At 44.3% G+C, this 72,089-nt stretch overlaps 1 protein-coding gene across 1 annotated transcript; it reads right to left on the bottom strand.

The window, feature by feature from the left end:
* Positions 1-29,991: 29,991 nt before the first annotated feature.
* LOC121062892 (Golgi phosphoprotein 3-like) lies at positions 29,992-41,064 on the bottom strand. The gene is made up of 3 exons (XM_040543189.1): positions 40,804-41,064; positions 37,917-38,031; positions 29,992-34,360 (listed from the first exon to the last, which is right to left on the bottom strand). The coding sequence occupies exons 1-3, from the start codon at positions 41,032-41,034 to the stop codon at positions 33,936-33,938; spliced, it is 771 nt and encodes a 256-aa protein (XP_040399123.1). The 5' UTR covers positions 41,035-41,064; the 3' UTR covers positions 29,992-33,935.
* Between the last annotated feature and the right edge of the window lie 31,025 nt (positions 41,065-72,089).

Genomic DNA, 72,089 nt, shown 5'->3' with positions numbered 1-72,089 from the left:
TGGGTGGGATTTAGGTTCCAGGTAACTAAAGGCTAACTGAGCAGGAAGGCTTGTGTCAGCTGGGAATTGGGGAAGGGGCATGCAAAGAGGAGAAAGTGAATAAATGCTGCAAGAGGTGATGGGAGGGAAATGGTGTAATGAACGTGGATTTTGGATAACCTATTCTTTAAGTAGAAAGAAGATGTTGGTGTTAGTTACGTGCTTTGCCATACTTGAGTGGAAAGTTTGAGCTTTCAAAGTTAATAGAGTAGCAAGTTTCCATTGTAAACTTTATTTTCATTCCCCTTTATGCTTGTCTAGTAGAAGTATTTTTTAATCTTAGAGTTTCTAGGTCAGCTCAGAAGAAAACCACTTTTGTGCTGTTTCTGTAAATAAACATGACAGTTGTGAACATTCTTATCATTGAATCAATGTAGATATAAAATTGGCTTGTGAGCCATTCATAGCTTAAAGCACTGTTCTAATGCGATTGCTGTCAGATAACAATTCATTACCTTTTAAGACACACACCTTGCTTAGCAACTATAATGAAATAAGTATTTCATTGAGTTAAGGTGTTTATAAAATTAGAAAAGACTTGCAAGGAAGACATACAGCAAAAACATTTGGTGTTGTATTTGGTGGGAATATTAGTGCTATTTAAGGGTATTAAATAGTGGAATGGCTTGCATCTGTAAACAGTGATCTTTGATCTTTAATGCAAGTGTTTTGAGACTGCTAGGTATTTGGAACAGACTAGGTATTTGGAACAGAAGTTGTGGGGAGGTGGGGGTCGTCCTCTTCTCACAGATAACCAGCGATAGTACTAGAGGGAATGGCCTCAAGTTCTTAATGGTCTTAATGATTCTAGGATTCTTCACCGTCCCTCTATTGCCTCTTTAATAGGCAGTAGTTCTGTAATGCTGAGCGTTATTGTTTCTCTTTTCTGTACCTTTTTCTAATTGTGCTGTATGCCACTTGAGGTAGGTGTCAAGGAGTTGTTTGCAGCACTGAAGATAAATGTTCGCTTCTATTCTGTTTCAGCTACGTCAGGAAGTTTGAGTTAATTTAAAGGATGATTTAGACTGTTGTGTGCTAACCTGACCTTCTCTGAAGGTTTCTTCAATTGTCTGAAGTGTTTGCAGTAAGAGCAAAACATTATCCATCCGTTTGAACTACCTGGAAAGACCAGCATAATGGATTGAAAAATGTTCAGGATGACACTGGCTGTTACATAATACCTCCTTCCTCACTTTGTAAATAGTGATATAATTTCTGTATACTGAAATAAGATGTTCCTTCTCTTGGATCCTCTGCAAACTCTGAGCCTGGGGGAAAAAAAAAAAAAGTGAGGCAGTATACATTCTTATAACTTTACTGTCATCAAACCCACTAGAGCAAGCAGTTTTGTTTATGAAGGTCATAATCTTTTTGAACTGCCTTTCAGGATCACTTGATTAAAAACTAGCAGATGATGGTGCTGTCTCCTTCCTTGCAGATTTTAAAGACCTGCCTGGATAAAGCCCTGAGTAACTCAATCTGACTTTATAGCTGAACCTGCTTTGAGCTGGAGGTCGGACTAGAGATCTCCTGAGGTCCCTTCCAACCCGAATTATCCTAGGATCATTTATTTCTCTGCAGCCCACAGCTTGTGGCCATGTATGTTGAACAAGTGCTGGAGCCAAGGATTTTACACCTGGTAATTGCTGCTGGGAATAGTGTAGTTAACATCACCTCCTTGACAAAGGCTTTAAATTCAGTTTTCATTACTAAACAAGGGGAAAGTTTTTAGAACTTAAACTACTTGCATAATAATATAACACTTTTTGTGAATAGAAAAAGTATATATTATGCCACAGCTGTTTGTCCAGTAGATTTTTAGTTTGCATATGTGTTGTCTGATTTCATTTTTTTTATGTAAAGAGACTATTTGATTGGAAATAGAATGTAGGAATCCTTTTTTTTTTTTTCATCAAGCAAATAGGGCACCTTATCTTACGTGTTTTTTTTTTTTTTTTTTGGCAAAGAAATGTCTGGTGCTTACCAAAAACAACATACAGAATGGCTGGCTTCTGGATAGGCTGGACCGATGGGCTGAGGCCAACTGTATGAAGTTCAACAAGGCCAAGTGCCGGGTCCTGCACCTGGGGCACAACAACCCCATGCAACACTACAGGCTGGGAGATGAGTGGTTAGAAAGCTGCCTGGCAGAGAAGGACCTGGGAGTACTGGTTGATAGTCGGCTGAATATGAGCCAGCAGTGTGCTCAGGTGGCCAAGAAGGCCAACAGCATCCTGGCCTGTATAAGAAGCAGTGTGGCCAGCAGGTCTAGGGAAGTGATTGTCCCCCTGTACTCGGCTCTGGTGAGGCCGCACCTCGAGTACTGTGTTCAGTTTTGGGCCCCTCGCTACAAGAAGGACGTCGAGGTGCTCGAGAGAGTGCAGAGAAGGGCGACAAAGCTGGTGAGGGGTCTGGAGAACAAGTCTTATGAGGAGCGGCTGAGGGAGCTGGGATTGTTCAGCCTGGAGAAGAGGAGGCTCAGGGGCGACCTTATTGCCCTCTATAGGTACCTGAAAGGAGGCTGTAGCGAGGTGGGGGTTGGTCTATTCTCCCATGTGCCCGGTGATAGGACGAGGGGGAATGGGCTAAAGTTGCGCCAGGGGAGGTTTAGGTTGGATATTAGGAAGAACTTCTTTATGGAAAGGGTTGTTAGGCATTGGAATGGGCTGCCCAGGGAAGTGGTTGAGTCGCCATCCCTGGAGGTCTTTAAAAGACGTTTAGATGTAGAGCTTGGTGATACGGTTTAGTGGAGGACTTGTTAGTGTTAGGTCAGAGGTTGGACTGGGTGATCTTGGAGGTCTCTTCCAACCTAGACGATTCTGTGGTTCTGAGAGTAGCCGATACAAAGCATCGGTTTTGAGTAAAAAGGATGAATAGATAACTCCTCAATTGCCTTTCCAACCTTATGTCTATGGCCTTTTAAGTAAACATCTGTGACATTTCAGTAATGGCTTTCTACTAATTCAGTGTTTTTTGTAGAATTTTTAGAAGTATGGATCATCTATGTAATAAAGCTCTTGAAAATAGCTAAGTGCTAAATGAAAACTTTTTTTTTGTTCCTAGAAATCTATATTTAATGGCATGTATTAGTTGGTGACTGGGTTGTACGTCTAGTGGACTTCAGGTGTGTCCATCTGGTATCTATACACTGGCAGCTGTCATTTCCAAGTAAGATAAAGTTGTATTGCTCATGATTTAAGCTGGTCGTTGTTACTGGCTAGGGTAAATTTTATGAGAGAGTGCTCCTTTTTTTTTTTTTTTTTTCTGTATTCCAAAGTGGATCTTTTCATAAAGAGGATGCATTGCTAGAGGAGTTTTGGAAGGTCTTTCTAGATCATACCAAGTGTTTCCACAATCATTTCTCAAAAGACAAATTATTTCTCAGAATGATTTTGCTTTGTCCTACATACTGTTCTTGCATGTTTGGTAATATTAAATGTTGGCAACTGTATAACTTAAATAGAATCATTTTCATATTTTTTGTCACAGTTGTCAAGCAGTGGAGTACAAAATTGAATAAATGTGTTTCTAGTGATTGGGTAAATTTATTGTGTCAAATATTTGGTTCTGCTATTTAAGCAGACAGCTATCAATGCAGAAATACAGATGGAGTGTGATAGGTATGGTGTGGTTCATAGAATAAATGTGATTTGCAGCTTTGCAATCCATATAAGAACTATATATATTTCTTAATATTGCTTTTCAGATTATTACTTCAGTGCCGTATTGTTTATGGATATTAAAGCATGTTAGTGTGTCTCAGGAAACTGAGATAAGCCTGTGTGATGTCAGTAATGCCAAATGCTTGATGTCTTAAAATGTAATTAGTTAATTTTGACTACATATAAACTAAATGTTATGTACTGTTTTGTTTGTCACTTTCCTGAAGTTCCTCTGTTCTTCGAAGAACAGACTAAGTGTCAAAATTAACAGAGGATGAGTCTGTTTCTCTTTCATGTTTACAGTACAGGAATGGTGGTTGTCCAGTAGTGCTACTTCAAAAGTGCATGAGGGTAAGAGAACTGCTTACAGAACACAGCAAGCCTCCTCTTGCCAAAAAGACTGCGGCAACCCAGACCAAGTGACTGCCCAAAAATGTGGCTGTTCAGGTCTCCGGCTGCAGGGTGCCTGAGCCTGTTGCTACCAGTGGAGGGTGGCAGGGATACTGCCTGCATGAGGTGCGAGCAGGTGGAGGATCTGATCAGCCTGGAGGCAGAGCTCAAGGAGGAGGTGGAGAGATTAAGGACTATCAGGGAGTGTGAGCAGGAGTTAGACTGGTGGAGAAACTCCCTGCCATGCCTGCGAGAAAGGCACCGGGGCGATACACCCCAAATAGTGGTGGACCCCCTGCCCTGTTGCTGTTGGGGAGAGGGAGGGGACCTGAGAGATGGAGAGGAATGGAAACAGGTCCCTGCTCGACATTGCAGGCGAGCCTCCTCCCTGCTCACCTCGCCTCCCCAGGTGCCCTTACACAATAGGCTTGAGGCCCCTGGAGCTTGGGAGACAGATTGGTGAGGATGTGGGGGAAGGTCCACACAGGAGGTTGTCTAGGGCAAGGAAGTCAAGTCCATGCCTAAAGACTTCCTCCACCAAGAAGGAAAGAAGGGTAAGGGTCGTAGGCGACTCCCTTCTGAGGGGAACAGAGGGCCCCATTTGTCAGCCGGACCCTACCTGTAGGGAAGTCTGCTGCCTCCCTGGGGCCCGGGTCAGGGACATTACCAGGAAACTTCCTGGCCTGATTCGCCCCTCCGATTATTATCCCTTAGTGATAATTCAGGCTGGCAGAGACAAAATTGCTGAGAGAAGCCTGAAGGCTATCAAAAAGGACTTCAGGGGATTGGGACAGTTACTGGATGGAGTGGGAGCGCAGGTGGTGTTTTCCTCTATCCCTTCAGGGGCAGGGAGGGATACTGAGCAGACCTGGAAGGCCCAGCTGATTAATACATGGCTGAGAGGCTGGTGCCATTGCAGGAATTAGTGTTTGTTTTTTTGTTGTTGTTGTTTTTTTTTTTGACTGTGGGGAGACTTACTCAGCACCTGGCCTGATGGCTGCCGATGGGTCCCACCTGTCTCAAAGGGGGAAAGGGATCCTAACCCAGGAGCTGGCAGGGCTCATGGTTTCTGTTGCACAATGTACAGGGGAACAGATACGGCAGGATATATCCCTCTCTGGGATGGGGGAGAGAAATGGGAAAGTGAAGCCTGTGGGTTGAGATAAAGACAGTTTATTGCCAGGAAAATAATAATAATAATAAATGTGTACGAAACAAGTGATGCACAACGCAATTCCTTACCACCTGCTGACCGATGCCCAGCCTATCCCCGAGCAGCCGGCCCCCTCCTCCACCCCGGCTAGCCACCCCTATATATTGTTCAGCATGACGTCAGATGGTATGGAATACCCCTTTGGCCAGTTTGGGTCAGCTGTCCTGGGTCTGTCCCCTCCCAGCTCCTGCTGCATCCCTAGCCTGCTCGCTAGCAGGACAGAGCGAGAAGCTGAAAAGTCCTTGGCTTGGTGTAAGCACTGCTCTGCAACAATTAAAACATCAGCATGTTATCAGCGCTCTTCTCATCCTAATCCAAAACATAGCACCCTACCAGCTACTAGGAGGAAAATTAACTCTATCCTAGCTGAAACCAGGACAAACTGTAATTGGTCTTAGCAGCTTAGAGTAGTTCTTAGAACAAGTAGCAGCCCTCTCCCTCACTTACACCCACAACGGAAGTCAATAAATCCAGGCATAGTCGTATGAGTGCGAGCTCACTGTGATATGATATAATTGCCAGGAGCTAAAATAAAAGTGTCTTGACAATCAAATAATACATAAAGTTCAAAAACTCTCCGAACTTTTTTATATATTTCTTTGTGTGCTTACAAGCTCCAAGCAAATAGTTTTAATCACTACAGATTCGATACCTAAATCAATCAGCATCTACTCTGAGCTCCATCAGATTTAAAGGCATCCCCTACCCTGAGGTAGGATTATCCCCATTGAACACTGAGGAGAGACATTAACAGATGCCACGTCATATCTTCCAACCAATAATGCTTCCTGCGTTCCATCAGGGAAATTATCTCTGAGCTATCATCCCATCTACAGGAGGTATTAAAAGGCTGCAGATAAAATTGTTATTCACAAAGCAGACTATTTGAAAGCAGGACTTCCTACTCACAGACTCCATTTTTCCAAAGTCTCGGTACAGAGAAAAGCCACCATTGTACCACAGGTGCACTCCAAAGATGAAATATCAATTCTAGAGAGTTTCCACATTGCTCAAGCTGAGCCACCATTTTTGACGCTTGCCCACATCCACAAGGGAAGCACGCAGGAGCTACAGAGCTTAGGACAAATGAACAAACTTAAAGAAATAGTTCATTTGGCAAAAGTGCAGCTGTGATATCCAAGTTTTTCCCTACCTTACGCTCCAGGAAAATGCATTACAAGAGGGTAGTTGCAGGCTTTCTGGCGGTGTACAAGCCTCTCACAATGCGACTGGTGATTTCACATCTATCAGACTGAAACATTCAAGCTGCATCCACACCAGGAGCACCACGGTCCTTACAATGAATGCTCCTTACTACTGTTATAACTACAGGCCATTACCTTTCATTTAGGATACATTTAAAAGTAAATACATGCATGAAATACGGAATGATTTAAGAGAATGTTCTCTTAATAGAAATGTTCTCTTATGACAGGGATAACTCATCCCTAAGACTCAAAATTAATTGGGAGAATATTTTCATTGATATATTTCTAGGCTGTAAAGTGGCACTTGAGTGACAGACAATTACACATCAAGCAGTTTCTGTTGCACAGTGCACACAGGAACAGATATGGCAGGAAGGAGGAAAAAATAAGCCTAAATACACCACAAATAAAATTTGTGTGCTGCCTGTATGTTCAATGCAGACAACCACGAACGTTTGCATTAAAATAGTGCAGTAAATAACCACCCCACAGCTGAGATATTTACAGCCACATTAGTAAATACACTTTCTCTTTCACAGAGAGGGTGGTAATTTATTAAACCACCCAAACAAGACATCTTGCAACCACCAGTCGTCCTTTAATTAGGAAGGATCCTTTTGAAAGCAGAGCAAAGGGCTAGATGACAAAGCAGGCCCTTTCCATGCAAGTTATCCAGGAGCTGTCATTCACCACGCTTTTACCTCCTTTGATGAACACGTTGGCATGGACTGAAAGAAAAGGCTGTGCACCAAGGCAAGCCCATCACACTCAGCTCCCCACAGCCCCACACCTGCCAGGAGCGACAGCACACCAGCCGGAATAACCGTGCGTTTTGGAGCAGTGCCGCCAATTTGTTTGTTGCGTTTATTTACTTCCAGATGAGCTATGAGACAGAAATCCCATATGGCTTATGGCTTTATTGAAAGAAGAAAGGGGAGGAGGTCTGTTACTCCATGCAAAAGGGAAGGTGGTTTACTGCTGGAATAGGATGTGCCACATCTCATTCCAGAGCCCAGGCCCCAGCATACCTACAAAGACCTGCCCCTGCTCAGCACCTCATCCCAAGTAGTGGAGGATCCAAATATCAAAGGGGGAAAGGGATTCTATCCCAGGAGCTGGCAGGGCTTGTAGAAAGGGCTTTAAACTAGGTATGAAGGGGGACGGGGGGGAAATGAGGCTCGATAGAGATGAGACTGGGGGAGCAGTCCCAGGGTTGGGGATGAGGGCAATGGAACTGAAGTGCATCTACACCAATGCACGCAGCATGGGCAACAAACAGGAGGAGCTGGAAGCCACTGTGCGGTAGGCAAACTATGACCTAGTTGCCATCGCTGAAACATGGTGGGACCACTCCTATGACTGGAGTGCTGCAATGGATGGCTACAACCTCTTCAGAAGGGACGGGCAACTAAGGAGGGGCGGTGGCATGGCTCTCTATATTAGAGAGTGTTTCGATGTTGTTGAGCTCGGGGCTGGGAATGATAAGGTCGAGTCCCTGTGAATAAGGGTCAGGGTGTTGGCCAACAAGACAGACATCCTGGTGGGGGTCTGTTATAGGCCGCCAAACCAGGATGAAGAGACGGATGAGGTGTTCTATAAGCAGCTGGCGGAAGTCGCTCAATCACCAGCGCTTGTCTTCCTGGGGGACTTTAACTTCCCAGACATATGCTGGAAATACAATACAGCCCTGAGGAAGCAGTCTAGAAGGTTCCTGGAGTGCGTGGAAGACAGTTTCCTGACTCAGCTGGTTAGTGAGCCTACCAGAGGGGGTGCCCAGCTAAGCCTGCTGTTCACGAACAGAGAAGGACTGGTGGGACGTGTGGTGGTCAGGAGCTGCCTTGGGCAGAGTGACGACGACATGGTAGAGTTCTCTATTCTTGGTGAAGTCGGGGGGGGGGGTAGTAAAACTGCTACCTTGGACTTCCAGAGGGCAGACTTTGAATTGTTCAGGGCACCGGTAGGGAGGGTCCCTTGGGAGTTAGTCCTGAAGGGCGGAAGGGTCCAGGAAGGCTGGATGCTTCTCAAGAACGAAGTCTTAAAGGCGAAGGAGCAGGCTGTCCCCGTGTGCCGTAAGATGGGACGGTGGGGAAGAAGACCGGCGTGGCCGAACAGGGAACTTATGCTGAGTGTCTGGGAGAAAAAGAGAGATCATGTCCGGTGGAAGAAGGGGCAGGCAACTCAGGGAGAGTACAAGGAAGTTGCCAGCATATGCAGAGAAAACATCAGGAAGGCCAAAGCCCAGCACGAGCTCAACCTGGCCACTATGGTTAAGGATAACAAAAAATGTTTTTATAAATATATTAACGGCAAGAGGAGGGCCAAGGAGAATCTCTATACTTTACTGGAGGCCGGGGGGAATATGACAACTGAGGATAAGGAAAAGGCTGAGGTTCTTAATGCCTTCTTTACATCTGTCTTTACTAGCCAGACTACTTACCCTTGGGGTACTCAGCCTCCCGACCTGGAAGTCTGGGACGAGTAGCAGAAGAAATGTCCCACAGTTCAGGTGGAAACACTCAGAGACCTGCTGCTCCACCTGGACTGTCACAAGTCCACGGAGCCAGATAGGATCCACCCGAGGGTGCTGAGGTAGTTGGTGGATGTGATTGCTGGGCTGCTTTCCATCATCTGTCAGTGGTCGTGGTTATCCAGAGAGGTCCCAGATGACTGGAGAATTACTAATGTGACACCCATCTATAAGAAGGGTCATAAGGAGGAGCTGGGGAACTACAGGCCTGTCATCCTGACCTCGGTGCCAGGAAAGGTGATGGAACAGGTCATCTTGAATGCAATCACGCAGCATAAGGATGTTGTAAGGCTGTGCAGGGACAGAATTAGAAAGGCCAAAGCTCATCTGGAGCTCAATCTGGCTACTGCTGTTAAAGATAAAAGAAAATGGTTTTATAAATACATAAACACGAAAAGGAGGACTAAGGAGAATTTCTGTCCTTTACTGGATGCGGGGGGAAACTTAGTGACAAGAGATGAGGAAAAGGCTGAGGTGCTTAATGCCTTCTTTGCCTCAGTCTTCAGCGGCAAGACCAGTTGTTCTCTGGATACCCAGTACCCTGAGCTGGTGGAAGGGGAGGGGGAGCAGAATGTGGCCCTCATAATCCACGAGGAAGTGGTTGGCGACCTGCTATAGCACTTAGATGTACGCAAGTCGATGGGGCCGGATGGGATCCACCCGAGGGTACTGAGAGAACTGGCGGAAGAGCTGACTAAGCCGCTTTCCATCATTTATCGGCAGTCCTGGCTATCGGGGGAGGTCCCAGTCGACTGGCAGCTAGCAAATGGGACGCCCATCTACAAGAAGGGCCGGAGGGTACACCCAGGAAACTATAGGCCTGTTAGTTTGACTTCAGTGCCAGGGAAAGCTCATGGAGCAGATTATCTTGAGTGTCACCACGCGGCACTTGCAAGGCAAGCAGGCGATCAGGCCCAGTCAGCATGGGTTTATGAAAGGCAGGTCCTGCTTGACGAACCTGATCTCCTTCTATGACAAAGTGACACGCTTAGTGGATGAGGGAAAGGCTGTGGATGTGGTCTACCTTGACTTCAGTAAGGCTTTTGACACCGTTTCCCACAGCATTCTCCTGAAGAAACTGGCTGCTCATGGCTTGGACTGGCGTAAGCTTCGTTGGGTTAAAAACTGGCTGGATAGCCGGGCCCAAAGAGTCGTGGTGAATGGAGTCAAATCCAGTCGGAGGCCGGTCACTAGTGGAGTCCCCCAGGGCTCAGTACTAGGGCCAGTTCTCTTTAACATCTTTATCAGTGATCTGGATGAGGGGATCCAGTGCACCCTCAGTAAGTTTGCAGACGACACCAAGTTAGGTGCGTGTGTCGATCTACTCGAGGGTAGGAAGGCTCTGCAGAAGGATCTGGATAGGCTGGAGCGATGGGCTGAGGCCAACTGTATGAAGTTCAACAAGGCCAAGTGCCGGGTCCTGCACCTGGGGCACAACAACCCCATGCAACACTACAGGCTGGGAGATGAGTGGTTAGAAAGCTGCCTGGCAGAGAAGGACCTGGGAGTACTGGTTGATAGTCGGCTGAATATGAGCCAGCAGTGTGCTCAGGTGGCCAAGAAGGCCAACAGCATCCTGGCTTGTATAAGAAGCAGTGTGGCCAGCAGGTCTAGGGAAGTGATTGTCCCCCTGTACTCGGCTCTGGTGAGGCCGCACCTCGAGTACTGTGTTCAGTTTTGGGCCCCTCACTACAAGAAGGACGTCGAGGTGCTCGAGAGAGTCCAGAGAAGGGCAACAAAGCTGGTGAGGGGTCTGGAGAACAAGTCTTATGAGGAGCGGCTGAGGGAGCTGGGATTGTTCAGCCTGGAGAAGAGGAGGCTCAGGGGCGACCTTATTGCCCTCTATAGGTACCTGAAAGGAGGCTGTAGCGAGGTGGGGGTTGGTCTATTCTCCCATGTGCCCGGTGATAGGACGAGGGGGAATGGGCTAAAGTTGCGCCAGGGGAGGTTTAGGTTGGATATTAGGAAGAACTTCTTTATGGAAAGGGTTGTTAGGCATTGGAATGGGCTGCCCAGGGAAGTGGTTGAGTCACCGTTCCTGGAGGTCTTTAAAAGACGTTTAGATGTAGAGCTTGGTGATACGGTTTAGTGGAGGACTTGTTAGTGTTAGGTCAGAGGTTGGACTAGGTGATCATGGAGGTCTCTTCCAACCTAGATGAGTCTGTGATTCTGTGATGTGACGCCCATCTATAAGAAGGGTCGTAAGGAGGACCCGGGGAACTACAGGCCTGTCAGCCTGACCTCGGTGTCAGGAAAGGTGATGGAACAGGTCATCTTGAATGCAATCATGCAGCATATGCAGGACAACCATGGAAACAGGTCCAGTCAGCATGGTTTCAGGAAAGGCAAGTCCTGCCTGACCAACCTCATTACATTCTATTACGGGGTGACCCGCCTGGTGGATGAGGGAAAGGCCATTGGCGTAGTCTACCTAGACTTCAGCAAGGCCTTTGACACGGTCTCCCACAGTATTCTCCTGGAGAAGCTGGCAGCCCATGGCTTGGACAGGTACACTCTTTGCTGGGTTGAAAATTGTCTGGTCGGCCGGGCCCAGGGAGTGGTGGTGAACGGAGTGAAATCCAGCTGGTGACCGGTCACCAGTGGTGTTCCCCAGGGATTGGTGTTGGGGCCCATCCTCTTTAATATCTTTATTGATGACTTGGATGAGGGAATCAAGTGCATCCTCAGTAAGTCTGCAGATGGCACCAAGTTGGGGGGAAGTGTTGATCTGCCAAAGGGTAGGAAGGCCCTGTAGAGGGACCTGGACAGGTTGGATTGATGGGCAGAGGCCAGCGGGATGAGTTTCAACATGGCTAAGTGCTGGATCCTGCACTTTGGCCACAACAACCCCATGCGACACTACAGGCTTGGGGCAGAGCGGCTCGAAAGCTGTGCGGAGGAAAAGGATCTGGGGGTGCTGATCGATGCTCGCCTGAACATGAGTCGGCAGTGTGCCCAGGTGGCCAAGAAGGCCAACGGCATCCTGGCTTGTATCAGGAATAGTGTAGCCAGCAGGACCAGGGAGGTGATCGTCCCCCCGTACTCTGCTCTGGTGAGGCCACACCTCGAGTCCTGTGTTCAGCTTTGGGCCCCTCACTACAAGAAGGACATCGAGGCCCTGGAGCATGTCCAGAGAAGGGCCATGAAGCTGGTGAAGGGCCTGGACCACAAGTCCTATGAGGAGCGGCTAGGGGAACGTGGGTTGTCTAGTCTGGAGAAGAAGAGGCTCAGGGGAGACCTTATTGCTCTCTACAACTACCTGAAAGGAGGTTGTGGGGAGCTGGGGGTCGGCCTCTTCTCGCAGATAAGTAGTGATAGGACTAGAGGGAATGGCCTCAAGTTGCGCCAGGGGAGGTTTAGGTTGGAAATTGGGAGACATTTCTTCTCAGAAAGAGTAGTCAGGCATTGGAACGGGTTGCCCAGGGAGGTGATGGAGTCACCGTCCCTGGGGGTGTTCAAGGAAAGGTTGGACATGGTGCTTAGGGACATGGTTTGGTGGGTGACGTTGGTAGTAGGGGGATGGTTGGACCAGATGATCTTGGAGGTCTTTTCCAACCTTAATGATTCTGTGATAATGTGTATGGAAGAAGGTTGCTCAGTTGTGTGGATGAGATGCTTTGTTTTTCTGCTGCAAAAACTAGAAGAGTAAAGGGTCGGGAAGATGATTAAAAGAAGGGTGATATATTGTACGCTGCTGGGAGCCTGGAAGGAAAACTCGAAGTTGGCCTGAAGTCAGCTCACCCACATAGTTGTATTACTGCATAAACATGGTGAGCACATTTCCAGCAGAAATACCTGTGAATGCTCAAGAGCTGGAAGCTGGCACTGCAGATTTGGGCTATGGATGACCATGAAATAGGTAATCAGTCATGAAAGCCTGAAGTCCTTCAAACCTGGTCATGCTGGGAAAACAGGTAAGAAAGAACATAAGAGCAGGATTAATGTTTTAAAGCCAAACAGCTGGTTAATGTATAATACCTGTCCCACTTGTCATCTGACATCCTTCATGCTGGCAGTTGAGCATGGACCAGACAGGGACTTTAGTCTTCAGTGCGAGGTCAGCTGCCATCAGAGCTCCTGCCAGCCCCAATTAAAGCTGAAGGGACGACAGCTGGTCATTACAACGAGCAAGGTGCTGCCATGGGTCCCATGCTGCCACAGAGGACACCAAGGAGATGCTGGGGCTACACCGTTTGCATCAGAGCATTAGGCTTGCATTAAGTAAGGAAAGACTTTGGGCACTGTTTTGGTACAGACTTTGGACAGAAAGTCTCTCAAAACCCACACCATTTTGAAGTCTCTTCTTGATCTTTGATTGTACTGAAGAAGACACAAATATCCCAACAGATCACACTCCTTGGTCACCCCAAGACCACCACAACCACTAAAATATATAACTCAATATCACAGCTAGACCTACCCCACTCTACTAGGCAATCACTTTTGCTCCAGGAGCAGAGAGAAGCAGCAGTGTGTTAACCCCTTAGCTGTGGTCAGATGGTGATGACTGATTTATATAGCTGCTACGCCTGCACACAGCTGGAGGGGAGGAGAACCCTGCTCCAGTGGAGCACAGGCTGCATTTTACCTATCTACCCCGGAAGATGGCTGGGAAGATGAGAACACTGCTGAACTTGCAGACATCTTGCAACAGGATGGTGGTACTGGCAAGCCAGTATCTAGTGAACTACGAAGTATTTACAGAAGACCACGCAGCTGGACAAATGCTCTTGAGCAGATGTCTAACACCAGGAGGCAGCAGCATTATGTTTTCCCTGGAACACAACAGCAACCAAAGAGGGTTTAGCATCTGTTTTAGTTGGACGTAACTCTGTCAATCTTCTGGGAAAAGCTTGTTCATCTGAGACACTGTGAAAAGTGAAGTGAGCATCAAAACTCTCCTTCATTTTGTAGGTCAGGAAGGCTTTGGGGTTGGTGCGGCATCAGCTCACATTTATTCTGCGAAGTGTGCTTCAATTTTTCATTATAACAGCACCTACAGACTTTGAAATAAATAATGAACCGATTTGTATCCTGAATCTAAGAATCACTCTCTTCTGGTCCCCATCATGGATGGGATTTTCTTCCCAGTGACAAGCGTTAAGATATTTATGCCCTAGTATCACACAGTGGATGGTACAATTGAAGCATCAGGAAGGAAGGTTAGTGCTGTTTTTTCAGACTGCTCCAGTCAGCCACAGCAGTCCATTTCAGATGAAAACATCCCAACAGAGCACAGGCTGAAAGGAGGCTGGGTTTTAAACAGCATAGCAAAAGTCTTTTGTGTGGAATATGATTAAAATGTAATACTTTATAGATTTTTGTGCTGGTCTGAGACAGGGAGGATGGCTCCACTCTGTCAAAGTGTTTTTTTTTTTGCAGAGCGGTAGAAGTTTCACAAGTCTTTAATACAGTTAGAGATTGTTTTCTATGCTTTCTCCATTTTTCTTTCTGGAAAACTCCTCTGCACAAATCCTGACAGGTACCGCTCCATTTCTGAGAGCTGACAGAGGACACCTGGCCACTCCCTGTGATGGGACCCAAAGCCCTGCGCACCCTCTCTTCCCACCAGGCAAAAATGGCCAAAGTCAAAAACCAGGGGGATCCTGACACTGTCTGGTCTGAACCACTCTGTCTGTGTGAATCATTGTCATTTTAATAATGCACAGTTACTCACTTGGAAAAAAAAATCAATTGCCAAAAGTAGCCTTACTGTCATTTCAAAGTTTTGCCAAATTAGTTTAAGACAATTCCATTTTGAGAGAAATTTAGATTAAGCACACACAATAAATGCTGTAACCCACCCAGGTACTAATCCCCTTTGCTGTCTAACACTGCAGGGAAAGTTAATCAAGTGCTGACCACAGCAAACAGTAATGAAATTTAAGCATAACTGGCATACCTTATCGCAGCAGCATATTTAGGAGGCTGCACCAAAGAGGAGCTGTGGCAATTAGGCAGGTATGACAGCAGAGGCATTAGCTTGTGGAATTACAGGCCTGCTCCTGCCTCATTTGCAAAGCAAGACAGCAATATCAGTGTATTGACAATAGATGAGGAACCCTTTTTAAACAGAAAATGATAATTATTTTATTCTGGAGAGTAACCACAAATTAATTTTATTAACCCAAACCACCTCTCTCACTGCTGGAAGCTGCTGCTGAACAACCACAAGCTGCCCTAGTCATCTCCACTTCACATGCAAGCCTCAGGCTCCATGCAGCAGGAGCTGCACAAGATACGATGTGTTGTGACATGGTGTTGTCCATAGGTTGATAAGGATGCATCCCAGGGGGGAAGAAGGGGGGGTTCTGGACTGACTGCTTCCCATTTCCTCTGGCAGCTGCTCACATTCGGCTTTATTCCGATAGCTCATGAGGCAGTTTCCCATTCTTGCTAAATCATGGCACCAATCAGGTAGCTCACAGGGCTATTTCCCATTCTTGCTAAATCACAGTGTCTACATGTGAGGCTAACAATCCACTCTCCGTATACCCATAGGAAGATATAAATCATACTCACCAGTCCAGTGACTCCCCTTGATCCCCAGATGTTAGGTGGATTCCTCAGAGCATTGTGCTGTTGTACCACTTGCTGGCCCCTGACTCTCAGAGGGTCGCAGCCAGACCCCGATAAAATCACCGGTGCACGCTTGGTCTCTGGCGTGCTCCCCTCCAATGCCGATGCCGTTGAGATGGAACGGGGAAGGTTAATTTAGAGGTCCCATCTGGGGTGCCAAAACTGTTGTCCGTAGGTTCGTGCCCGGTGCGCCACACCAATAAGCACACAGAGTCAGAATCCACACGAAGGTCTTTTAATTATATAATTAACTATTTAACTCTTCAGAGTCAGGTGCTTGGCGATCTTTCGCAAAGCAAGCAAACCTCTGACTAAAATCACCGTCATTTATACACAGCAAACTTGTGAAAACTATCTCTTTGACTACTTTTGATTGGCTATTACAGCTCACCTAACTTATCTCTACTGAGTTTGTGCATTACAGAGGAAGAGCGGGGGAGGAGGGGACACCAAATCCCACATTAGCATACATTAGCATTTTGATGGGTGTGGTTTTAAATATGTTAATGACCCCTTAATGAGCAAAAGGCTACTATAGGTCATTCTGGAGCTGTTTTTCTCCTTCTTGTTTTTTACCTTTTATCCCTTATCTTCCTTGCTTCTGCTAGCTCAAGGCTACCTGTCTCTTTCTTTCAGCTAAAAGACTACACAAGCTATAGAAAGACTACACAAGCTACAGTCCTCCCTATTTTCTTCAAGGTTTCCTTGTTTTTTCCCAGCTTTGGGACTACAGTGGCAAAGGTCAGATTAGAATCCTTGACCTTCAGGCTAAACGCATCAGCTTAGTGCAATGTATTTGTATCGTAATTTTTAATGAAGACAACAACGTACAGAGCAATAATGCTTTGTCCATTGTGGATCTGTGTTAAAGCACAATATTCACGTAATCACTTTTGTACATGATCCAGTCAAAATTAGCCAGAAGAACTGTTACTGTGGTGCGTAGGTGATGGGAGTAGAAAGCAAAGGCTCAGCAAGGTGAAGCCAGGCACTTCACTGAGAGCCCAGCAGGGCAGGACATGCCAGATGGGAATAACAAAACAGGGAACGCTTTAAGGATCATACCCTATACAACTAACAGACCATAGGGAACAAAAAGCAGTTCATTAAAATGATATTGTTTCAAAAGTAACAAAGCCCAAATTATTCATTCACTGCTGTCATTTTCATTCCATCAGCAAGCAGGTACGTCCGAGTCAGTGCCCAGCATGCTGTAAGGCAGTGCCAGGCTTCCCCAGGCTCTATGCAGCAGCCAGCTGTCATATGGACAAGTGGGTCAAATTCAGAAAAATGCTCTTTTCTGCTCTCTCTCTGCATATATTAATCTACATGCTTATTCCTGTTTACATTATGAAATGTATGCCATTAAAGAGCTCACATTACGTGCATTGCAGCCAAGTTAATGTTGCTGTTGGAGTCTCAGCCTCTGTATTTCCTGACTTTTAATGTTGCCCAGTTCTTTTTTTTTTTTTTTTTTTAATTCTGCATTTGTCTAATAGAGTTTGTAAGTGGTGTGAACCCATTTGGTGTAAGAATGCAACGCTGAGCACCTATTAGCACCTGCGGGAAACCTGGCAAAAGAACAAGCCTTATACTGAAGGTAGGAGCAACATTTAGAAATGTCAATATAGAAACGTACAAATAAAGCAAATAAATGTATGTTTAGTAATAGCATAAAGAAACAATTTGCAAATGTGCCTGCACTACTGTGGTGGTTTTACTCGGGTGGGCGGCCGAGCTCCACCACAACTACTCTCTCACTCCCCCTCCTCAAGGAGGAATGGGGAGAAAATACGATGAAAAGGGCTCAAGGGTTGAGATAAGGATGAGGAGATCGCGCAGTAATTATCGTGATGGGCAAAACAGACTCAGCATAGGGAGATAGTAAGATTTATTGCCTATTACTAACAAGCTAGGGAAGGGAGAAACAAAGGAAAGAAACCAAAAGCACCTTCCCCCCCATCCACCCTCTTCCACCTCCTCCCCCCGAGCGGCGCAGGGGAATGGGGAAACGGGGGTTATGGTCAGTCTATAGCACTTCTTCTCTGCTGCTCCTTCTCGGTCACTCTCATCCCCTGTGCTGTGGGGTCCCTCCCACGGGATGCAGTCCTTGCCGAACTGATCAGGCATGGGCTTCCCACAGGCAATAGCCCTTCAAGAACTGCTCCAGATATGGGTCCGTACCACGGGGTCCATTCCTCAGGAGCAAACTGCTCCAACCTGGGTCCCCCATGGGCAGCAGCTCCTGCCAGGCCACCTGCTCCTGCGTGGTCTCCTCTCCACGGACTACAGGTCCAGCCCGGAATCTGCTCTGTCAGGGGTCCTCCACAGGCCGCAGCCTCCTTCAGTGCAGGTCCACCTGCTCCACCATGGTCTCCTCCACGGGCTGCAGCGTGGAACCCTGCTCCACCGTGGTACTCCATGGGCTGCAGGGGGACAGCCTGCTTCACCATGGTGCTCACCACAGGCCGCAGGGGACTTCTGCTCTGGCGCCTGGAGCGCCTCTCCCCCTCCTTCTTCACTGACCTTGGTGCCTGCAAGGCTGTTCCTCACTCCTCTCACTCTCCCAGCTTCTATGAGGCAGCTTTTTTTTTTTTTTTTTTTTTTTTCCCCCCCTGTCTTAAATATGCTCTCACAGAGGCTCAAACAACATCGCTTATTGGCTTGGCTCTGGTCAGCAGTGGGGCTGTTACCTAACATGGGGCAGCTTCTAGATTCTTCTCACAGAAGCCACCCCTGTGACCCCCTGCTACCAAAACCTTGCCACATAAACCCACTACAACCCACTATACCTTTTTGTATATTTCCATGGATAAAATCCACAGCTTTTGACTTAGGGCAACTTGACTGACCTTTCAAGAGCTGAAGCATGTGGTTTATACAGTATTTATAGACAAAAAAGTAACAAAAAAAAAACCAAAACATTTTTTCACAGGTGTCAAAACTTGTATTTTAAAGGAACTTGTATTTTAAAGGCAGAAAGTAGAGCCAGTTTTACTTAAAATAAGTTGAGTAAAGATTTTCACAAACCTTGTGCAGACGAGCTAAGGCAAATGGACCTTACATTAAAGCTTCCCATCACATACTGTACACTCTTGCATCCAGCCAGACTCCTGCCTGGAGCCATTTCCTTATTCCATGAAGCTACTGAAAATCTAGCAAGACACCAACTGCAATACCATAAAGACACGTAACTAAAGTCCTTTTAAATTTGGCCCTTACAACACAGATGCTTGACTTCACCAACATTGCCAAACAATCCTGCAGGAGATACCTGCTCAGTGAGATCACTGCTGCTCTCCACAATTCAGGTTGTGCAGAGGATGGTGGCCACCCGAAGGAGAAGCAGCACAGTTAACTTCAGAGTTCGAGGTAGGCTCTTGATGTTTTCCTCTTCTGCACCTCATCTACAGCCACTCCCAGGCTCACAACACCGTATATACCACAGCCTGCTTTGTGCGGACAAGAGTATCTAAGGACACAGAGAACTACTTTCTGATGACTCGGGGCGGGGGGGGGTGGGAGGTGTAGTGGGTTTACGTGGGAAGGTTTTGGTAGCAGGGGGTCATAGGGGTGGCTTCTGTGAGAAGAATCCAGAAGCTGCCCCATGTTAGATAAGGGCCCTGCCACTGGCCAGAGCTGGGCCAATAAGCGATGTTGTTTGCACCTCTGTGAGAGCATATTTAAAACAGGGAAAAAAAATAAGCTGCATGGGAACAGCAGCTGGGAGATAGAGAGGAGTGAGAAACAGCCTTGCAGGCACCAAGGTCAGTAAAGAAGGAGGGGGAGGAGGTGCTCCAGGCGCCGGAGCAGAAGTCCCCTGCGGCCTGTGGTGAGCACCATGGTGAAGCAGGCTGTCCCCCTGCAGCCCATGGAGTACCACGGTGGAGCAGGGTTCCACGCTGCAGCCCGTGGAGGAGACCATGGTGGAGCAGGTGGACCTGCACTGAAGGAGGCTGCGGCCTGTGGAGGACCCCTGACAGAGCAGATTCCGGGCTGGACCTGTAGTCCGTGGAGAGGAGACCACGCAGGAGCAGGTGGCCTGGCAGGAGCTGCTGCCCGTGGGGGACCCAGGTTGGAGCAGTTTGCTCCTGAGGAATGGACCCCGTGGTACGGACCCATATCTGGAGCAGTTCTTGAAGAGCTATTGCCTGTGGGAAGCCCATGCCTGATCAGTTCGGCAAGGACTGCATCCCGTGGGAGGGACCCCACAGCACAGGGGATGAGAGTGACCGAGAAGGAGCAGCAGAGAAGAAGTGCTATAGACTGACCATAACCCCCGTTTCCCCATTCCCCTGCGCCGCTCGGGGGGAGGAGGTGGAAGAGGGTGGATGGGGGGGAAGGTGCTTTTGGTTTCTTTCCTTTGTTTCTCCCTTCTCTAGCTTGTTAGTAATAGGCAATAAATCTTACTATCTCCCTATGCTGAGTCTGTTTTGCCCATCACGATAATTGCTGCGCGATCTCCTCGTCCTTATCTCAACCCTTGAGCCCTTTTCATTGTATTTTCTCCCCATTCCTCCTTGAGGAGGGGGAGTGAGAGAGCAGCCGTGGTGGAACTCGGCTGCCCACCCGAGTAAAACCACCACACTTACTTATTCCTTTATAGAAGTGAAGCAGCCTTCAAAATAATTTGTCTACAACTTCCGTAAAAATAAATGGCCCACTAGAGAAGATGCTTTTTAGAGCTGCAACACAAACTTACCCCCTTTTTAACAAGCAGATAGTGCAAAATGGAGAATTAATCCTGTATATGTGAGAAACACTCCGTAGCCAATAACTTAGGCTCAGGCGAGGATCTCAGTGAAGTAGTAATTTATTCACGATTGCAATGGCGGGTGTCCCACAAGCAGGAGCGCACCTACTAGTCACACAGTATGGTTTATATACTTTATTTCTCGATGACCGGGACCCTCCCCTGTTTCCCCATTGACTAGGGAATCCAGGTTCACAACCTATCCGATGCTTCACAGACAATACATGGCCTTCAGTTGGCGGCCTCTTAAATTTCAAATTTCTTTTGACTTTTTTACTGTTTGAAGTGGTAATGTTTCTTCACTTATCTGACTTGACTTAACACCGTGATTTTCACCTAATTGTTCTAAGGAGTCTGGTTGTCTGCATTTTACAAGGTCGCCTGCTAAGTTTTCTTATCACTGCAAGCATATCGCAATACCACATTCCTTACCTTTAAACAATGTAACTCTGCAAAAAGAACATTATTCCCACAATACCCCCCTTTTCTTCTTTATAAATTGTTGATTTTTGCAAAACTTTTCTCTAAGGTCTAATTTGGTAGATATCTTCCTCTTCTTCACTTTCTTTGCTTTCCATCTCCTCTAATCTCATCACCTTATCTGAGTAAGGTGATGGATCCATGGTCATTTGTTTCAATAGTGCAGTTTCAATTAACCACTGTACTAGTCCTCTTACACAGGGGATAATGCAACAACCAATGGCTGTCAAAACTCCTGCTACTACGATCAAGGATGTAAATATGGACACTACCCTCCCTTTCCATTTACCAAACCAAGATTCCAACCGTCCGGTGGTGGAAGTGTCTGTTCCTAAGTTTTCTGCCAATTCGCTGGCAAGGGTGGTAAGCCCTTGCAATGCTCTTGTTACTGTGCCATCCGGGGCAGTACTGTTGGGTATAAAAGTGCAACAATGGTTGCTCAGTATCACACACACACACACACACACCTCCTTTCTCCGCAAGCATCATATCTAATGCTATTCTGTTTTCCCAAGCCATTTTGCTGGTGGCATCTAGTTGTTCAGCAGTTCCTCTTATCGCATGCCTTGCATAATTTATGAATCTCTGCTGATTATAATAAATATAATTAATCCAGTCCTCATTCTTATTGATTGTTACCCACCAGAACAGGGACTCAAACCCTGCAGCAATTTGATTCCTGGCTTTATGCTCATTGGGAACTCCTCTAGGCACCCCTATAGAATCTATGTAGACTCTATCATCAAATGATACTCCTAAGCCTCTTTTACTTCTTCTGGGTATTTGTGATGTTTCTCTTTCAAATGCCAGGTATAGCTAATTGAACAAGTGCACAAGTGCCTCCCCAGTTAGATGGTAGGGTGGACCGTAATATCTTCCCTCCACAGTACCACCAGAGATCTGCCCTGGGGATCTCAAGTCTTGAGCAGTTTCCCATCAAGTCCTTCGCAGCATTCAAGGTCCTCGTGCACAAGGCAAATTCTCCCAGATGCCGGGTAGCACTCACACCCTGCCGTGAGAGGCAAGCTGTAGAGAATGCAGGAGGAACCCTGATATTGCTATCACGCAAGGAAGGGAATAGCAAAGAGAGAGCCTCATTTCCCCAGGCAGTCTTTTCTTGGTACAATGCAATCATACATCGCATCCCTCGGGAGTCCTCGGTCCACCCCAATGGGAAGGGCACTATCTGGGCAATCGGTCGTCCCGAGGCACAAGCATAGCAATTGCTATGGTTGAGACTCTGGACAGTATATTTGACCCATTCTATCCAGGCATTCACATCCCCATACCCTGTTTCAATCTCAAATGTTTGCCTAAGATCTTTTATTTCTTTAACTGTGACAACTGCCGCATTTCGAAGAGGTTCTCCTGTTTTCTCTCCTGTTTTCTCCTTGAGTTTCTCTCTTTCTCTGATGGCAAGAGAGTATCGTTCCCTTACAGCTATTCTCAATCTGGCTGTTGGGTCTCGCCCAGTTTCATCTGCTCCGAGACCATAAGTATGGTTTGTGAGGTAATCAGCCTGACTAATTGTTATAGTTATTGGATTACATTGTAGATGCTGACAATTGGGCTGAACAGTTCCTTTAAATATGTTAATGTGTTTCTTTAACCTCATGAAGTAAACACTTGAGGTGGGTGTATATGACCACCCTTTATGATTGGTCGTCCACCATACATCAGTCCATGCTGGGCAAGGGGGTCCTTCAAACATACTGCTAGTCTTAGGTTCAGGACAGAGATATTTGTGCTCTTTGCTCAATTGTCGTTGAGCATTTAAATCTCCACAAGTTAACACCTCACAACCATTACACGTGATGGATTGTGGTTCATAACTCTCTGTCACATTCACCCATATTTTGACAGGATACCCTGTCTTTGCTATCATCTGGTCAAATCTTTTCCAAGTTTCCAATTGACCAAGGCCTTCTTTGAGGCCTACAATTGCCAGAAACAAAATTAATAATTGATTTTTCCCTATCATTATTTTTAAACCTTAGGTTTCCAAATAATTATCAATACAAAGAATAAGATGTACACTACTACTATAACAATCCCCCCTTGGGAGCACTTCAATTCACTATAGGTCTGTCCTTTCTCTCAATCACAAGTCACACTCATTAGCTACCTGTGAAAATAAAAGGTTAATTTACAATTGTAAGCTTTTATCCCGCTCAGAGTCCACTATGAGATTTTTCTCTTCGATTTCAGCTTCCAACAAGTCTTCTGTAGGAACAGCTTCCCAGGTACTAGGGTTGACAGATGCCTTCACTCGAGTATAGTGAGTCCAACCTTTTTCCGCAGTTCCTATGGCTGTTTCAGTGGTTAGTAGTACTTGGAATGGTCCTTCCCATTCAGGCTGGAGTTTTGATTCTCTCCAGGTGCGTATCAGGACCCAATCTCCTGCATGGAATGAATGTACTGGGAATTCCAAAGGTGGAGTTTGAGCCAACAGTCCACGAACCCTGAGAGATGCTAAGGAAGAAGATAATCCAAGTATATAATCTTTGAGAAAAATATCTTTATTTTCAAAAATAGGTATCTCACCGTTTCTACCCAGGTATGGTAGTCCAAACATCTCATATGGTGAAACTCCTACATCTTTTCTAGAAGCAGTTCGAATTCTGAGAAGTGCTAAAGGTAAACACTTTGTCCAGGGAAGCTTAGTCTCTAAAACCAGTTTTGACAGATGCTTCTTTAATGTCTGATTCATTTGCTCCACTTTCCCCGATGAGGAAGGATGATGCCATGGCGTATGAAACTCCCATTTTATTCCCAAGGTTCTCATTAATCCTTGTAAAATAGATGAAGTAAAATGACTTCCTTGATCTGAGTCTATATTTTCAGTAAACCCATATGTAGGGATTATTTGTTCCAGGATTATCTTTATCACCACACTAGCTGTTGTTGATGCTGAAGGAAAAGCTTCTACCCATCCTGACAAATGGTCAAGTAATACCAGCAAGTACTTAAATCTACCTACTTCAGGTAATTCAGTAAAATCTACTTGGATGCTCTGAAAAGGTCGAAGCCCTGGCTCCCGTCCACCCAGAGGTTGTTTCCGCAGAGCCTTCTTATTCACTTTCTGGCATGTTATGCAACTATTACACACCTGCATAGCTATGGTATACACATATATATATGTGGCCTACACATATATATTTTCTTAATACAGCGTCACACATTGCCTGGACTCCCCAGTGGCTTCCTTGATGTAGAACAGCTAAAATTTCCCTCATTATTTGTTTATTTACCATTTCTCTCCCATCAGGGAGAATCCACCGTCCTTCAGACTCCTTCGCTCCTAACTCCCTGAAGGCTTCTATCTCTTTTTCACTGAATATTTGCTTTTCAGGTGGAGGTTTTATTTCAGGTACAAGAAGCAGCTTTGCTTCTACTTCTAATTGCAAAGCTGATTCTTTAGCCTTTTCACCTGCAATTCTGTTTCCCCATTCAACTAGGGAGTTTCCTTTTTGATGTCCTTTCACATGCACCACAGCAATCTCTTCTGGTAGTAACAGATTTTCCAAAATCTGTCTAATTAATTCTTCATGGACCAGTTCCTTTCCCTTGCTGTTTACTAAGCCCCTTTCTTCTCAAATTTTTCCTAATGTATGTATCACCCCATATGCGTATCGTGAGTCAGTATATATAGTTCCCTGTTTCCCTTTTAATAACTTTAATGCTTGATTTAATGCATATAATTCACAAGTTTGGGCTGACCAATTACTAGGCAGTTTTCCCATTTCTTCGACGTTCCCATCTGTTCCTTCAATGATGGCATAACCATTACATCTCCTCCCTTGTACCACCCTAGAAGATCCATCTATGAACAATATTTCCCCTTCCTCTAAGGGCACCTCTTGTAAATCTAATCTTATCTTTGTCTGGTAATTTATTAGATCTAAGCAGTTATGTTCCATATTTATTGGATCTTCAATTCCCTTTGACAAGAAGGAGGCAGGATTCAAAACAGGTTCTGTAGTTATAGTTAAATCATCCTTTTCAATTAGTATAGCTTTATATTTTAGTATTCTGGAGTCTGTCAGCCACCTTCCTGCTTTCTGAGTGAGAATAGTCTTCACTTGGTGAGGGGTAACAACAATCAGTTGTCCTCCAAAGGTCAATTTCCTGCTCTCTTCTACTAATAAGGCAGTTGCTGCTACTGCCTGAATGCATTCTGGCCATCCCCGGGACACGGGGTCTAATAATTTAGACAAATACGCTACAGGTTTCCTCTTATCTCCTCATTCTTGGGTTAACACCCCCAAAGCAGCACCCTCACTGACAGTTATAAAAAGATAAAATGATTTCTTTAGGGCAGGAAGAGCTAAGATTGGTGCCGTAATAAGATCTTTTTTTAATTTTTCCATTACTTCTTTTTCCTCTTTAGTCCAGTTCAGTATATTGGGTTCTTCCTCCAATAATTTGAGATATAATTTCTTTGTCTTCTGTGCATATGCCTCTATCCACAGTCTGCAATATCCAATTAAACTCCAAAATTTTCTCAACTCCTTCTTTGTTTTAGGGAGAGGAAGTTGCACAATTCCCTGAATCCTTTCAGGGTTTATTCTCCTTCTGCCCTCAGAGACTAGATGTCCCAAATACCTAACCTCTTTTTCTACATACTGTAATTTATCTTTAAATACCCTTAGCCCGTGTTCTCCTAAAAAATTCAGGAGTTTGTTTGTGGCTTTGATTTTTCTACCCCCAGATATCAGTAAATCATCTACATACTGTAACAACGTCACCCCTTCTGGAATCTGAAATGTTTCTAAAATCTTTTCCAATTCTTGCCCAAACAAATTGGGAGATTCAGTGAATCCCTGAGGCAAAACAGTCCATGTATATTGCTGTTTGTGGCCTGTTTCTGGGTCTTCCCATTCAAATGCAAAAATATCCCGACTTTCAGGATCCAGTGGGCATGCCCAAAAGGCATCCTTTAAATCTATAACACTGAACCATTTGTGCTCATAAGGGATTTTACTCATCAGGGTATAAGGGTTAGGAACCACAGGGTGGCGCTTTCGTGTTATCTCATTAACTTTTCTCAGGTCTTGTACTAATCGGTACGAACCATCCAGCTTTTGTACTGGTAAAATTGGAGTGCTATATGGTGACATACAAGGCTCCAAAAGACCATCTCTAACTAAAGTTTGCACTTTTTTTTTTTTTTGCACAGGTTTCAGGCCCATTTTTCCTTCACAAGAGATAGGATACTGCCGTTGTCTAACTATTCCGCTCCCTTCTTGAACAGTTATCTTTAAGGGAGTTATATTAAGCCCTCCTCGATTTCCTTCCCTTACCCATACCATGGGATTTATTTCTTTTTCATCATTTTCTGTTAATAATTTCATTGAGACTGTTATTCCTTTTTCGGAGGTCTTCAATTGTAATCCTAATTTGACTATTAAATCTCTCCCTAATAAATTGGTCCTCGCTTCAGGTACATATAACAATTGCCCAGTGACAATTTTAGTTCCCCAATATAATTCAGTAGTTTCAAAAAGTGACTCTACCATACCAAATCCTTCTACCCCTGTTACTCGTAGAGTATTATTCGTTAAATTGAGTCCTGATATTTTATAAGCTAAAGAGGATCTGGCTGCTCCTGTATCTACTAAAAATACAACCTCTTCTTTATTAGGTCCCACTTCTAAATTTATCAAGGGCTCTTGGTGGGACCACTGTTCAAAGAACCCCTGACCCCCCCTATTCAGAGTTTATGATGGTAAACAATCTTTCTTCCCTTTTCCATTCAGGACATTCTCGTTTAAAATGTCCTGTTTGCTCACGTTTATAAGATCTTTTTTGTACCTGCCGTGGCTGAGAAGGAGGTGGCCACTTTGATTTCACATTCCTGTTCCCTTTTTCTTCTTGATTCCATCCCAACCCTTGTCTTTCTTGAAACTTCTTTTCCCGTCAGTTCCCCATTCTCTGCCCCACCACTTGATTCACTGTGGAGATCATCATTTTCGCCTTTTGTTTCTGCTTCTCATCTTCCCTTCTAACATACACTTTCTAGGCTTCCCTCAAAAGTTTTTCTAACGGCTATTCATTCCACCCCTCCAATTTCTGAAGTTTCCTTTGTATGTCCGGCCACGCTTTCATCACAAAATTAATCTTCAAAAGCCCCTGCGCTACAGGGTCGTCAGGATTCATTCCTGAATACTTTTGCATCCTGTCCCTGAGCCTTTCCAAGAAATCACTTGGAGTTTCATCTTTACTCTGCTGAACCTCAAATGCTTTAATAAAATTCTGAGACTTAGGTACTGCTTCTCTAATTCCTCCAATTACCATTTCTCTCAAGTTTCTCATGTTAACCCTATCCTGCACATTATTGTTGTTCCAATTAGGGTCCACATTTGGAAATTTTTGCTCTGCTGGAATCACTCCATCTCCTGGAGGATGATCCTTTTCCCATTCCCGCATTGCTGCTCTTGTAATCATTCCTCGTTCTTCCCCTGAGAATAGCAGATTCAGAATTGCCATCATTTCTCCCCAGCAATATAGATTGGGTCCCAAAAACTGATCTAACTGTTCTGCTAATCCAATGGGGTCCTCAATCAGAGATTTCATTTCCTTTTTAAAATTTCGCACTTCTCCGCTAGAAAGGGGGGCATTTACATACCCTATCTGTCCAGGTCCCAGAGGAACTTCACAGAGAGGATACATAGCAGCTTCAATAGTGTTAGTAGTATTAGTACCAGGGAGTGGAAAACCCTCAAGGTATTTTTTTTACATTGTTCCAATTCTTTTACAAGTCTGGGGTACCTCGTGTTCCCAGAGCTAATGTTATTTACAGTTCCTGTCTCTTCTCTCAGAGAAACTGCTACAGCAGCCGCTGCTGCGGCTGCAGCTTGGGGGTTATAAGGAGGAGATAGGTTATCCAAAAGGTCCCATTTATCACTTGTCTCTTCCTCTTTCTTTCCCTCTTTATTCTGATTTTTGCTCAAAACCAAATTTGTTCCTTGTATCCAACAAGCTGCATACTCAGATTCTTCTTCCGAAAATGGAAATTTGTTATTAACATACAAATTTAAGGCCTGACATACCCAGTCTTTGTCAGACCCGTATTTTGGCCAAAATACTGCAGTTCCTTTAATTGGTTCTTTTGTCCAGACTGATACACAATATTTAACCATTTTCTTCCTATCTTTTTCCTTAGTTTTGGGGTTATTCTTCCAATTTCTCAACATCCTTCCTAAAGGACAGTCGGTAGGCACTCCCCCAGGGATATCTCCCTGTCCGCTGGAACTCATATTTCCCATTTTTCCTAGCCCTTGTCAGTGTGCTGCTACAGAAATTTACCTCCTGCAGGGTACCACACACTAACATTCCGATTCTGGAAAATGGGGGTGTACTGCCAAGCACTTTACTGTGCAAGGGCTTACCGTACACCAAATTTCCCAAGACTCTTCCTTTCTCTCCCTTATCTCACGCTTCGTCCGTCTCCGGCCGCGCCCCTCGCGGAGCTACGGAACCGCGGATCAGGACTCCATACTCGCTTCGTACAAAAGTACGTCTCAATCACACGTCACACAGAGTCTCAGCTGACCCCCAAGGCAATACTTAATATTTCTTACCTTGGTCTGTGCACAGAGTTACCGGATCAATTCTTAAACCCGGAGTGCCTACATTCTTCCCTTCCCCAGTACTTCACGGATATTGCCTCTTTAATCAGTCTCGGGCCCTCTGTCAGCTCTCCGCAGAACCACCACCATCGATGCACAAGACCGCTGAAATCAGCGGGGCATGCCTTCCTGCTGCTGTGGCGATGGGGCTCCCTGGTAGGTGACTGGATCCCGGACGAGCCCCCAAATTGTGAGAAACACTCTGTAGCCAATAACTTAGGCTCAGGCGAGGATCTCAGTGAAGTAGTAATTTATTCACGATTGCAATGGCGGGCGTTCCACAAGCAGGAGCACACCTACTAGTCACACAGTATGGTTTATATACTTTATTTCTCGATGACCGGGACCCTCCCCTGTTTCCCCATTGACTAGGGAATCCAGGTTCACAACCTATCCGATGCTTCACAGACAATACATGGCCTTCAGTTGGCGGCCTCTTAAATTTCAAATTTCTTTTGACTTTTTTACTGTTTGAAGTGGTAATGTTTCTTCACTTATCTGACTTGACTTGACACCGTGATTTTCACCTAATTGTTCTAAGGAGTCTGGTTGTCTGCATTTTACAAGGTCGCCTGCTAAGTTTTCTTATCACTGCAAGCATATCGCAATACCACATTCCTTACCTTTAAACAATGTAACTCTGCAAAAACAACATTTTTATTCCCACATATATGACCTTACTACAATAAAAGCTTGAGTAAGGAGATAGCAAGTCTTTAGAGCACTGACTCAGGAACAAGATCTTCTTACATTAGAGAACTCTGGTAAAAGTCATGATACTCAGCTCTAAGTCCTCCCTGCTGCATGGACAATAGCTTGCTTTGGAAGCAAGCAAAGAGAAGTTTCAATGTAAATTAGCATCAACTTTTGTTCATCTTAACAAATTACATCATGTAAGCTGGATCAGAAAGCCAGCTGTTTTAGTTCAACCACCAAGGAAGCTAGTGTAGACAAAGATATTTGTTGAAGAAGGGGAGGTTCCTTGAAGCATCAGTAGGAAATCAGAGAAGAGGTGAAAGCAACTCTGAAGACGAGGTAATAGATTTAAGCTCAAATTGACTCTAAAACTGAAGGCAATGAAAAGCTTAGTAATAAAAAGGCAAGAGTAGAAACATCTGAGGTTCGAAGTTGGTACAGATTGTTTCTGAGCACAAAAGAGGAAGTCACCAAGAAAGAGAGGGGAGGGGAGGGGAGGGGAGGGGAGAAGAAGACCAGGTGCCAAAAGGTTTGAGAGAAAAAAAAAGTAGAAACAGCAAACAGTTTGGAAAGGTAGTGGGTGGAAAAATCCTACTAATCAGCATTTCTTTCCCTATCCTTTCCACTGTCTTAAAAGCCAGCTTTTCTTCTGTTTCTACAGAAGCTTCTCCTCCTCCTGAGTCAGAAGGCATTTCTTATCTTCAGCTTTTCACAGGCTTTGTGTTGCTGCTTTGTAGGAAGGAGAAAAAAAAAAAAGATGCAATGGGAGCAAACTCCATCTCTTGTCCAGAGATGAACATGGGCAGTAGTTCTCACCATGTTTCTTCCCCATCCAAAGATCCTCCCCTCCTATGCAAGACCACCTGAAGTCACGCTTTTATATTTGACACTTATAAAGCACTTGGCAGCACCTCATTCCCTGAGTAATTAAACTGTTGTATCAATTAAGCATAACCACAGAATAAAGGAGTTATTTTCAAAAAATGTGTACTTCTCTGAACCTGGAAACCCCTTTCCATTTAGAAAGATAGATGGACACAATACATGGAAACTAGGGTGCAAACAGGCTTTTGACTACCTGAAGTGCCTGAAGCTCAGTTTAGATAGAACTCACACTTTAATGGAAAACTGAAAAGTTCCATTTCCCAAACTGGTGAAGACCTTAGGAAAAATAAGCTACTGAATAAATGAAAAAAACCTTCAGGTACTGCATGCATGTGATACACATTTACCGCTTGGAGCTCATAGCTTGAAAGGGTACTTTATTTTGTTTCAGTACAGATTCAGTCCAGTTCACAGAGAACACGGTTAATACATATCTTTACTTTGTAGGAGAAATGGGCATGAACACATGAGCACTCGGTCACCAGTCTTTTATAGCCAATTTGTGCAACTTTCACCTCGAAAGCATCATGCATGGCACAGAGTTTTCACTAACACCTCATATAGGAGCACTGTAAAGTCATCTCTAGAAACACAGGAAGATGTAAATCTCAAGGACCGTAAAATTAAATGTATACGTCTATGCCATTTGTGGATTTATCCTTCAAAATCCTGTTTTTGAGATTAACTTGGAAGTTTGTTTTAGAAGAATGAGTCCCTGAATAATACTTATTCTCCCTTGAGGTTCAGGTTCTTCAGGCTATAGATAGTAATCTTTACTTCAAACAGCCAGAGACGGACTCACAGCAGCCAAAACTGTCTTAAAATCTGGATCTGTGAGCTGCAGCAGCAGCTAATATGAAGAAGGGTACATGAATCTCAGCAGAACAGTTTCCCATGTTCAACCACGTTATTAGAACCTGAAACACCAATGAAGGTAAGGATGTTTGCTAAATCAATCCCTGTTAACATACCAAGCTTACCTTCATTGTTAGACTTAAGGTCTAGTGGCATCTGTGAGGCTTTGTTGTGTTTTTTGTTTGATTGGTTTTGTTTATTTGTTTTTAAAAGCACATTGGACTTGAAGACTCCAAAAGCTCTTCTATTTCACACACACACAGAGGTTTATATCAGGTGGTCTAGCAAAAGGTACCATCGCTCTTCACAAACCACTTGTTATTTACATCAAACCTATCATAGGGTTCTTTGATACACTTAATACAAACTCCATCACACAGGTTCTACCTTGAAGGAAAAGAAAACTGATAAATATTGTAGGGAGTTATCTTCTATCTGGAGGGTGGAAACCTCTCTCTAGAGGTGGCTAAAGAAGGGTGACATTTTAAAATATGTTGGCTCTAAGGGAGACAAAAACCCTGTATCTTCTACAACCTAACATGAAACCCAGCAGGAACATAAATACAGAATGAAGATGAGAGGACAGAAGGGACTATGAAAAGATACTGTCAGTCTGAAGCACATTTCAAGTATAGCTTTTCAAAGCTGTTTTAAAAATTTTGTGCACTCAACTTACTTCTGAATACTTCACTATTTCTCTGACCTTTCCAACTGATTTTTTCTCCTCTCAAAGAGCTACAGAAAATAAAACATCACGAGAAACAACAAAAGCAGTGAGTTACCATATACTATCAAGTACAAAAAGTATTCTGTAAGCTGTCAAATATAAGAGCAACACAGCAACTTTCACTTTTCCTCCATTTAAAACAACCACGTTTTGAAAAAATTTAAAATAAATGCCCAAGCTGAAAGTTCATGCCCAAGCTCCTCAAAGTTTTAAACATAGCATCTTACAACTGAGAAAACAGTTTCTTTTTATTTGTAAACCAGAGTTTGAAATACCTTAAAATATACTTTTAATTTAATTTTTCTAAAGAAACAGCATTTAAGAACTGAAAGAACAGCATGACATTAAATGTTAAGGACCATATTTTAAAAAACCTTTATTAAAAAAGTTTACTTAGGTATGATGATGATTTAAGTTGTATTTTAAAGTCAACTACTTAAGCATATAAACAATACAAACTGAGGTGCAAAATCAGAAGTCCAGTCACAGATGAGGCTGTAGAGTTGTGCTCAAGATAGAAGAGGTCTACCCATGGTGGGCACAGCTGCATGCTCATACACTAATTCAGTCTGTCTTGGTCACAAACCCTGCAGACCCGAGAAACTCTGCTGATTAGGTCAGTTTGATCTACTTAACATAAACTCGCCCTTTCTAATAAGAAGGATATTAACTAAAGCTTTCAGTTAAGCAATAAAACCTTTCTAATTAGCAACAAAAAATAAAAATGACATGCTTGCTCTGTTTTAGGCACTTTCAAGATCATAGTTTATTTACTGTAGGTAAAAAGCTAGTATACAGATTAAGGGATCTTTTAAATTTCAACTCTACAGTTATACACCATCTAGTATTCTTGCTCTGAATATTAACCAATAACGTTTCTAAACACCTGTAAGCCCCACTGTAAATCTGTGTTATAAGGAAAAAAATATATAAATCAATGCTTAATTTGTTCAATGCATAATATTTACACTGTAAAGCCAATGGGAGATGTAACAAGCAATGGTAAAGAGGCAATACATTTTAAAAAGCCAAAGTTTTATATATATATATTTTTTTTTTTACAAGTGTGTTAATCAGCATAATTGTATATAAAAATTAAAATATAGTATAGTGTCCCATTACAGAAATCTTAATAATCTGAACTGCAGTCATTACTTGCTAACCATTTACATGCAACACCTGCTAGGACTGACTGTTTTTAAGATGTAAAATAGATTATGACTTTTAAGAGACAAACATTAACTTGTGTACAAACAAAATTAAAAACTGCACTCAAGAACTGCACTGGTCCTCTGCACAAGCCTCTTCCGTACAGGAGGGGAAGAAAAAAATGACAGAAAGTGGTCTCTTTCCATACACTAATTATCAAAGGCAATGCATAGACAGAGAATACCTGGATGGCAAACTCTGTAGATGCTGGAAACAAACAGCTTTCACATACATACTCTTTATAAGAGGCCTTTCTTTCCACCAAATGGCAATGACTGATAACAAGTAAGGGGCACCAGATGTACAACTACGTAGCTCTTGCAAAATACTAAGATGGGGCAGTTGTTAATGTACAACTTGAACTGTATTTACAATATAATGGAATGTATCCCATCCCAAAACTGGTTTATGAAATGATTGGACCTTTCTACACTAGCCTTGTGACTCAGCTATCATTCTAATGAAAATATAAGTACACAAGAGACTTACATGAAAAGTAAAATTTATGGGGTTTTACAGGAACTATTGTTGACAAAGCTGTTAAATGGAATTTCTGCTTTTAAAGTAATTTTGTTAGATATAATTGAAACAACATTTGTGTATAAAATGCCCTGACAGACACTTCAACATGGAGCTTTGGTGATTTTTTAAAAAGGCCCTTTTTGATCTGTTATGAATTATACTGCAGAAGTATTGATGCATGCACACATCTGTGTCAGCTGAGACTAGTGATCCAATTGCATGCACGTTTCCTTGAGGTGCTTTCCATGTTAAACCACTTCAATAACAATAAGATGAAAAATAGAGTAACAAGTATTTCAGGTAACTCAAATTTAAAAGGAAATGGAAAGCCAATATGGCAGTAAAACCTTTTTCTGTTGTTTTAAATAGGAAGGTCTCTTGTACCAACAGAATCCTGTATACAGATGCACAGAGAAAGAGGGAATACACCACTTATAATTCCATTAAACAAGAGCCAATTCATGTGAGAAGGTACAAATTACAGAAAACATGAGTAGCCAATAGAAGAGAAACAATTGGTTTACATGAAAGAAAAGAGAACACTTCAGTCTGATTGCAGTTATTTTGTGAAAGCTGCTACAACAGCCCACAGAACCTCATTCGTGTTGGCTTTCATACATTCAACCTCAGGGTCTAAATCCAGAAGCTGCCGCACTCTCTTTGTGGCTAAATCATACTGCTCATCCAAAAGGGGGGCAAAAGCGTTCTCCAGAACATCTGAAGCATGGGCTAAATAAACGAGTGCCAACAAGCGCTTGTCCATGCGGTGGGGGTCATTCACCCATTTGTCAAGAACTGCTTCTTGAACCTTCTTGATGAGGCGCTGTTTGATACTGTTGTTGGTGAGAGGGTGCGTAGTCATGTCAAAAAGAAGGAAGTTCTGTTTCTCTGTTGTCAGTACACCTTTTTCCACTAGATTTTTAGCTAACCGTTCACGGACATTTCGTAACTGGTAGTGCAACTTTAATGGGTTCCATGTTTCACCTAAAAAAAGCAAACGAAAAAGCCAACAGTCAGGCAAAATCTAAGCTGTACTACTACAGCAATTTTTCCCCTCTCGTGATGCGGAATGAGCTGTCAAATTCATATAGCTGACTATTACAGTAAGTTAGCACGCTCATGTCAGCATTTCTCTGATCTCTGACCCATCTAGATACATGCATAGAGACTGAGACCATGTGAGCATCTCTGAGGAGTTTCACTGTGCATTTAAAGTTGGGATGAAACACTAGCTAAGCCATGTCTTGAGCAAAGATATGACAAACAAGCACTCCTGTACTGAAGAAAAATTAGCCATGAAGACTTTTTTTTTTTAAACAGTAACCATAAAAATAAAAATTAAAAAAGTTTTAAAAAGCATCTCCTCCAGCCTTGTCTGCTCAGCCTTTGTCAATTCAGGGACTGGAAGAATCACAGAATCATCTAGGTTGGAAGAGACCTCCATGATCACCTAGTCCAACCTCTGACCTAACACTAACAAGTCCTCCACTAAACCGTATCACTAAGCTCTACATCTAAACGTCTTTTAAAGACCTCCAGGGATGGTGACTCAACCACTTCCCTGGGCAGCCCATTCCAATGCCTAACAACCCTTTCCATAAAGAAGTTCTTCCTAATATCCAACCTAAACCTCCCCTGGAGCAACTTTAGCCCATTCCCCCTCGTCCTATCACAGGGCACGTGGGAGAATAGACCAACTCCCACCTCGCTACAGCCTCCTTTAAGGTACCTATAGAGTGCGATAAGGTCGCCCCTGAGCCTCCTCTTCTCCAGGCTGAACAATCTCAGCTCCCTCAGCCGCTCCTCGTAAGACTTGTAAGCATCATTGCTATTCTTTCTGTCACAGACAAGCTAATGCACACCTATCCCATATGCTCTCCTCATTTCTCTTATTTCTTCAGGTTTATGCTCTTCTTTCCACTTCTGCTCCCTCCAAGGTGAAACAGACATGCACCACGTGAGTGTGGGTGGATGGATGTACAGAAGAGCATTTGTGTTGAGAGGGGCTTTGATGTTTCTATGAAAATTATTTCTAATGCTTTGTTATGGCAGGACAAATGGGCACTTTAGAGCACGTGTATGCACTTAAAGGAATTTAAAAAGCACAAAATAATACACCAGCAGCTACTAATAAAGCTGAAGTTGTTAAGCACTGAGAAATCCTTCTTTGATTAGAAGTTTACTTCAGCTAAACTTTTTAGGTCCAGCTTACCTCAGTATTTACTTTAAGTATTAAAATCTCCTCCTGATATTAAACAGCCTATGCGCTTTAAGAGGCAAGGGAAGAAACAGCATTAAGTATTTCCTATGTACAAGTGTTTTTTCCATAAACAATATGACAGCTTCTATAGCAACTTGTATTTTAGAAAGCTTTTTTTTTTTTTTTTTTTTTTAATCTTTGGTTATCTTTTACTACTACTACTTAAAACAAAACAAAAAACAGATGAATTTAAGGTTTCTCTCATTGCAATGGAAGGTGACAAACTGCATCTAAGTAACAGCCAGGTTAAGTACACAAATGAGGTAACACCAACTGCATAGTGAAAGGTAAAGAATCTACCCAGGCCTGAACTATGTAAGTCCCTATAGGTCCTACACCTCACTGAGGTGTGATTTCCCAGCTCGACCACAAATGAAACTATCATATGCCAGCCACCACCTCCCCCCCCAAAAGGCAGTCTCCTTATAGTGTTTCACATAGTAGAGGTTATTTCCTAGATGCTTCTAAATTTATCAGGTGAATGCATCTATATGATAATAAAAATCAGTACTGTGGTGACACCTTGTGACCAATCTCCACCATTACACAGATGTAACATTTATTTCATCTGCAGGAAGACCTGACATTTTGATCCAAACTTCTATATTCCCTATACTTGCTTCCCTTAGAGGTGATCTTATAAACAAGAACAGCCTGGAAAATATAGCCTCAAATGTCCATACAAATATTTCTGTGATGGCTTTGAACTCGTATGTACTGGACCTTTAAGCAGTATTCTTTGCATCTCTGATAATTATGGCTGGAATAGCTATTTTCCAGGATCCACCCCTAAAGTAAAACTCTAAAAGAATTTACAGAAAGAAAAAAAAATTCTTCACAGGGCAGTTCTCTTAACCATGGGAAATGCAAAGAATCCTAATGCCATCAAAGAACTAGTAATTAAATACCCATGGGCAAGTAAAAAAGACTGATCCAAGTCACAGCACTAATGACGATAATCTTCCCAGAGACAAAGCTTAGCAGGCTCATGCCTCAAGGAAACCTACATTGTTCATTCATTAGTTGACCTTTTTTGAATCAGTACTAACTTTATGTGCTCTTCCCTGGGAGACAAAGCCAGTGCAAATTATGTATTTGGCCGGAGGAAAAGAATTGCTTTTGCAAGCTGTAAAAGTGGAGTAGAGCTGAGCAAGAACAGACTAGACTGCAGGGATGTGCAGCAGAAATGCCCCCTACTGACAAGAAATGTTTCGTTCTTTCTCTGACAAACACTCATGGAACAAGAAGGAAGGAACGGCAAGGACACAGTATGAACTGTGCAAGAAAATATTAAAGTACAAGGAAGGCTATTTCAGGTGGTACAGGACAAATGGGAAGAACATAATGAAAACAAGAAGGCAGAGAAAGCTGGAGAGGTTTTGCTCACTTTTGAAACTCATTTATCTGTTATTACAAGTAACAAATACATTTAGATGAACAACTTCAAGTCTCATTGCCCCCTACCTCCCAAAGTTATGTTACTGACAAAATAGTGATTCCCTCCCCACTACTGCGCATGCAGCTGAAGTACAGCTCTGATCTACTCCAGGGAAACTGCATTTTGTGTTTTGTAAAAACAGCCAAGCCTTGGTAATACATTTTGGCTACAGAAAAAAAATGCTTTTGGCCACTGATCTCTTCAGTTTAATTTATGCAGTTTAATTTATTTCAGTTTACTTTCCTTTACAGAAAAAGCTGTGCACAAAGTGCTCATCTTGAAGCCTTTGTTTTGAACAACTAGAAATACATATATATTCAACATATATTCTAATGTTGTTACATTTCTCTAGTTAACGGAAAAACAGAACTCCTCTCTATTGTTTCTTTATGATTGATGGCTGAATTTTCACCCTCAATTTTTACATAGGAACAGTGAGCTCTTTATCTTTCCTTATCAAAAAACTCTGAATACTGAATCCATATGATTATACTCTAAACTTCTACTACCCCTCATTTCCAGTTACAGAGGAAGACAGTTATACGTCTCCAGGGCACAGTCCTGATTCACTTCAGATTCAGCAGAAGACATCTCTTCCATAGAGTTGATATGTTCTGACACTTCAATCTAGATCCTTTCTGTACCAACTTAAGTCAAAAGAAACAGTTACTTATGTTTGATTAAAGGCTACAATCAACAAGAGACTACTCTAGAGGACAGACTAATTACATTTTTGCATAATTTCTTCTCCACAATCTTGCAGTGTAATCTCTAGTGATGCCATATTGAGTGGCATCACTAGAGATTACAAAAAAAGCAAATATGTTATGTCCAAGGCTTACCACTAAGCAGTTCAATCCAATTTTGTACTGTTTCAGGAGGTTGGGTCTCTTTTATGTGTTTCAGAGCTTCATCAAGCAGAACATCCCCTGTAGAAGTATCTGACTTGCAAATCACCTACGACAGAACGAAACGCAGCTTTTTCACTTAGTTCATATACCATAAACATCCAACAATAAAAAACAGGAAAATTAACTAAACTTATAGCATTCATACATGCTTAATACCTCTTTGTTTATATATACATATTTTTAAGGAAGATAATCCACTGACCTGACTAGATCCTTCATTTCCTCCTCAAAACAAAGTACACTACAGTGTTAAACTGATCTCTGATGGCACTCTATTTTACTGCTTCAAATCAATTTATTCAAAATACTGCAGTTAAACAATTAGGCCACATGAAACTGAGAAATCAGTTAGGAACTGGAAAAAACAGGAAAACTGGTTTTCTTCCATAGATCAATGTCAATACAACATCTATAAGTTTTTCAGCTCTGAAGAACATGCTCACCAGCAATATTATGTTCCATTCACTAACAGTTCATATATATTAAGCAAAATCTGTACATACAATAAATGACATTATATATTACGGGGGTTTATGTTTGCCATTTAATAAATTCTAAAATGATTTAATTGACTTATTTCCCCAAGAGAGCACGGGAGAAAGAAAATCATTCACAGGAATGTAATAAAACTTAATAACTTGAGTAACTGCTTGTTTACCAGTACAAGCAGTTATATAAACCGTGTACAAATACCTTTTTTTTTTCTCTTGGTTAGAAAGACAACAGCACCAAGCTAAAAACGTATGGATTTAATTAGCCCAAGTCATTATAGTTTAATTATAAAAAAGACACACCCCCAAAAAGAAAACACTATTTCTTTAGGAAAAGAATAATTACTACAGCACCAAAGCTGCTTATGAAAATAATGATTAAAACTGGCGATTCAAGTTATTTGATAAGTTATCTTTTTACCTGGTACCTATAAAGTGCTAACAGGAAACAAAGAAAAAAAGGAACTTCTACCTTCTACCTTCCCACAAAGTTCCAGAAAGGACCGGGGCAGGGCAGAAGGGTTAGCTTAAGGTGCAGAGGCTATATAAAGTGATATTGCTGCTGAAGCTCCACACCTCACTGAATTACAACCCTGTATACAACTAAACAGCTCATTCCATTCACTAACCATGGTATTTGACCTTGTTTTTTTCTGTGAATTAAAGCGAGCAAAGCCTGCAAGCTTTTACCAAAGGAGGGTGGAGGTGGACACTTGGTAGAGTTCAGGCACATAAATCTACTAAACATGGGAACAAGACTGCAATTTCATATTAAACAATGCAAGACTTTACATAAAATGAGAAAAGACACATGAGAATGACTTCTAAACTGAGAGGTAGGGTAGGACAGAAGAAACATCATAGATATCAGTAGTTAGGGATTTTACTTGCATGAAATTCTGTAAGCAGAAATCAATCTTCATTTGAATTTTATATTGTCTTTTTCATAGAATGCTCCCACCTGCAAAAATCTCTAGTTTTTCTTGCAACAAAAAGAACAAAGCATTGAATACCAGTTAGATTTAGCTCTCCTTAAAGCAGCAAAAAAAACAAAACAGAAGAACACAGACAGACCCACCCCTAAAAATCACATGATAAAATTTTTAAAAAGGAGGGGGGGGGCAGACAACAATTTGGTTTGTATGCTGTAGTAAAGATATGCACAGGTTATTTCTCCATTTTCCTAAAAAAAAAAAAAAAAGCAGTTAAAACTTCAGATAGACAGACCTGACAAGGTTTGCATAGAAAGAAAATAACTGTTAAAGAACATTCCTGAATGCCTAAGGAGCCAAAAGCTTTGTGAGGAAAAAAAACTGTAGAAACTAATCAGTGCTGAATATGCTTAAATGAAGCTAAAAGAAGCAGGTGCTGTTTGCCTGAACAGAGGTTCAATTCTTTGGAGGAGAAGGAAGCTGGGAGAAGATTAGGGAATTTGGAAGCTTTCCTTTAAAAAAAAAATCAGCAAAGCGTAACATTGACGGGGAAACAGGCTATGAAAGAGAATTTACTTGTGGTGGATAGAAATATTTGACCATAAACTTATTTTATAAGTATCCACTAATGCTGATGAAGTAGAAATTCAAACAGTATGACTTTTCAAACAGTAGCATTCAAACAGTATGACTTTGCACATTTTGTACTAAGGAAAAAAAAACAACAGCAAAATCAATAAATTAAAGCTTCAAATCTTCAGCCTAATTCAATAAAGAACCTTAAAAATTTGCTCATCTTAAAGGTCAGTGAGTACAATCAATTTAACACACCAGTCACGCACTTTAGATAGAGTTTTGCGTTCTCAGGGGCCCAAGGTACAAGGATGTTTCCTTCCTACGCACTGCAAAGCATACCGTGCAGAGGATACTGTGTACGCCAGCACTAACTGGTGGCTTGCAGGATACATCTGGCTCGCTGTCAGTTAGCTGTCCATCTCAGCCCCAGCCCACATCTCACCAACACTGCAAAAGCCAGTTCCTTCGACAGATTACAACTGGTGCTGCTGGAACACAGCAGCAACTGCTATCACTGCACCCTGGCCACAGCCACAGCCAGCTGATTGTGAAAGGCTCCCAACAGCAGCAGGAACACATCAAGAGAACAAACAGGAACTGAGAACAAGTACAGAAAATTTTACAAGACCCTTCAGCTCACCACTGAAACAGTTTAGATAATAACTCTGTGCCTGTAACATAAGTCACTACTCAGAATCTCTAACCCCATTTATAGGAAAAGAAAAAAAATGTTTTACCTTAAAACTCACTGTTATTTGTAACTACTGCATTGCAAGAACACGACGCAAAAGCAAATATGACCACATTCCTCCCACTTACCTTTCTTGTCAACAGACTTTTGCGCCTCATTCCACAAGCCTCTAGCTGAAGACGCCCTCGCAATGCCAATTCGATTAACATGCATCCACGCAAACCTGAGGAGATGCAATCATTCCAAAATGAAGTGTAACCCTGAGAAGATGAAAAGACAGTAAGATACTTCCACCTCCACCTGAAAACAAATAGAAGAATCATAGAATCATTAAGGCTGGAAAAGACCTCCAAGATCATCTGGTCCAACCATCCCCCTACTACCAACGTCACCCACCAAACCATGTCCCTAAGCACCATGTCCAACCTTTCCTTGAACACCCCCAGGGACGGTGACTCCATCACCTCCCTGGGCAACCCGTTCCAATGCCTGACTACTCTTTCTGAGAAGAAATGTCTCCCAATTTCCAACCTAAACCTCCCCTGGCGCAACTTGAGGCCATTCCCTCTAGTCCTATCACTACTTATCTGCGAGAAGAGGCCGACCCCCAGCTCCCCACAACCTCCTTTCAGGTAGTTGTAGAGAGCAATAAGGTCTCCCCTGAGCCTCTTCTTCTCCAGACTAGACAACCCACGTTCCCCTAGCCGCTCCTCATAGGACTTGTGGTCCAGGCCCTTCACCAGCTTCATGGCCCTTCTCTGGACATGCTCCAGGGCCTCGATGTCCTTCTTGTAGTGAGGGGCCCAAAGCTGAACACAGGACTCGAGGTGTGGCCTCACCAGAGCAGAGTACGGGGGGACGATCACCTCCCTGGTCCTGCTGGCTACACTATTCCTGATACAAGCCAGGATGCCGTTGGCCTTCTTGGCCACCTGGGCACACTGCCGACTCATGTTCAGGCGAGCATCGATCAGCACCCCCAGATCCTTTTCCTCCGCACAGCTTTCGAGCCGCTCTGCCCCAAGCCTGTAGTGTCGCATGGGGTTGTTGTGGCCAAAGTGCAGGATCCAGCACTTAGCCATGTTGAAACTCATCCCGCTGGCCTCTGCCCATCAATCCAACCTGTCCAGGTCCCTCTACAGGGCCTTCCTACCCTTTGGCAGATCAACACTTCCCCCCAACTTGGTGCCATCTGCAGACTTACTGAGGATGCACTTGATTCCCTCATCCAAGTCATCAATAAAGATATTAAAGAGGATGGGCCCCAACACCAATCCCTGGGGAACACCACTGGTGACCGGTCACCAGCTGGATTTCACTCCGTTCACCACCACTCCCTGGGCCCGGCCGACCAGACAATTTTCAACCCAGCAAAGAGTGTACCTGTCCAAGCCATGGGCTGCCAGCTTCTCCAGGAGAATACTGTGGGAGACCATGTCAAAGGCCTTGCTGAAGTCTAGGTAGACTACGCCAATGGCCTTTCCCTCATCCACCAGGCGGGTCACCCCGTAATAGAATGTAATGAGGTTGGTCAGGCAGGACTTGCCTTTCCTGAAACCATGCTGACTGGACCTGTTTCCATGGTTGTCCTGCATATGCTGCATGACTGCATTCAAGATGACCTGTTCCATCACCTTTCCTGACACCGAGGTCAGGCTGACAGGCCTGTAGTTCCCCGGGTCCTCCTTACGACCCTTCTTATAGATGGGCGTCACATCACAGAATCACAGACTCATCTAGGTTGGAAGAGACCTCCATGATCACCTAGTCCAACCTCTGACCTAACACTAACAAGTCCTCCACTAAACCGTATCACCAAGCTCTACATCTAAACGTCTTTTAAAGACCTCCAGGAACGGTGACTCAACCACTTCCCTGGGCAGCCCATTCCAATGCCTAACAACCCTTTCCATAAAGAAGTTCTTCCTAATATCCAACCTAAACCTCCCCTGGCGCAACTTTAGCCCATTCCCCCTCGTCCTATCACCGGGCACATGGGAGAATAGACCAACCCCCACCTCGCTACAGCCTCCTTTCAGGTACCTATAGAGGGCAATAAGGTCGCCCCTGAGCCTCCTCTTCTCCAGGCTGAACAATCCCAGCTCCCTCAGCCGCTCCTCATAAGACTTGTTCTCCAGACCCCTCACCAGCTTTGTTGCCCTTCTCTGGACTCTCTCGAGCACCTCGACGTCCTTCTTGTAGTGAGGGGCCCAAAACTGAACACAGTACTCGAGGTGCGGCCTCACCAGAGCCGAGTACAGGGGGACAATCACTTCCCTAGACCTGCTGGCCACACTGCTTCTTATGCAAGCCAGGATGCTGTTGGCCTTCTTGGCCACCTGAGCACACTGCTGGCTCATATTCAGCCGACTATCAACCAGTACTCCCAGGTCCTTCTCTGCCAGGCAGCTTTCTAACCACTCATCTCCCAGCCTGTAGTGTTGCATGGGGTTGTTGTGCCCCAGGTGCAGGACCCGGCACTTGGCCTTGTTGAACTTCATACAGTTGGCCTCAGCCCATCGCTCCAGCCTATCCAGATCCTTCTGCAGAGCCTTCCTACCCTCGAGTAGATCGACACACGCACCTAACTTGGTGTCGTCTGCAAACTTACTGAGGGTGCACTGGATCCCCTCATCCAGATCACTGATAAAGATGTTAAAGAGAACTGGCCCTAGTACTGAGCCCTGGGGGACTCCACTAGTGACCGGCCTCCGACTGGATTTGACTCCATTCACCACGACTCTTTGGGCCCGGCTATCCAGCCAGTTTTTAACCCAACGAAGCTTACGCCAGTCCAAGCCATGAGCAGCCAGTTTCTTCAGGAGAATGCTGTGGGAAACGGTGTCAAAAGCCTTACTGAAGTCAAGGTAGACCACATCCACAGCCTTTCCCTCATCCACTAAGCGTGTCACTTTGTCATAGAAGGAGATCAGGTTCGTCAAGCAGGACCTGCCTTTCATAAACCCATGCTGACTGGGCCTGATCGCCTGCTTGCCTTGCAAGTGCCGCGTGGTGACACTCAAGATAATCTGCTCCATGAGCTTTCCCTGGCACTGAAGTCAAACTAACAGGCCTATAGTTTCCTGGGTGTACCCTCCGGCCCTTCTTGTAGATGGGCGTCCCATTTGCTAGCTGCCAGTCGACTGGGACCTCCCCCGATAGCCAGGACTGCCGATAAATGATGGAAAGCGGCTTAGTCAGCTCTTCCGCCAGTTCTCTCAGTACCCTCGGGTGGATCCCATCCGGCCCCATCGACTTGCGTACATCTAAGTGCTATAGCAGGTCGCCAACCACTTCCTCGTGGATTATGAGGGCCACATTCTGCTCCCCCTCCCCTTCCACCAGCTCAGGGTACTGGGTATCCAGAGAACAACTGGTCTTGCCGCTGAAGACTGAGGCAAAGAAGGCATTAAGCACCTCAGCCTTTTCCTCATCTCTTGTCACTAAGTTTCCCCCCGCATCCAGTAAAGGACAGAAATTCTCCTTAGTCCTCCTTTTCGTGTTTATGTATTTATAAAACCATTTTCTTTTATCTTTAACAGCAGTAGCCAGATTGAGCTCCAGATGAGCTTTGGCCTTTCTAATTCTGTCCCTGCACAGCCTTACAACATCCTTATGCTGCGTGATTGCATTCAAGATGACCTGTTCCATCACCTTTCCTGGCACCGAGGTCAGGATGACAGGCCTGTAGTTCCCCAGCTCCTCCTTATGACCCTTCTTATAGATGGGTGTCACATTAGTAATTCTCCAGTCATCTGGGACCTCTCTGGATAACCACGACCACTGACAGATGATGGAAAGCAGCCCAGCAATCACATCCACCAACTACCTCAGCACCCTCGGGTGGATCCTATCTGGCTCCGTGGACTTGTGACAGTCCAGGTGGAGCAGCAGGTCTCTGAGTGTTTCCACCTGAACTGTGGGACATTTCTTCTGCTACTCGTCCCAGACTTCCAGGTCGGGAGGCTGAGTACCCCAAGGGTAAGTAGTCTGGCTAGTAAAGACAGATGTAAAGAAGGCATTAAGAACCTCAGCCTTTTCCTTATCCTCAGTTGTCATATTCCCCCCGGCCTCCAGTAAAGTATAGAGATTCTCCTTGGCCCTCCTCTTGCCGTTAATATATTTATAAAAACATTTTTTGTTATCCTTAACCATAGTGGCCAGGTTGAGCTCGTGCTGGGCTTTGGCCTTCCTGATGTTTTCTCTGCATATGCTGGCAACTTCCTTGTACTCTCCCTGAGTTGCCTGCCCCTTCTTCCACCGGACATGATCTCTCTTTTTCTCCCAGACACTCAGCATAAGTTCCCTGTTCGGCCACGCCGGTCTTCTTCCCCACCGTCCCATCTTACGGCACACGGGGACAGCCTGCTCCTTCGCCTTTAAGACTTCGTTCTTGAGAAGCATCCAGCCTTCCTGGACCCTTCCGCCCTTCAGGACTAACTCCCAAGGGACCCTCCCTACCGGTGCCCTGAACAATTCAAAGTCTGCCCTCTGGAAGTCCAAGGTAGCAGTTTTACTACCCCCCCCCCCGACTTCACCAAGAATAGAGAACTCTACCATGTCGTCGTCACTCTGCCCAAGGCAGCTCCTGACCACCACACGTCCCACCAGTCCTTCTCTGTTCGTGAACAGCAGGCTTAGCTGGGCACCCCCTCTGGTAGGCTCACTAACCAGCTGAGTCAGGAAACTGTCTTCCACGCACTCCAGGAACCTTCTAGACTGCTTCCTCAGGGCTGTATTGTATTTCCAGCATATGTCTGGGAAGTTAAAGTCCCCCAGGAAGACAAGCGCTGGTGATTGAGCGACTTCCGCCAGCTGCTTATAGAACACCTCATCCGTCTCTTCATCCTGGTTTGGCGGCCTATAACAGACCCCCACCAGGATGTCTGTCTTGTTGGCCAACACCCTGACCCTTATTCACAGGGACTCGACCTTATCATTCCCAGCCCCGAGCTCAACAACATCGAAACACTCTCTAATATAGAGAGCCATGCCACCGCCCCTCCTTAGTTGCCCGTCCCTTCTGAAGAGGTTGTAGCCATCCATTGCAGCACTCCAGTCATAGGAGTGGTCCCACCATGTTTCAGCGATGGCAACTAGGTCATAGTTTGCCTACCGCACAATGGCTTCCAGCTCCTCCTGTTTGTTGCCCATGCTGCGTGCATTGGTGTAGATGCACTTCAGTTCCATTGCCCTCATCCCCAACCCTGGGACTGCTCCCCCAGTCTCATCTCTATCGAGCCTCATTTCCCCCCCGTCCCCCTTCATACCTAGTTTAAAGCCCTTTCTACAAGCCCTGCCAGCTCCTGGGATAGAATCCCTTTCCCCCTTTGATATTTGGATCCTCCACTACTTGGGATGAGGTGCTGAGCAGGGGCAGGTCTTTGTAGGTATGCTGGGGCCTGGGCTCTGGAATGAGATGTGGCACATCCTATTCCAGCAGTAAACCACCTTCCCTTTTGCATGGAGTAACAGACCTCCTCCCCTTTCTTCTTTCAATAAAGCCATAAGCCATATGGGATTTCTGTCTCATAGCTCATCTGGAAGTAAATAAACGCAACAAACAAATTGGCGGCACTGCTCCAAAACGCACGGTTATTCCGGCTGGTGTGCTGTCGCTCCTGGCAGGTGTGGGGCTGTGGGGAGCTGAGTGTGATGGGCTTGCCTTGGTGCACAGCCTTTTCTTTCAGTCCATGCCAACGTGTTCATCAAAGGAGGTAAAAGCGTGGTGAATGACAGCTCCTGGATAACTTGCATGGAAAGGGCCTGCTTTGTCATCTAGCCCTTTGCTCTGCTTTCAAAAGGATCCTTCCTAATTAAAGGACGACTGGTGGTTGCAAGATGTCTTGTTTGGGTGGTTTAATAAATTACCACCCTCTCTGTGAAAGAGAAAGTGTATTTACTAATGTGGCTGTAAATATCTCAGCTGTGGGGTGGTTATTTACTGCACTATTTTAATGCAAACGTTCGTGGTTGTCTGCATTGAACATACAGGCAGCACACAAATTTTATTTGTGGTGTATTTAGGCTTATTTTTTCCTCCTTCCTGCCATATCTGTTCCTGTGTGCACTGTGCAACAGAAACTGCTTGATGTGTAATTGTCTGTCACTCAAGTGCCACTTTACAGCCTAGAAATATATCAATGAAAATATTCTCCCAATTAATTTTGAGTCTTAGGGATGAGTTATCCCTGTCATAAGAGAACATTTCTATTAAGAGAACATTCTCTTAAATCATTCCGTATTTCATGCATGTATTTACTTTTAAATGTATCCTAAATGAAAGGTAATGGCCTGTAGTTATAACAGTAGTAAGGAGCATTCATTGTAAGGACCGTGGTGCTCCTGGTGTGGATGCAGCTTGAATGTTTCAGTCTGATAGATGTGAAATCACCAGTCGCATTGTGAGAGGCTTGTACACCGCCAGAAAGCCTGCAACTACCCTCTTGTAATGCATTTTCCTGGAGCGTAAGGTAGGGAAAAACTTGGATATCACAGCTGCACTTTTGCCAAATGAACTATTTCTTTAAGTTTGTTCATTTGTCCTAAGCTCTGTAGCTCCTGCGTGCTTCCCTTGTGGATGTGGGCAAGCGTCAAAAATGGTGGCTCAGCTTGAGCAATGTGGAAACTCTCTAGAATTGATATTTCATCTTTGGAGTGCACCTGTGGTACAATGGTGGCTTTTCTCTGTACCGAGACTTTGGAAAAATGGAGTCTGTGAGTAGGAAGTCCTGCTTTCAAATAGTCTGCTTTGTGAATAACAATTTTATCTGCAGCCTTTTAATACCTCCTGTAGATGGGATGATAGCTCAGAGATAATTTCCCTGATGGAACGCAGGAAGCATTATTGGTTGGAAGATATGACGTGGCATCTGTTAATGTCTCTCCTCAGTGTTCAATGGGGATAATCCTACCTCAGGGTAGGGGATGCCTTTAAATCTGATGGAGCTCAGAGTAGATGCTGATTGATTTAGGTATCGAATCTGTAGTGATTAAAACTATTTGCTTGGAGCTTGTAAGCACACAAAGAAATATATAAAAAAGTTCGGAGAGTTTTTGAACTTTATGTATTATTTGATTGTCAAGACACTTTTATTTTAGCTCCTGGCAATTATATCATATCACAGTGAGCTCGCACTCATACGACTATGCCTGGATTTATTGACTTCCGTTGTGGGTGTAAGTGAGGGAGAGGGCTGCTACTTGTTCTAAGAACTACTCTAAGCTGCTAAGACCAATTACAGTTTGTCCTGGTTTCAGCTAGGATAGAGTTAATTTTCCTCCTAGTAGCTGGTAGGGTGCTATGTTTTGGATTAGGATGAGAAGAGCGCTGATAACATGCTGATGTTTTAATTGTTGCAGAGCAGTGCTTACACCAAGCCAAGGACTTTTCAGCTTCTCGCTCTGTCCTGCCAGCGGGACGGGCGACCCAAGCTGGCCAAAGGGGTATTCCATATCATCTGACGTCATGCTAAACGATATATAGGGGTGGCTAGCCGGGGTGGAGGAGGGGGCCGGCTGCTCGGGGATAGGCTGGGCATCGGTCAGCAGGTGGTAAGGAATTGCGTTGTGCATCACTTGTTTCGTACACATTTATTATTATTATTATTTTCCTGGCAATAAACTGTCTTTATCTCAACCCACAGGCTTCACTTTCCCATTTCTCTCCCCCATCCCAGAGAGGGATATATCCTGCCGTATCTGTTCCCCTGTACATTGTGCAACAGAAACCATGAGCCCTGCCAGCTCCTGGGTTAGGATCCCTTTCCCCCTTTGAGACAGGTGGGACCCATCGGCAGCCATCAGGCCAGGTGCTGAGTAAGTCTCCCCACAGTCAAAAAAAAAAACAACAACAACAAAAAAACAAACACTAATTCCTGCAATGGCACCAGCCTCTCAGCCATGTATTAATCAGCTGGGCCTTCCAGGTCTGCTCAGTATCCCTCCCTGCCCCTGAAGGGATAGAGGAAAACACCACCTGCGCTCCCACTCCATCCAGTAACTGTCCCAATCCCCTGAAGTCCTTTTTGATAGCCTTCAGGCTTCTCTCAGCAATTTTGTCTCTGCCAGCCTGAATTATCACTAAGGGATAATAATCGGAGGGGCGAATCAGGCCAGGAAGTTTCCTGGTAATGTCCCTGACCCGGGCCCCAGGGAGGCAGCAGACTTCCCTACAGGTAGGGTCCGGCTGACAAATGGGGCCCTCTGTTCCCCTCAGAAGGGAGTCGCCTACGACCCTTACCCTTCTTTCCTTCTTGGTGGAGGAAGTCTTTAGGCATGGACTTGACTTCCTTGCCCTAGACAACCTCCTGTGTGGACCTTCCCCCACATCCTCACCAATCTGTCTCCCAAGCTCCAGGGGCCTCAAGCCTATTGTGTAAGGGCACCTGGGGAGGCGAGGTGAGCAGGGAGGAGGCTCGCCTGCAATGTCGAGCAGGGACCTGTTTCCATTCCTCTCCATCTCTCAGGTCCCCTCCCTCTCCCCAACAGCAACAGGGCAGGGGGTCCACCACTATTTGGGGTGTATCGCCCCGGTGCCTTTCTCGCAGGCATGGCAGGGAGTTTCTCCACCAGTCTAACTCCTGCTCACACTCCCTGATAGTCCTTAATCTCTCCACCTCCTCCTTGAGCTCTGCCTCCAGGCTGATCAGATCCTCCACCTGCTCGCACCTCATGCAGGCAGTATCCCTGCCACCCTCCACTGGTAGCAACAGGCTCAGGCACCCTGCAGCCGGAGACCTGAACAGCCACATTTTTGGGCAGTCACTTGGTCTGGGTTGCCGCAGTCTTTTTGGCAAGAGGAGGCTTGCTGTGTTCTGTAAGCAGTTCTCTTACCCTCATGCACTTTTGAAGTAGCACTACTGGACAACCACCATTCCTGTACTGTAAACATGAAAGAGAAACAGACTCATCCTCTGTTAATTTTGACACTTAGTCTGTTCTTCGAAGAACAGAGGAACTTCAGGAAAGTGACAAACAAAACAGTACATAACATTTAGTTTATATGTAGTCAAAATTAACTAATTACATTTTAAGACATCAAGCATTTGGCATTACTGACATCACACAGGCTTATCTCAGTTTCCTGAGACACACTAACATGCTTTAATATCCATAAACAATACGGCACTGAAGTAATAATCTGAAAAGCAATATTAAGAAATATATATAGTTCTTATATGGATTGCAAAGCTGCAAATCACATTTATTCTATGAACCACACCATACCTATCACACTCCATCTGTATTTCTGCATTGATAGCTGTCTGCTTAAATAGCAGAACCAAATATTTGACACAATAAATTTACCCAATCACTAGAAACACATTTATTCAATTTTGTACTCCACTGCTTGACAACTGTGACAAAAAATATGAAAATGATTCTATTTAAGTTATACAGTTGCCAACATTTAATATTACCAAACATGCAAGAACAGTATGTAGGACAAAGCAAAATCATTCTGAGAAATAATTTGTCTTTTGAGAAATGATTGTGGAAACACTTGGTATGATCTAGAAAGACCTTCCAAAACTCCTCTAGCAATGCATCCTCTTTATGAAAAGATCCACTTTGGAATACAGAAAAAAAAAAAAAAAAGGAGCACTCTCTCATAAAATTTACCCTAGCCAGTAACAACGACCAGCTTAAATCATGAGCAATACAACTTTATCTTACTTGGAAATGACAGCTGCCAGTGTATAGATACCAGATGGACACACCTGAAGTCCACTAGACGTACAACCCAGTCACCAACTAATACATGCCATTAAATATAGATTTCTAGGAACAAAAAAAAAGTTTTCATTTAGCACTTAGCTATTTTCAAGAGCTTTATTACATAGATGATCCATACTTCTAAAAATTCTACAAAAAACACTGAATTAGTAGAAAGCCATTACTGAAATGTCACAGATGTTTACTTAAAAGGCCATAGACATAAGGTTGGAAAGGCAATTGAGGAGTTATCTATTCATCCTTTTTACTCAAAACCGATGCTTTGTATCGGCTACTCTCAGAACCACAGAATCGTCTAGGTTGGAAGAGACCTCCAAGATCACCCAGTCCAACCTCTGACCTAACACTAACAAGTCCTCCACTAAACCGTATCACCAAGCTCTACATCTAAACGTCTTTTAAAGACCTCCAGGGATGGCGACTCAACCACTTCCCTGGGCAGCCCATTCCAATGCCTAACAACCCTTTCCATAAAGAAGTTCTTCCTAATATCCAACCTAAACCTCCCCTGGCGCAACTTTAGCCCATTCCCCCTCGTCCTATCACCGGGCACATGGGAGAATAGACCAACCCCCACCTCGCTACAGCCTCCTTTCAGGTACCTATAGAGGGCAATAAGGTCGCCCCTGAGCCTCCTCTTCTCCAGGCTGAACAATCCCAGCTCCCTCAGCCGCTCCTCGTAAGACTTGTTCTCCAGACCCCTCACCAGCTTTGTTGCCCTTCTCTGGACTCTCTCGAGCACCTCGACGTCCTTCTTGTAGCGAGGGGCCCAAAACTGAACACAGTACTCGAGGTGCGGCCTCACCAGAGCCGAGTACAGGGGGACAATCACCTCCTTAGACCTGCTGGCCACACTGCTTCTTATGCAAGCCAGGATGCTGTTGGCCTTCTTGGCCACCTGAGCACACTGCTGGCTCATATTCAGCTGACTATCAACCAGTACTCCCAGGTCCTTCTCTGCCAGGCAGCTTTCCAACCACTCATCTCCCAGCCTGTAGCTCTGCTTGGGGTTGTTGCTCCCCAGGTGCAGGACCCGGCACTTGGCCTTGTTGAACTTCATACAGTTGGCCTCAGCCCATCGGTCCAGCCTATCCAGAAGCCAGCCATTCTGTATGTTGTTTTTGGTAAGCACCAGACATTTCTTTGCCAAAAAAAAAAAAAAACACGTAAGATAAGGTGCCCTATTTGCTTGATGAAGAAAAAAAAAAAGGATTCCTACATTCTATTTCCAATCAAATAGTCTCTTTACATAAAAAAAATGAAATCAGACAACACATATGCAAACTAAAAATCTACTGGACAAACAGCTGTGGCATAATATATACTTTTTCTATTCACAAAAAGTGTTATATTATTATGCAAGTAGTTTAAGTTCTAAAAACTTTCCCCTTGTTTAGTAATGAAAACTGAATTTAAAGCCTTTGTCAAGGAGGTGATGTTAACTACACTATTCCCAGCAGCAATTACCAGGTGTAAAATCCTTGGCTCCAGCACTTGTTCAACATACATGGCCACAAGCTGTGGGCTGCAGAGAAATAAACGATCCTAGGATAATTCGGGTTGGAAGGGACCTCAGGAGATCTCTAGTCCGACCTCCAGCTCAAAGCAGGTTCAGCTATAAAGTCAGATTGAGTTACTCAGGGCTTTATCCAGGCAGGTCTTTAAAATCTGCAAGGAAGGAGACAGCACCATCATCTGCTAGTTTTTAATCAAGTGATCCTGAAAGGCAGTTCAAAAAGATTATGACCTTCATAAACAAAACTGCTTGCTCTAGTGGGTTTGATGACAGTAAAGTTATAAGAATGTATACTGCCTCACTTTTTTTTTTTTTCCCCCAGGCTCAGAGTTTGCAGAGGATCCAAGAGAAGGAACATCTTATTTCAGTATACAGAAATTATATCACTATTTACAAAGTGAGGAAGGAGGTATTATGTAACAGCCAGTGTCATCCTGAACATTTTTCAATCCATTATGCTGGTCTTTCCAGGTAGTTCAAACGGATGGATAATGTTTTGCTCTTACTGCAAACACTTCAGACAATTGAAGAAACCTTCAGAGAAGGTCAGGTTAGCACACAACAGTCTAAATCATCCTTTAAATTAACTCAAACTTCCTGACGTAGCTGAAACAGAATAGAAGCGAACATTTATCTTCAGTGCTGCAAACAACTCCTTGACACCTACCTCAAGTGGCATACAGCACAATTAGAAAAAGGTACAGAAAAGAGAAACAATAACGCTCAGCATTACAGAACTACTGCCTATTAAAGAGGCAATAGAGGGACGGTGAAGAATCCTAGAATCATTAAGACCATTAAGAACTTGAGGCCATTCCCTCTAGTACTATCGCTGGTTATCTGTGAGAAGAGGACGACCCCCACCTCCCCACAACTTCTGTTCCAAATACCTAGTCTGTTCCAAATACCTAGCAGTCTCAAAACACTTGCATTAAAGATCAAAGATCACTGTTTACAGATGCAAGCCATTCCACTATTTAATACCCTTAAATAGCACTAATATTCCCACCAAATACAACACCAAATGTTTTTGCTGTATGTCTTCCTTGCAAGTCTTTTCTAATTTTATAAACACCTTAACTCAATGAAATACTTATTTCATTATAGTTGCTAAGCAAGGTGTGTGTCTTAAAAGGTAATGAATTGTTATCTGACAGCAATCGCATTAGAACAGTGCTTTAAGCTATGAATGGCTCACAAGCCAATTTTATATCTACATTGATTCAATGATAAGAATGTTCACAACTGTCATGTTTATTTACAGAAACAGCACAAAAGTGGTTTTCTTCTGAGCTGACCTAGAAACTCTAAGATTAAAAATACTTCTACTAGACAAGCATAAAGGGGAATGAAAATAAAGTTTACAATGGAAACTTGCTACTCTATTAACTTTGAAAGCTCAAACTTTCCACTCAAGTATGGCAAAGCACGTAACTAACACCAACATCTTCTTTCTACTTAAAGAATAGGTTATCCAAAATCCACGTTCATTACACCATTTCCCTCCCATCACCTCTTGCAGCATTTATTCACTTTCTCCTCTTTGCATGCCCCTTCCCCAATTCCCAGCTGACACAAGCCTTCCTGCTCAGTTAGCCTTTAGTTACCTGGAACCTAAATCCCACCCATCTCCTGACCATGGCCCTATGCCTGAGTATTACCATCTACCACCTTACCTTCTACTTTCCATTTTTACTTTGCCTCTTCAGCTGCATGTCCCCACCACCTGCCCGTGACACCCTCTCCTACAGCTGCCTGCTTCCCCACCTCATGCTCCTGTAACATAAAATACATTAAATTTTCACTTCTGCGTTTATAAAGGATTGAGTTTCTGCAACCCTCATGGATTTCCTTAGATGTGTTCAAGCAGATGGGGCAGACAAGGCAGGGAAAGTATTTACAGTATATATGGTGAACAGCCATCTTATTCTCTTCCTGGCTCCAAGAAGGGTAGAAAAGCCGCACGATTATATTAAAACACATTCAAGCAAGCAAGCCTTACCAACACACTGGGTCTAGCTTTGCTGAGCAAGGCACAAGCTCTTGCAGTGGGAATCCACAAGCTCACATCTGTATACAGCACAGTGTAATCATGTGCTAGGACCCAGTCCCCTAGAGATGCTGGCATGCAGAGCACAATGGGGCAGGGCCCATGCACACACCCCACAGGGAAAAGACCACGACTTGAAAGGTCCTACCAACATCCCTCAAATCCTTCACTTATGTTATTCCCTAAGGACGTCCTTACCCAGCTTGCCAAGATCCCTGAAACTCAACGTTCACAAAACTATACTTACAATAGAATAGGGTCCTAGGACTTGCAAAAGAGTGTTTATAAGGATTGCTAGAAATTGTGAGAAATCCTGCACGGACAAAAAAATGATGTCTTAAAGCAGGTAAAACATTTTCACTGTGGTTACAAAAAGTCTAGTGCCATCATCTGGTTATGCTGTAACAAAGCCACAGCAAGAAAGACAAACTGTAAAAAGAGAAAAAACATACACAACACTGATAACACCAGGATTCTGTGCAGAGTCTATTCAAGTATTTTGTTGAATCACTCGGTACTATTACAGAATAAGTTGTAGAAGTATCAGAGTACACTCCCACAGAACACATTTATTTCCAATTTTCCACGACACTCAAAATTTAAGTTTCTGGATATTTAAAATTCATAAATTACTCAAATGTCATGATTTGAAGATATTAAAGAAAAAAAATCAAGTAACAAATAAGACAACACTTTCTTCATCTCAGATCCCAAAAGCTGCTGCACTAATGACCATTATAATTGACCAAGTATGTAACAATCAGAATGAGAAGACCTTAACATGACCAGAACAGGTATTTGGTAAAGACCAATGCCAAGTGTGTTAGCAATTTCTACACAATCAATGCTGCTAAAAAAAACTTGCAAGAAACTTCAAAAAATGTTTCACTTAAGCATTAAACAGCCAGCCTTCACAGAGCAGTCATTCAGTTACCTCCTTCATTGCTCTATTCAGTTTCCAGACAATTGTCAATCTTGTTCTATTAAGAGAAAGTTCAATAATTTCTCTATCCCAAGTGCAAATTAAAGCCACCTAGCAGTAGCAATGAAAAAAAAAATTTAATTGCTGATGCCATTTCACATTAACAGCAGTTATCTCAAAATATTGTCTGAGAAAGTCTAACAGATTGCAGAGTGAAGGTTAAAAAAAATACTTCCTTTTAAAAATGAGGGCAAAAGACTTGTATGGGACCATGTAATGTCTTACTTCAGAATACTTTGTTTCATCCATAAGAATTACTAAAAAAAAAAAAAAAAAAAACTTCCCATTACAGAAGAAACACATTCTCTCTCTCTCTCTAGTTCTTCAATTAGCTCACAACAGGAGACCAGCAGTTTTAGCCTACCTAGCTGAGATCAGAACAGGGTGGGGAAATCTGAAAAATCTGTGGAAGTATTTCAGATTCAAAAGAAAGGAAGAGAAGAAAAGTACTTGCAGAGTTCCAACCCCGAGGCTTCAAGATACACATACAGTAATAAAAATCACATTTACATTACTTGGTTAAGACTAGCTGTTTACAGATTCTTCTACGACATACTGCAGACGCCAGTGCATTCCCATAACCAAACTGAAATAAACCAAACAATTAAAGGGGAACGTTCTGAACCAGAAACATCACTGAAGCTACCCAAAATCCCAAATTCCTGTTCTCAGGAAATTCCAAGTTCTTCTTTTATGAAAGACACAAGCCAAAAGACTTAAAAAATTCAGTAAAGAATGCAGTTTCTGAAACTTCATGTAGAGACACCAGAAAGAAAAAAAAAACGTTGTAACCCTTTTGAACCCTGATAGCCCCATCAGAATAGGAGCTGGCCAACTTGGGAAGTAACAGAAAGCCACGATAAACAACAATTACAGTTCCCAAGGGGCTTGAAAGTCCTAGCTCCAAAGCAATACAGCTCAGAGTCTACCATGAAGACATGAAACTCCTAACTTCAGGATTTCTCAGCCAGGAGGCACAATCCAGGTTAAAGAAAGCTTTTGCTTTAGCTAACGGTAAAACCTAAATTTACAGGTAGCCTGTTTCCCATTAGAAGAATACTTCAGAAGAAGATTTTCAACCAGCTCTACTACTTGGATGCTGAGAGAGAAAAAATACCAGACTTCTTGAACTCTGCTGGAGTTTGCTATTATATTACTTCTGCATGGATGGCATTCAAATACTGAGTCAGTGGCAGCAGTATAAAAGCTCCACGACAAAACTTATTATGTTTATACATATATATACATATTACATATATGTTTAACAAGTATCTAGCTTTCCCAAACAGTGGCTTTCTTCATTGCCTTCTATTCTTTCCTGATATGTAGCAGACTATTTATGGTATGTTCTCAGAAATCACAGATGACAAACATACTGGAAAACATTCCGTGCCTGGTGGCATCATAGGATGTTATTGAGGTCAATTATCTCCAGGTCTCATTGATCAACTTCACCAAATTTACATGTCAACATAATAAAGATCCAGTGTTGGAGACCTCATGGTCTGCTCATGAGCCACGATTCAGGAGACGTAAAAAATACAAGGTGGTTCAGTTCTCTTTTGAAGATGAGGGTGAGGAAAAATAGCTGTCAACGGATGTATAGCCTGAGATGGACCAAATAAAGCAAACGTGGAACAACTTTGGAAGTCAGTTTGGGTCATTTGTAGGATTGTACAAAGCAACAATCTGAGTGGTCTGCTGGTAGAAGTTATATGTTGCACTGCACAATTATCAGGGAGTCTTCTAGCATTTACACAGCATGGTGCGTCATGAAGCAAGAATACCTGAATGCTTGTTTTCAATGCTGAGATAAAAACCTCACATTTTGTATGTACATAAATTCAAGTATCTTTTCTTAGAGGTACTTAAAACGGCAGCAAGAAACACCAGGGAGGAAAAAACTAACAGAAAAACTGAGAACAAAATGACATCTTAGCATTTAACTACTTTGCCAGCATAAGCACCTCTTGAACTGCACAACTTTTCAACTATCCTTCCTTCGAGAGACTCGCATCAGTTTTGAAACCTATTGCAAAAGGCAGGCAGAGACAATTACTCTTGAAACGTTGGCTGCTGCAAGTCTTATTTCATTAAGGACGTGATCACAATTGCAACTCAACTTTCACTTTTTCAGTCAAGGAGTTCCTGTCTGAAGCAATAATTTAGGGATCTACAGGAAGAGAGCTAGGGAGTACAGAGGGCAAAGGAGTGACAACAGACACTGTCCAGGTGCACCGCAGCAGGTTAAAAGGCAATAGGGATTTTTTTCTGCCACAGTTTTCACGTCAGGGATGGCTGTTTCCCTCCCCTTACATCCTCTCACTGACGTAAGTTGTAAAGTGTCTTGCAACAGATTATCTGCTGCACAGCTATCATCATTGATGCCAAACACTTTTTAAATATTTTGATTTTAATGAAGAATACTAGCAGTTCGAGGAGCATGGGGTTATCATAACCCCCACAAAGAGGAGAACCACCTTAATATACTGTTCCCTTTATGTAGTCTCTGAGATTACTCATACTATTTTAAATTTTTGAAAGTAGCTGGAATCACCTCAAGAACGTCAACATCTCCTTAAAGCGTTTATCAAATCCAAAGAGGTAAAATACAAAAAACAAGCAGTGTATATTCATAAACCAGATGTTCACATAATCATTTATTATAATTTATGCTTTAACATAAAATTTCACTCCTTCATATTGAAACAAAAGGTTCATTTTATGAATTCCAAATGCACCTATTATCAACATTCTTCTACAACAAACACATTACATCCTCTTGGATATTCAGGTCAAGTCATACAACTAAATGGAGATCCCAGCAGATAGGGGCAGGAGAAGACAAAGAAGAGCAAGTGAATCTCAAATTCGGACAATTCTTTGTACAATTCCACTGTTCCTATCCTTTTAGCTGAAAGTAAAATCACTGATTAAAAAGTTAAAAATTAATCCTGTTGCAGGTAAGTAAATCAATTTTTTTTGTGATAATGCAACTTTAAGCAAAAATCTCATGCAGATCAAAGTCAATAACCGAGTTACTGTTATAAGTTTACAGTTTTTAGATAAGAGACCCCCTTGGAAGCTACTGTTTTATTTAGAAACATCATCGTTCTATAAGGAAGAACAAATAGAACTTCTGAATCTCGTGTGGAAGTCAGCAAGATTTACGCAATGTATGCTTAATTTAACATTGAGCATATTTATGAAGCATTTGTCCAACAAATCTGGTACCTGACTTCTCTAGCTAATCTTAAAAGCTTCAACCACATCCTTTTTCAGGAAGTTCTTATATTAGAATAACAAACACAGATTATTTTGGTTTATTATTCCAGAATATCATTGCAAGAAGCTTCTCAACATAAAAATAAGTAAACAAGTTTTGTAAAAATGAACACACAAAGTACAAAAAACAAGTTTCTCCAAGTTCTCAGTAACACATAGGAAAAGCCTGTCACTACTTGGAGAAACAACTGCAAATTCATTCTTATCATTTGAATCCCTCAGATCAACGTTTCTCAAACTGTATTCTATGTAACATGGCTGGGTGGAACAACTTTAGATAATATACACTGCCATGTCAGTAGGAACGGTTGACAATCACGCATCTAAATACAGAAATACCAGAAAAGCAGGTACAGAAGTTACTAAAAAGTTGTTAAACTTTCAGAAGCATTGCAAAAAAAAAAGTGCTGCTTATGTCTCCAACCTGCACAAATACTTAATTTGATGTAATATTGGTTGACACATTGGCTAATACATGGTGCCTTGCAAATTTAATTAGTGTTAACCGATACATTTATCTAATCTGCTAATTAAATTTTAATATTTTAACAAGCATTTCAAATACCTCTTCTGTATATTTCCTATAGGCCACTAAAATACTTTAATACTTGGCAACCAGGAAAACTGGAAATTTAGTTTTATCAGCTGGTAAACAGATGAGGCATACAGAATTTTGCTCTGCCAAAAATCTAATAAGCTTCAAACTGCTGATAGCTCGCTGTGGGCACAGGAGACACAACAGAAATATAATGGACAATTCTACTCTAGTTCTGCTCAACTCCTCCTGTGCAACCAGCCAGCATCTGTTTTTCCTCAGCTAAGTCCTTACGTGGACTTCTACGAAGCTCTTAGGGAGCTCTTCTGGCTGGGCTTATCAGGAGGGCTTTAAACTAGATGTGGTGGGGGAAGGGGGATGCACCTCTGAGTGGTGAAGAAAGCATACCTGATAACACTCTAAGTAACGGCAGGGGAAGACTTGTGAACTGTCCCAATGCAATCTGGAAGGGTTCTGGAAACGTGATACAACTGATTACCCAGCTGAAATGCCTCTACACCAACACACACAGCATGGGAAACAAGCAAGAGGAATTGGAAACCATGGTGCAATTAGACAGATATGACCTGATTGCTATCACTGAAACATGGTGGGATGGCTCACATAACTGGAACATTGGAATAGAGAGCTACAAACTCTTCAGAACTCTTCAGAGAGGGAAGGAAGGGAGGGGGTGTTGCCCTCTGTGTTAGGAAAGGGATTGATTGTGAAGAGTTGCCTCTGAGAAACAGCCACGGACAGGTTGAGAGCTTGTGGGTGAGAGTTAAAGACTGCACCAATAAAGGACAGCTTGTGGTTGGGGTCTACTACAGGCCGCCTGATCAAGGGGAGCCTGTGGATGAGGCATTCTTGCTTCAACTACAAGAAACGTCACGCTCACACGCTCTCACCCTGATGGGGGACTTCAACCACATGGATGTCTGCTGGGAAAACTACACAGCAGGCTGTGAGCAATCCAGAAGGTTCCTAGAGTGCGTTGAGGATAACTTCCTGGTGCAGGTACTAGACAAACCAACCAGAGGAGAAGCGTTACTTGACCTGGTGCTCACCAACGCAGAAAAGCTCATTAAAGAGGTCAAGACTGGAGGCAGGCTAGGGTGCAGCGACCACGCCATGGCTGAGTTTGTGATCTCGAGGAATATGGGCCTGGCAAAGAGCAAAATCAGGACCCTGAACTTCCAAAGAGCAAACTTCAAGCTATTTGAAGACCTAATAGCTGAGATCCCCTGGAACACTGTCCTTAGGGACAAAGGAGCTGAACAGAGCTGGCAGCTCTTTAAGGATGTTTTCCTTAGAGTGCAAGAACTCTCCATCCCCCTGCGTAAAGAAGTGGGCAGGGAGGGCAGACAACCAGGATGGCTGAGCAAGGACCTGCTGGGCAAACTGGGGTGCAAGAAGGAAATGCACAGGCAGTGGAAGCAGGGACACATGGCCTGGGAAGAGTACCGGGATGCGGTCCAGATGTGCAGGGATGAGATCAGGAAAGCCAAAGCATGGATGGAACTGAGCTTGGCAAGGGATGCAAAGAATAACAGGAAGGGATTCTATAGGTACATTGCTCAGAAAAGAAAGGCCAAGGAGAGTGTACCCCCTCTGATGGATGAGAAGGGTGAACTGGTAGCGACAGACATGGAGAAGGCTGAGGTACTCAACAAGTTCTTTGCCTCCGTCTTCACTGGCAGACAGGCTTCCCACATCTCTCTCTTCCCTGAACCCGTAGATGGAGGCTGGAGGAGCAAAGTCCCACCCACTGTAAGTGAAGAACAGGTTCAAGACCACCTGGTGAAACTAAACACGTACAAGTCTACGGGGCCTGACGACATGCAACCCAGGGTCCTGAGGGAACTGTCTGATGTAGTTGTTGAGCCTCTCTCCATCATATTTGAAAAGTCCTGGCAGTCAGGCGAAGTCCCTGGTGACTGGAAAAAGGAAAACATCGGGACCCTTTTTAAAAAGGATAGAAAGGAGGATCCAGGGAACTACAGACCGATGAGCCTCACCTCTGTGCCTGGCAAGATCATGGATCAAATCCTCCTGGAAGCAATGTTAAGGCACATGCAAGACAAAGAGGTGATCCAAGACAGCCAGCATGGCTTCACCAAGGGCAAATAATGCCTGACCAAACTGGTGGCCTTCTACGATGGAGTGACTGCATCAGTTGACAAGGGACGACCAAGCGATGTCATCTACCTGGACTTCTGCAAGACTTTTGACATGGTCCCACATGACATCCTGGTCTCCAAATCGGAGAGATGAATTTGATGGGTGGACCATTCAGTGGACAAGGAATTGGCTTGAAGGTTGGACCCAGAGAGTGGTGGTCAATGGCTCTGTGTCCAAGTGGAGGCCAGTGACGAGTGGTGCCCTTCAGGGGTCTGTCCTCTGACCAGTACTGTTTAATATCTTTATCAACAACATAGAAAGCGGGATTGAGCGCACCCTCAGCAAATTTGCAGATGACACCAAGCTGAGTGGTGCAGTCGATACAATAGAAGGAAGGGATGCCATCCAAAGGGACCTAGACAAGCTTGAAAAGTGGGCCCACGTGAACCTAATGAGGTTCAACAAGGCCAAGTGCAGGGCGCTGCACCTGGACTGGGGCAATCCCAGACAGGAGCGCAGACTGGGAGAAGAACTCATTGAGAGCAACCCTGCATTGAAGGATTTGGGGGTTCTGGTGGATGAAAAGCTCAACATGAGCCAGCAGTGCGCACTTGCAGCCCAGAAGGCCAACTGCATCCTGGGCTGCATCAACAGAGGAGTGGCCAGCAGGGAGAGGGATGGGACTATCCCCCTCTTCTCTGCCCTTGTGAGGCCCCACCTGGAGTGTTGCATCCAGGTCTGAAGACCCTGGCACAAGAAGGATTTGGAGCTGTTAGAACAGGTCCAGAGGAGGGCCAAAGATAATCAAGGGGCTGGAGCTCCTCTCCTACGAAGAAAGGCTGAGCGAGCTGGGGCTGTTCAGCCTACAGAAGAGAAGGCTCTGGGGTGACCTCATTGCAACCTTTCAGTACTTGAAGGGGGCTTATAAAAAACATGGAGAACAACTCTTTGCTCAGTCAGATAATGACAGGACGAGGGGGAATGGTTTTAAACTAAAAGAGAGGAGATTTACATTAGAGGTTAGGAGGAAATTCTTCACTCAGAGGGTGGTGAGGTACTGGAACAGGCTACCCAGAGGTTGTGGATGCCCCATCCCTGGAGGTGTTCAAGACCAGGTTAGATAAGGCCCTGAGCAACCTGATCTAGTGGGTGTCATCCCTGCCTATGGCAGGGGGGTTGGAATTAGGTCTTTGAGGTCCCTTCCAACCCAGGACATTCTATGATTACATTCAATTAACCTGTAAACATACAAATGACCTTCAAATCCAGAGAGAACCAATTGGAAGTCCTTTTACCAACATAAACACATTCATAAGGAGTGGGGTAAAAATGCAAACAATAGAAAACAATGATGGAAGAAGAGAAAAGGAAAAACTTCATTGTGACAGTAGTTGAAGACAGGTTGGAATGTCTAAAATTGTTTTAACCATCAAGGTAATATAAGGCTGACCTCACCACAGGTATTTATTATACATGTTAATCCATTTTCACCTTCAGAGGATAAAAAGATGTTATTTTCTTTCCACTGCAGGTTATTGCAATTTAATCTACCTGAAGACAAGCTTCACCAGAGCACAGAAGCTGCAGCTGACAGTGAAAAGCAGACATGGTCAAATTCTGTATGTGCTTTAATAACCTAGGGAATCTCCGTTGCTTTCTAATACACGTTCAAAGCTCCTGTATTAATCTTATCTAAGTCTAACAGCTATAGATTTTTTTTACCTCTAAGAAAATCCGATACTCCATGACACTACAGTAGTGCACGATGCCAGATGGGTTAAAACACAAAACCAAGTTCACCTTCTGTGGCAGAAATCTCTAACAAGTCCCAAGTCGATTTCCTTTGGCAAGGAACTGTATGGGCTTACCCCAATCTACTCATGCATGGCTGAAAAGATAATGTTCGGGTTAGGGTCTTGCTTAAGGAACTCTTTAATAATAGCTTGCCTTGTCTCCTCTCATTGTTTATCTATCCATTCCCTCCTAAAAGAGGAGAGAATAACAGAAGACTGTTCTGGAATACAAGAATACAGTTAGCTGAGAACATACTTGAAGTTTGTGTTAAAATCTAGACATGAGAAAAAACTTCCCTGAAATGCAAAAGTTTATTTTTGGTTTTGACAGCAATAAGCTTCAATAAAGTTTATTATTATCTAGATAATTATAAAAAGACCCAACTTCATTTTTTTTCCCCTTTTTAAAAACCAGAATTGATCTCACATCTACAGTTAGCTAGACTGCAATTTTAACTGTTACTCTGGACCAACTTCTTTGGTGAAAGATACAACGCGGCTTTACCTGATGGGACTATATTCAGAGAGGGCTGTTCTGTACGTGTCTTGTAACTGAAACTGGAATTACCTTTTTTCAGGTAGCCCTTAAATGGGTACAAAGAGATTTCAGATTCAGCAAAAGAAACAGTTCTACCTACATAATTGGGGGAAAAAAAAATAAATGTATTTTGTCTTCAGAGAAGCATTTAATTTAAAAAAGAGACATTCATCAGTCTTACCAGTCATCCCTCAAATACAATAATAAAAACACGTCCAGAATTTGTAAATATTCAAAGTATTCAAGAAATACACATCTCTAAAGGAAAGCTGTAGAAAGGAAAACTGTAGATTTTCTCAAGTGTCAAATGAAAAATATTCTAACTTCGTCTGCATATTTCATTTGCAATTAAATAAATTGGATTCCTCCTCATTCTCTGCAAACCAGACTAAGAGTCTATGCCAACCTATACCTAGCTAGCTCTTTGCTGCATATCTTAGCTTTCAAGCAAGTTGTCACCTTCTCAACACAGACGGTTGCACGAACATCTAATGACTCACCTTGACCTACAGAACCTTTAAAAACTAATCTCTAGTTTAAGAAAGAAAAGCAAGCCTGAGTGCAGAAGTGTTTATTATTGGAATACTACAACCTGAAGATTTTGTGTCAGACCGCAGTCCCTCTTTTTCAACTTTTGATGCAGTTTAAATCATTAGCCATTTTACTGGAACATAAATTGTAGTCTAGTTATAAATAGAAGGTAAGGTAGCGAGGAAAGTCTCTAAAGTGTTCTGACAGCCAAACACTATAAATACTTTTGGAAAGCAAGCATGCATATTCAAGAGTACAATATTGTTGACAAGAAACTTGACAGGTATTTATTCTTAAATGCTGTGGCAAGCTGATCAAATAACAAACAGCAACTGCTGTCGACTACTGAGAACACTGAAGCCAAATGCTACTGTCCAGCTTTTTAAGCATGTACACAGACATCTCTTCGCTAAAAGAAATAAAAGCAACTTTGCTGAAGAGGAGGCAACTCACCCATGCGCAACTTGGAAGTCTGATTGTTCCTTTAGGAATAAAAAGAAACTTACAATCCTAACTTTCAGCACCATTAGGTGTATGCACATGCAGAGAATTACTTCAAAATATTTATGTAGTTCTTGCAAAGTCACCTTCCATCAGGGCCCAACCTATACTCTCCATACTTTTTGCAAATGAAAGTTGCAGTTTATTTGTTCCATAACCTGCAAATTAATTCCTACTCTACCAGCTACTGTCACTGAGCATAAAAAAAACTCCAACCCAGCCAGACCCAGTACAATTTTATTAAATACAGTAAAAAAAGAGCAAACCTGGTAAGTCCTTCTAATGCAGAGAAAGCAGGTCTAAGGCTGGCAAAGTAAAAGGAGAAAGTTTAACTGACTTTGACTGACTATCACAGAACAGTTTAGGTTGGAAAGGACCTCAAAGATCATATAATTCCAACCCCCTGCCATGGGCAGGGACACCTTCCGCCAGACCAGGTTGCCCAAAGCCCCATCCAGTCTGGCCTTGGGCACCTACTGGGATTGGGCAACCACAGCTTCTCTGGGCAACCTGCAGTGCCTCACCATCCTCTGAGCGAACAATTTCCTTCTTTTATCTAATCTCAATCTCCCCTCTTTTAATTTAAAGCCATTCTCCCTTGTCCTATCACTACAATCCCTGACAAAGAGTCCCTCCCCAACTTTCCAGTAGCCCCTCTTTAGGTACTGGAAGGCTGCTATAAGGTCTCCCTGGAGCCTTCTCTTCTCCAGACTGAACAACCCAAGCTCCCTCAGCCTGTCTTCATGGGAGAGGTGCTCCAGCCCTCTGAGCATCCTCACGGCCTCCTCTGTACTTGTACTAATAGGTCCTCGATGTCCTTCTTGTGCTGGTGGCCCCAGAGCTGAACGTAGCACTCGAGGTGTGGCCTCACCTGGGCTGAGTACAGAATCATAGAATGGCCTGGGTTGAAAAGGACCTTAAAGATCATCTAGTCTCAATCCCCCTGCTCTGGGCAGGGTTGCCAACCACTAGAGCAGGCTGCCCAGAGCCACATCCAGCCTGGCCTTGAATGCCTCCAGGGATGGGGCATCCACAACCTCCCTGGGCAACCCGTTCCAGCCTCACCACCCTCTGAGTGAAAAACTTCCTCCTAATTTCCAACATAATTCTCCCGTCTTAGTTTAAAACCATTCCCCCTTGTCCTATCACTATCAACACACATAAACAGGCATTCCCCCTCCTGTTTATATGCTCCCTTCAAGTACTGGAAGGCCGCAATGAGGTCTCCCCTGAGCCTTCTCTTCTCCAAGCTAAACAAGCCCAGTTCCCTCAACCTTTCTTCACAGGAGAGGTGCTCCAGCCCTCTGATCATCTTAGTGGCCCTCCTCTGGACCCGTTCCAAGAGCTCCACATCCTTCTTGTGCTGGGGGCCCCAGGCCTGCACACAGTATTCCAGGTGGGGTCTCACAAGAGCAGAGTAGAGGGGGACAATCACCTCCCTCTCCCTGCTGGACACCCCTTTTTTAAGGCAGTCCAGGACACAGTTGGCCTTCCAGGCTGCAAGCGCACACTGCCGGCTCATGTCCAGCTTCTCGTCCATCAGGACCCCCAAGTCCTTCTCCACAGGGCTGCTCTCAAGTTCTTCTTCTCCCAGTCTATATAAATACCTGGGATTGCCCCAGCCCAAGTGCAATGCCTTGCACTTGGCCTTGTTGAACCTCATTAGGTTCTCATGGGCCCACTTCTCCAGCCTGTCCAGGTCCCTCTGGATGGCATCCCTTCCCTCTATTGTATCAACTGCACCGCTCAGCTTGGTGTCATCTGCAAACTTGCTGAGGGTGCACTCAATTCCGTCATCTGTGTCACTGATAAAGATGTTGAAGAGCACCGGTCCCAAGACCGACCCCTGAGGGACACCACTTGTGACCGGCCTCCACCCAGACATAAAGCCGTTGACCACAACCCTTTGGCTGCGACCAGCCAACCAATTCTTTATCCACCTAACAGTCCATCCTTCAAATCCATACCTCTCCAATTTAGAGAGAAGAATGTGGTGAGGGATCATATCAAAGGCTTTGCTCAAGTCCAGGTAGATGATATCCGTCACCCTTCCTTTGTCCACCGATGCCGTCACTCCATCATGGAGGGCCACCAGATTGGTTAGGCAAGATCTGCCTTTGGTGAAGCCGTACTGGCTGTCACGGATTACCTCTTTATCTCATACATGCCTTAACACGTCTTCCAGGAGGATCTGCTCCTGGATCTTCCCAGGCACAGAGGTGAGGCTTACTGGCCTGTAGTTCCCCGGGTCTTCCTTTCTCCCTTTCTTAAAAATGGGAGTAATGTTTCCCTTTTTCCAGTCACCAGGGACTTCACCCGACAGCCATGATTTTTCAAATATGATGGACAGCGACTCGGCAACCACATCAGCCATCTCCCTCAGCACCCTGGGATGTATACCATCTGGCCCTCCTGAAGTTCAGGGTCCTGACTCTGCTTTTTGCCAGACCCATGTTCCTCAGGATCACAAACTCCACCAGGTCATGGTCGCTACAGCCCAGGCAGCCTCCAATCTTAACCTCTCTAATGCTCTCTTCCACTGTGGTGAGCACCAGGTCTAGAAAGGCTTCACCTCGGGTTGGTCCGTCTATTACCTGGACCAGGAAGTTATCCTCAACAGACTCCAGGAATCTCCTGGATTGTCTGGACCCCGCTGTGCAGCTACCCCAGCGGATATCTGGGTGGTTGAAATCCCCCATCAGGACAAGAGCTTGTGAGCACGACAGTTCTTGCAGCTGAAGCAAGAAGGCCTTGTCAACAGACTCCCCCTGATCAGGTGGCCTGTAACAGACCCCAACCACTAGACATCCTTTACTGGACCGATCCTTGATTTTCACCCACAAGCTCTCAACCTGGTCATGACTGTTTCTCAGGCACAGCTCTTCACAATCTACCTACTTCCTAACATAGAGGGCAACTCCTCCTCCCCTCCTTTCTCGCCTATCCCTTCTGAACAGTATGTAGCCATCAACAGCCACACTCCAGTCATAGGAATCATCCCACCAGGTTTCTGTGATGGCAACTACATCATAGTTCCCTACTAGCACTGGCTTCCAACTCCTCCTGTTTGTTATCCATACTGTGTGCATTAGTGTAAATGCATGTTGTGGTTTAGCCCGGCTGGCAGTCAAACACCACACAGCCGTTCGCTCACCCTCCCCCCTCCCTCTCCGGGATGGGGGAGAGAAACGGGAAAGTGAAGTCTGTGAGTTGAGATAAAGACAGTTTATTAAGACAGGGAAAAGAATAACAACAATAATAATAATAATAATAGTATTAATAGTAATAATGTGTACGAAATAAGTGATGCACAATGCAATTGCTCACCACCCGTTGACCGATGCCCAGCCTATCCCCGAGCAGCCGGCCCCCCCCTCCACCCCGGCTAGCCACCCCTATATATTGTTCAGCATGACGTCAGATGGTATGGAATACCCCTTTGGCCAGTTTGGGTCAGCTGTCCTGGGTCTGTCCCCTCCCAGCTCCTGCTGCATCCCTAGCCTGCTCGCTAGCAGAACAGAGAGAGGCTGAAAAGTCCTTGGCTTGGTGTAAGCACTGCTCTACAACAATTAAAACATCAGCATGTTATCAGCGCTCTTCTCATTCTAATCCAAAACATAGCACCCTGACAGCTACTAGGAGGAAAATTAACTCTGTCCTAACTGAAACCAGGACAATGCACCTCAGCTGGGCCACTTTTTGGGAGGGAGAAGCCCTAATACCCTCTTGACCATACTCAGGTGTTTCCATAGTAACCAACCTCTCACCAACCCTTGTGTCCTTCCTGCAAAATGTTATGTCATCCTCCTCCTTCACCAAGGCACAAGACTGCAAGGTCTTACTAGCACATTCCTCACCCACAAGACCTGGCATGTTACATTCAGGCTCCTTTCTATTGTCCCCTGTTCCACCCTCACCCCCCTTCATACCTACTTCAAAGCTCTGTCAATGAACCCTGCCAACTCCCATCCTAAAACCCTTTTCTGCCAGTGGAAAAAGCTATTCCTGTCTGTTGTCAGCAAACTTGGTCTCATGTAAATCGACCCAAGGTCAAAAAAAACAAAAAAAAACCATGCTGGTGACACCAGGTTTGGAGCCAAGTATTAATTTGGAAATTCACCCATGAACAACTGCAAAATCCTAAAAAATTGGCAGAATGCTTGAAAAAGGGGTGTCATCACTATGGAAAACCCAAAGAGACACAAATCACTGTAGTGTGCTGGGGTCTGGCCTATGCCTATCAAGCTGCAATCGATGCTGCTATCAACCTAGTGACAGACCCTGCGGCCACTCCAAATCCTGTGACAGGCCCAACGGCCACTCCAACCCCTACGATAGACCCTGTGGCCACTGCAGCCCCTGCAGACACTCCAACCTCTGCGGCCTCTCCAGCTCCTGCGGCCTCTCCAGCTCCTGCGGCTTCTCCAGCTCCTGTGGCCGCTCCGGCCCCTGCAGCCGCTCCAGTCCCTGCGGCTTCTCCAGCTCCCGTGGCCTCTCCAGCTCCCATGGCCTCTCCAGCTCCTGCAGCCTCTCCAGCTCCTGTGGCCTCTCCAGCTCCTGCAGCCACTCCAACCCCTGTGATGGGCCTAGCCGCCGTTCCAATCCCTGTAACAGGCCTGGTGGTTGTTTCAACCCCCTGTGGCTGGCCCTGTGGCTGGGTCAGAGAAACGAGCTGTAGCAGTGCAAGTTGCCCCTGTAGACAAGGTGAAAAAATGGTATAGAGATTCAGGTCATTTAGAACGCAGAGAAACTTCTGCTAAGACTAAGTATAGAGAAGACGAGGCTGGGCCATCAGAGGAACAGGAGGATGAAGATGAAGATGTCACAAAAACAGCAGTAACTACCCGAACCCTATACCAGCGTGAGCTACGAGATGTGCAAAAAGATTTTGGTCGCTGCATAGGTGAACGGCTTGTCACCTGGCTGCTCCGGTGCTGGGACACCGGAGCCAATTGTCTGGAATTAGAGGGCAGGGAAGACAGGCGGCTGGGATCCCTTGCTAGAGACGCAGGCATTGACAAAGCAATTGGAGATGGAGCACGATCTCACAGCCTCTGGAGGCGTCTCCTGTCAGCTGTGAAGGAAAGGTATCCCTTCAAGGAAGAACTTGTATGTCTACCAGGCAAGTAGACCACCATGGAGAAGGGAATTCAGTACCTGAGGGAATTAGCTGTACGGGAGGTGATTTATAGGGACCTAGACAACGGACAAATATCCACAGATCCAGATGAAGTCAAGTGTACACGACCCATGTGGCGGAAGTTTGTACGGAGTGCACCATCATCATATGCCAGCTCATCATCATATGCCATCATCATATGGCCAGGAAAAAACAGGAGGAACCCACAGTGGATGAAGTGGCTAAACAGCTCCGGCAGCACGAAGTAAGTCTCTCCTCTTCCCTACAGGCCTGCGTCTCGGCTGTGGAGAAGCTTTCTGAAGTGTTCTACCAACTTACAGAGAGTTTATTTTCCTCCCCACCTACACAAACCAGTGTCTCACCTATCAGGGGCAAGTGTCCTTCTGTTCAAGGAAGACGATATAGTGGGTACACACCCCGTGCCACCCTGTGGTTTTACCTACGTGACCATGGAGAGGACATGAGAAAACGGGATGGAAAATCTACCTTGACCCTAGAGGCGCAGGTATGGACTGGCCAGAAGGCAAATATTTTGGGATATCACCCGAGGAGGCGGTGGTCCGTGCTGAAGAAGCCCCAATGTACAACAAGCTACCAGAAAATGAGAAGAAATATGCCCTCTTCACTGATGGGTCCTGTCGTATTGTGGGAAAGCATCGGAGATGGAAAGCTGCTGTATGGAGTCCTACACGACGAGTTGCAGAAGCTGCTGAGGGAGAAGGTGAATCGAGTCAGTTTGCAGAAGTGAAAGCCATCCAGCTGGCTTTAGATATTGCTGAACGAGAAAAGTGGCCAGTTCTCTATCTCTATACTGATTCATGGAGGGTAGCAAATGCCCTGTGGGGGTGGCTACAACAATGGAAGCAGAACAACTGGGAACACAGGGGCAAACCCATCTGGGCTGCTGCATTGTGGCAAGATATTGCTGCTCGGGTAGAGAACCTGGTTGTAAAGGTACGCCATGTAGATGCTCATGTGCCCAAGAATCGGGCTACTGGAGAACATCAAAACAACCAGCAGGTGGATCAGGCTGCTAAGATTGAGGTGGCTCAGGTGGACCTGGACTGGCAACATAAGGGTGAATTATTTATAGCCCGATGGGCCCATGACGCCTCGGCCCATCAAGGTAGAGATGCAACATACAGATGGGCTGGTGATCGAGGAGTGGACCTGACCATGGACACTATAGCACAGGTTATTCATGATTGTGAAACATGTGCTGCAATCAAGTAAGCCAAACGGTCAAAGCCTCTTTCGTATGGAGGACGATGGCTGAAATATAAATATGGAGAGGCCTGGCAGATTGATTACATCACACTCCCTCAAACCCGCAACGGCAAGCGCCACGTACTTACAATGGTGGAAGCAACCACCGGATGGCTGGAAACATATCCTGTGCCCCATGGCACCGCCTGGAACACTATCCTGGGCCTTGAAAAGCAAGTCCTATGGCGACATGGCACCCCAGAAAGAACTGAGTCAGACAATGGGACTCATTTCCAAAACAACCTTATAGACACTTGGGCCAAAGAACATGGCATTGAGTGGGTGTATCACATCCCCTATCATGCACCAGCCTCCGGGAAAGTTGAATGATACAATGGACCGTTAAAGACTACACTGAAAGCAATGGGTGCTGGGACATTCAAAAATTGGGATACACATTTGGCAAAGGCCACCTGGTTTGTCAATACTAGGGGATCTGCCAACCGAGCTGGACCTGCCCAATCAAACCTGTTACGCACTGTAGAAGGGGATAAAGTTCCTGTAGTGCACGTAAGAAACATGCTGGGTAAGACAGTCTGGGCTACTCCTGCCTCAGGAAAAGGCAAACCCATTCGGGGGATTGCTTTTGCTCAGGGACCTGGATGCACTTGGCGGGTAATGCAAAAGAATGGGGAGGTCCGGTGTGTACCTCAAGGGGATTTAATACTGGGTGAGAATAGCCCATGAGTTGAATTGTATTATGTTAATTATCATATAATACTGTATGTCATCACTACCATGATTGCTGTATATCATAGATGAAAATGGAGATTAATTAGAAGGTATTGGAAAGAGTGTAACCTGAGCATGACATAAATGGTATGGAATAAGGGGTGGATATCTGTCCTGGTTTCAGGTAGGACAGAGTTAATTTTCCTCCTAGTAGCTGGTAGGGTGCTATGTTTTGGATTAGGATGAGAAGAGCGCTGATAACATGCTGATGTTTTAATTGTTGCAGAGCAGTGCTTACACCAAGCCAAGGACTTTTCAGCTTCTCGCTCTGTCCTGCTAGCGGGCAGGCTAGGGATGCAGCAGGAGCTGGGAGGGGACAGACCCAGGACAGCTGACCCAAACTGGCCAAAGGGGTATTCCATACCATCTGACGTCATGCTAAACAATATATAGGGGTGGCTAGCCGGGGTGGGGGGCCGGCTGCTCGGGGATAGGCTGGGCATCAGTCAGCGGTTGGTGAGGAATTGCATTGTGCATCACTTGTTTCGTACACATTATTATTATTATTATTGTTGTTATTATTATTATTATTATTATTTTCCTGTCTTAATAAACTGTCTCTATCTCAAGTCACAGGCTTCATTTTTCCGTTTCTCTCCCCCATCCCAGAGAGGGAGGGGGGAGTGTGAGCAAACGGCTGTGTGGTGCTTAGCTGCCAGCCGGGTTAACCCACAACAGCATGA

This window comes from Cygnus olor (genome assembly GCF_009769625.2).
Source record: "Cygnus olor isolate bCygOlo1 chromosome W unlocalized genomic scaffold, bCygOlo1.pri.v2 SUPER_W1, whole genome shotgun sequence".
Classification (NCBI taxonomy): Eukaryota; Metazoa; Chordata; class Aves; order Anseriformes; family Anatidae; genus Cygnus; species Cygnus olor.
Note: the sequence above shows the minus strand (reverse complement) of the source record. Positions and strands in the feature narration are given on the sequence as shown.

What these genes read in the sequence shown, in the direction of transcription:
- LOC121062892 (XM_040543189.1), bottom strand. Translation starts at nt 41,034, where the DNA reads ATGATCTTGGAGGTCTTTTCCAGCCTTAATGATTCTATGATTCTTCTA. An exon ending in AAAGTCTGTTGACAAGAAAG is followed by an intron (nt 38,032 to 40,803) that starts GTAAGTGGGAGG and finishes GTTCTGTCGTAG; the next exon opens with GTGATTTGCAAGTCAGATAC. An exon ending in TTGGATTGAACTGCTTAGTG is followed by an intron (nt 34,361 to 37,916) that starts GTAAGCCTTGGA and finishes TGCTTTTTTTAG; the next exon opens with GTGAAACATGGAACCCATTA.